The sequence below is a fragment of the Bos grunniens genome, chromosome 7 (assembly GCF_055505025.1).
Source record: "Bos grunniens cultivar Pamir isolate PY7600 chromosome 7, Bosgru_T2T1.0, whole genome shotgun sequence".
Taxonomy (NCBI): domain Eukaryota; kingdom Metazoa; phylum Chordata; class Mammalia; order Artiodactyla; family Bovidae; genus Bos; species Bos grunniens.
In genome coordinates this window covers 62,433,456-62,504,498 of record NC_141171.1, presented here as the reverse complement: position 1 = coordinate 62,504,498, position 71,043 = coordinate 62,433,456, and the positions used below count along the sequence as shown (strand labels likewise).

The 71,043-nt window shown below is 42.9% G+C and overlaps 2 protein-coding genes across 2 annotated transcripts; one reads left to right on the top strand and one right to left on the bottom strand.

Annotated features, from left to right (window-relative positions):
- Window positions 1-13,162: 13,162 nt before the first annotated feature.
- SLC36A3 (solute carrier family 36 member 3) lies at window positions 13,163-36,698 on the top strand. Its single transcript, XM_086412511.1, has 10 exons — window positions 13,163-13,672; window positions 15,631-15,721; window positions 18,850-18,938; window positions 21,473-21,568; window positions 25,976-26,060; window positions 26,979-27,197; window positions 29,117-29,215; window positions 29,550-29,716; window positions 33,856-34,025; window positions 35,259-36,698. Exons 1-10 carry the CDS (start codon window positions 13,533-13,535, stop codon window positions 35,525-35,527), a joined length of 1,425 nt encoding a protein of 474 aa, XP_086268637.1. The 5' UTR covers window positions 13,163-13,532; the 3' UTR covers window positions 35,528-36,698.
- An 11,061-nt stretch (window positions 36,699-47,759) lies between these two features.
- On the bottom strand, window positions 47,760-61,517 carry GM2A (ganglioside GM2 activator). Its single transcript, XM_086412510.1, has 4 exons — window positions 61,277-61,517; window positions 55,672-55,824; window positions 49,672-49,854; window positions 47,760-49,343 (listed from the first exon to the last, which is right to left on the bottom strand). Exons 1-4 carry the CDS (start codon window positions 61,364-61,366, stop codon window positions 49,188-49,190), a joined length of 582 nt encoding a protein of 193 aa, XP_086268636.1. The 5' UTR covers window positions 61,367-61,517; the 3' UTR covers window positions 47,760-49,187.
- Between the last annotated feature and the right edge of the window lie 9,526 nt (window positions 61,518-71,043).

Here is a 71,043-nt window from a genome sequence, read left to right as displayed (position 1 = left end):
CCCCATCTCCCAGAACAGCCAGACCGCCAACATCCTAGACACGAGTGAAGTATCCTAGACTATATCTAGCCCCAATCACATTGGCCCAGACCATAAGTATTACTCAGATGAGCCACAGAATTATGAGAAATAATAAATGTTTTTAGTTTTAAGCCATAAGATGTGGAAGGTTTTATGAGCTAAAGCTAACTGATACATTACTCTAAAGGGGAGACACTAATAAATGAGAGAAGAATCTGCATCCTCAAGCTAGTGTTCGCTACACTGGGGAATAATGACAGATCATCAAGTGAGTTAGTACTATATAGGTCCTTATAAGGGCAGGGGGACACTAACTGCTCTGGAGTACTGAGCATAACTTTCCATCAATGATACCATTAGAGCTGGATTTTGAGTAGAACTTGGGTCTCCCAGCACTGAATCTGACCCTTCCTCCACTCAGTCCTGCTGCCTCAACATACCCGTGCCTTTTCTCATGTCTGACATTGGCTGGCAACCAAGGGCCCATCAATCCAACACATCACTTCAACCTTCCTGTTGGTGACTGCTCCCTCCCTCCCCCTAAAATCTAAAATTGAGGAAAGGCATCTAGATAAATGACATGTTGTAGGCAGATTTGTAATTCAGTGAGGAGTAAGAATGTTTCCCATTACAGTCTCTGTGGTTTGGGAAAGTGGCCCATGCTTATTTCAGCCTCAGATTTAAGAGAACATTTTCAAAAGCCCTTTCCTATTTATTTTTATCCATCATCCTACCTTTGCAGTCTAGGGAAGGTATGGAGGGCTGAGGGGAGTGTCTACCCCAGTTCCCAAGTCCTGGTCTCCTCTTTTTGTGTGTTACTTTCTATCTGCTAAATTCCAGAAAAATGCTTCGTGAACACAAGATCCCATCCAGATCCCACAGTCTGCAGAGTACCTGCTGGGAGATGGACACTCATAGTCTATGCAGTGGTCCACAGCCCACCTGGCCAGAGAGCTGGGTGTCGTATCTACATCAGAAATGTAGAAGACCCAGAGTACTGCCACTGATTGGTTCAAAGCCTTTGCAAAGTGGTCTTCTCTCTGAACTTGTCTCTTCCACTCTGCTCAACTATTACCCTACCCAACCTTGCTAGGTTAAAGATTATTTTCTCTGTTGTTAAAAAATGGTCATTCCTATTCTCCAAGGACAAGCCCCTACTGTATAAGAGAATCAGGTTAATCTTGTCATAGAAAAATCTGGCTAAAATTAAATCTTGGAAAGAAAAAATAAATTTAGAGACACTGATATAAGCAATAAAAGCAATCTGTTTAAACTTAGTAGTTGTCAGCAACACTGATGATACCAACTATTAGAATTGTGAGTGTTGAGGGTATTAAATGTTTTAAATTGTTCAATACACACAGCCTTCCGCCTCCCTACCACCCTATGCTATGCTAAGTCACATCAGTCGTGTCCGACTCTGTGCGACCCCATAGACAGCAGCCCACCAGGCTCCGCCGTCCCTGGGATTCTCCAGGCAAGAACACTGGAGTGGGTTGCCATTTCCTTCTCCAATGCATGAAAGTGAAAAGTCAAAGTGAAGTCGCTCAGTCGTGTCCAACTCTTAGCGACCTCATGGACTGCAGCCTACCAGGCTCCTCCATCCATGGGATTTTCCAGGCAAGAGTACTGGAGTGGGTTGCCATTGCCCTCTCCGTCCTACCACCCTACTGATTCTTTAATTTTTGGAGCTTGCTTTTGAATCAAGGATCAGAGAAAATTCTTCCATCCCTCAGTGAACATGTCTTAAGTGTTTTGCATGTGATTATCTCATGTAATCCTCACAGTGAAACTCTGAGATGTGTAGTGTTATTGTTCTTATTTCCTAGTTATGAAAATAGATTTTGAAATACTAACTTGCTGATGATCAAACATGTAGTAACAAATGGGTCAGGCCTGAAACCTTTGCACCGCCATATTCCTCACTGCTTTGTAGACCCCAGGAGAGACCTTTGAATGATGGTGGTTAAAGTAAAAATTGAAAAAATGTGTCCAGTGGATTATACATTTTGAAAAATTAGAAACCCCACAGCTTCTCCTTATAAGTATAAATCAGCTATGAACTAAGGAGGGGTTTCTGGAGACTGTATGGTGAATCAGGAGCAAAGCAGGGTTTCCCAGCCACCCTTCAATCCTTCCTGATGCTATTTAAACTCTTTTCGGGCCTAGAGAGAGAAGAAAGTCTTCTCTGCTTTTTATACAAAAATACCCTGATTCTGATATCAAAATCTGAAAAAACACACATAAAAAAACATAACCAAATATAAACATAAATACAAGCATCTTTTAAAAATAGCAGATAGGATCTAGCAGCATATTAAAAGGACAGTATACCATGGAGCTTTTCCTATGAATGCAAAAATGATTTGACATTAATAAATCTGTTACAGTAGGTAGCTCTAGAGATAAGGGAAGAGAAAATAATAGAATTTCATGATGTAATTCTGACTTTCAAAGAAAACTCAATATTATAAAAAGATAAGAAACAACATGATCTGAGAAGGAGGAAGAAGGTGATTTCTGAGGCAGCATCATAATTACCAATGAAGCACTAAAAGCAGTTTCAGCAAAGTGAAATTAGAAAAGGATGTTTGATGTCATTATGTTATTAACACCAAAAAAGTAATATAAGGTATAAGTTTTGGAAAGAAAGAAATATTTGCAGTACAATTAACTGGAACACTCAGAAAAATTAACAGAATGCTGCTAGACACAAAAGGAATCAGTAAAATAAAAGTAATGAAACAAAATCTGCAAAATCATTACCTTTCCTGAATACTGATTGTCATCAAAAAATGAAATGAGTAGAGTGATATCAGCAACATGGATGAGTGGGGAGCTACCCTCTCAACAACCAAACACCCACAACTTAATAAAGGTGCCTCTGCCCAACACACAAGACAAGGGAGAATTCTACACATCTGCACATTCTACACATTCTACACCTTTATACCTAAAGGTGGGTAGACGGAAACACAAAGAAGAGGCAGAACCAAGGGAACAGCAGAGTTGGTGCCTGTAATCCCAGTCTTTTGACCATGGCAGCTAAGTCCACATCTTCAGAGAACCCAGTAGCAGAAGGGAAGGTGTATCTGCAGATGAAGGCGATGAGCTGGAGTCATGCATGCCTCAGTAGCTTGAGGGATAGGGTCCCAGGCCCCATTGTAACTGTTACCCAGTTACCTATGGCTGCTGGTACAGCTGTGGTCAGGAGGCCTGCCCTCCACTTCGTCTGCAATGGTGGAGCCCTCAAACCTTACAACACCAGATACAGTAGAGGCACCTGCAAGACCCCAGCTCACTGTGCTCTCCTCCACGCCCGCCACCATGGCAGCAAAACCTGCAACTCGGGATCACAGATGCTAGGGAAGATGCCCACCATCCTAGTGACAACAGTGGCTCTGACAGAAGCAAGGCAGTAAGGACTCCAGAGCCACAAGAATAATAACAAAGTCAGAGAGCCACACCTCTTAGCAAAGACTGGAAAGTACCAACTCTCAAATATAACCAGGGGCAGCTTAAGTTAAGAGAGACCAAAACCTTGCGTTATGGTGCCACCTACCTGAAAACAAAAGAAAGGACTGTTAACTTCTAATGTTAGCTTCAGTGTGCAGGTAGAGAGACAGTTCATCAAGAACCATGAAGAACCACAATAATATTATACCACCAAAAAAAGAGAAAGATATTTCTCCATGGACAAGTGATGGGATATTGCAATCTAGTTGATAAATAGCTGTCATGAAGAAACAAGCTACAAGAAAACACATAAAAGGTAGTTTAATAAACTTAGAAGGAGTACTTTACCAAAGAGATTGGAACTCTAAAAAAGAACCACATAGAAATTCTGGAGCTGAAGAACATAGTAAATGAAATGAAAAATGCGTTAAAAAGCACTGGTAATAGAGCAGACCTTATAGAAGAGAAAGTTAGCTTGAAGATAGAAATCTAGAAATGATATCTGTAGAAGATGAAAAGGAAATAAGATATTTCAGTTAAGTTCAATTCAGTCACAATTCTATAAGAACTGTCCAGTGCTTTTCAGGAAGGTTGATATTAGGATAATAGATATCCAGGGAGGAGAAGGGAGCAGAGTTTATTAAGCAAATGATAGCTGAAAACTTCCCAAATGTGGGGAGTTCAGTTCAGTTGCTCAGTCATGTCTGACTCTTTGCGACCCCATGGACTGCAGCATGCCAGGCCTCCCTGTCCATCACCAACTCCCGGAGCTTACTCAAATTCATGTCCAATGAGTCAGTGATGCCATCCAACCATCTCAACCTCTGTCGTCCCCTTCTCCTCCCACCTTCAATCTTTCCCAGCATCAGGGTATTTTCAAATAAGTTAGTTCTTCGCATCAGGTGCCCAAAGTATTGGACTTTCAGCTTCAACATCAGTCCTTCCAATGAATATTCAGGGCTAATTTCCTTTAGGATGGACTAGTTGGATCTCCTTGCAGTCCAAGAGACTCTCAAGAGTCTTCTCCAACACCACAGTTCAAAAGCATCAATTCTTCTGCACTCAGATTTCTTTATAGTCCAACTCTCACATCGATACATGACTACTGGAAAAACCATAGCCTTGACTAGACGGATCTTTGTTGGCAAAGTAACGCCTCTGCTTTTTAATATGCTGTCTAGGTTGATCACAGCTTTTTCTTCCAAGGAGTAAGCGTCTTTTAATTTCATGGCTGCAGTCACCATCTGCAGTGATTTTGGAGCCCAAAAAAATTAAGTCTGACACTGTTTCCACTGTTCCCCCATCTACTTGCCATGAAGTGATGGGGCCAAATGCCATGATCTTAATTTTCTGAATGCTGAGCTTTAAGCCAACTTTTTCACTCTCTTCTTTCACTTTCATCAAGAGGCTCTTTAGTTCTTCTTCACTTTCTGCCATAAGGCTGGTGTCATCTGCATATCTGAGGTTATTGATATTTCTCCCTGCAACCTTGATTCCAGCTTATTCTTCATCCAGTCCAGCGTTTCTCATGATGTACTCTGCATATAAGTTAAATAAGCATGGTGACGATATTCAGCCTTGACGTACTCCTTTTCCTATTTGGAACCAGTCTGTTGTTCCATGTCCAGTTTTAACTGTTGCTTGCTGACCTGCATACAGATTTCTCAAGAGGCAGGTCAGGTGGTCTGGTATTCCCAACTCTTTCCACAGTTTATTGTGATCCACACAGTCAAAGGCTTTGGCATAGTCAATAAAGCAGAAATAGATATTTTTCTGGAACTCTGTTGCTTTTCTGATGATCCAGCAGATGTTGGCGACTTGATTTCTGGTTCCTCTGCCTTTTCTAAAACCAGCTTGAACATCTGGTAGTTCACAGTTCATGTATTGTTGAAGCCTAGCCTGGAGAATTTTGAACATTACTTTGCTAGCATGTGAGATGAGTGCAATTGTGTGGTAGTTTGAGCATTCTTTGGCAAGGCAATGCCAAAAAATGCCAATGCCAAACGTGGGGAAGGAGGTGGATATATAAGTCCATGAGGTAAAGAGAAAACCTACTTACTTTAATGCAAAAAGACCTTTTCCAAGACACATAATAACAATATATCAAAAGGATTATACACGATAATCAAGTGGGATTTATTCCAGGAATGCAAGGAAGATTCATTGCCTGCAAATCAATCAGCATGCTACATCACATTAACAAAATGGAGGATTAAAAACCATATGATCATCTCAATAGATGCAGGAAAAAAAAAAAAAAAACCTCTTAATAAAGTGAGAAGGGATGTACCTAGATATAGCAAAAGCCATAAATGACAAGCCCACAGCTAACACAAAACGCAATGGTTAAAAACTTGAAAACCACCCCTCTAAGACCAGGAACAAAACAAGGATTCCTAGATGCACCATTCTTATTCAGCAGAGAATTAGAAGTCCTAGCCAGAGCAATTAGGCAAGAAAAAAAGCAATCAAATTGAAAAAAAAAAGCAACCAAATTGAAAAGGAAGAAGTAAAATTGTCAATATTTGCAGATGACAAAACCCTAAAGGCTCCACCAGAAACTATTAGAAATAACAAATACAATAAAGTTGAAGGATACAAAACCAATATACAAAAGCCTGTTGCATTTCTATACACTAAAAAAAAAGCTAACAGAAAAATTAAGAAAACAATCCCATTTACAATCTCAACAAAAATGAAAAAAAAAAAATGCCTGGGGATAAATTTAAACAAGGAGGTGAAAGACCTGTGCATTGAAAACTATCATACATTATTAAATTGAAAACACAAATAAGTGGAAAAATATCCCATACTCATGGATTGGAAGAATTAACATTGTTAAAATATCCATATTACCTAAAGCAATCTACAGATTCAATGTAATCTCTATCAAATTTTCAACATTTTTCACAGAAAAAGAAAAAAATTCTAAAATTTATATGGAACCAGAAAACACTGAATAGCCAAAACGATCCTGAGAAAAAAAGAATAAAGCTAGAGATACTACACTCCCTGATTTCACATGTTGTGTCAAACTTATAGTGATCTAAACAGTATGGTATTGGCAGAAAAGCAGATACATATAGTGATGAAACAGAATTGAGAGTCCAGAAGTAAACTCACACATATACTGGGGTCCAGCCCCGGTTGGATCCAGGGATTCCCTCGGGAGCACGGCGTTGGCGACTGAGAGAGAGAGAGAAAGAGATAAGGAAAGAATTTTGCAGTTAAGAAAATAGAGGAGAGAAAAGAGGCTGATATTCCTTGGTTTACGCAGAAAGCCAATAAAGCCCTAGCATGGGACTTGCTCTGTTCATGTAGGCTGCAGGCGCCCTCTCGAATCGCTGAAGGTGCTCCACCTTAAGCACCTTCTTGAGTGGGTCTTAGAAGCCCAGGCAGGAAAGTGAATGCAGAGGGCCCCTGTGCTCCAGGGAATCAGCCTGAAAAGGAAAAGGAAAGAGAAAGAAGGACACAGGGAGACCAAGCTTTGGTGAGCAAGGCCCGTAGCTTTATTTTCAAAGGGAGGTTTTATACCCTAAGCTGTACATAGAAGGTAATAGGGGGTGCAAAGTCATGCAAGGTCAGCAGTCCTTGACCCTTATTGAAACCAGGCTTTTTTTTCCTGCAAACTTATCAGGTACAAAGGCTTTAGGTGATTTACATCATCTTCTGGTCAGGAGACCTGCTAACATTTTTCTTCTGATAAGGGTTAGTCAACCAGAAAAACTTATTTTCTCCAGAGGTGATTTTTCTTAAAGTTTGGTGCCACTCCCTGAAAGCACTAGATAGAGTTGCATTCCTATAGGGCAAAGGTGCAGTGGGGATAATCAAGGAAAGAATTTATTAGCTCAAGGGTCTAGGGTTATTGTTAACATTAAGGTTTCTACTTATATTTCTGTATACCAACTATATTAATCAATACACTCCCAGGGACACAGTGTGTAAGGCATATGGAAACTTGGCAGCAAGCAATAGCTCAACAAAGAATTCCTCTATTAGTTCTATTTTAACAATTTCTAATTCCCCGAGAGGCTCTGCATTGTTAGAATATCTTAAGCCTCCTGTATCACATGTGTAGCTGTAAGAGTCTGGAAACCTGCCAAGAGGGTTAGAAAGCTTTCTGAGGGATTTGAATTGGAACACACCTTATTATACCCTGAAGACTTATTAACTAGAGCTCTAAGTTGATTTTCTTACAGAGAAAAGTGGTCGGGGGTAGCCCCCCGTGAATGTCAAAGGAGTTGGTGAAAGTCATAAAATAGTAAAACAGACAGATTCTAGTTTAGGGGTAGACACTCAAGCAGGTCTGGGGGAGGGGTGCCCCTCGAGCTCTGACTCGCCTTGCCCATCAGAGCTCTCCCGCATGACCTTGTCATGGGTGGGGACTCCCATGCTGGCTCCCAGCACACATACATAGGCAATTAACTTATAGCAAAGAACAAAAAACATACAATAGAGAAAAGATAGTCCATTCAATAGTGTTCCATAAACAGTTGCGTGCAAAGAAATAAAACTAGACCTTTGTCTTACACAAAAATCAACTCAAAGTGGATTAAAGACTTGAATATAAGACCTGAAACCACAAAATTCCTAAAATAAAACATAGGCAGTACATTTCTTGACATCAGTCTTAGCAACATCTTTCTATATATGTCACTTCAGGCAAGGAAAACAAAAGCAAAAATAATTGGTATGGCAAATATTAAAAAACTTGTGCACAACAAAGGAAACTGTCAGCAAAAAGAAAAGACAACCAATTGAATGGGAGAAAATATTTGCAAATGATATATCCAGTAGAGGTTAATATCCAAAATATATAAAGAACTCATACGACTGAAACTACAACAACAAAACACAAACAACCCAAAAGAGCTAGATAGATATTTTCCAAAAAAGATATACAGGTGACCAATAGGTACAAGAAAAGATGCTCATCATCACTAATTATTAGGAAAGTGCAAATCAAAACCACAATGAGATATCCCCACACTGGTCAGAATGACTATTATAGGGGTTTCTCTGGTAGCTAAGTGGTAAAGAATCTGCCTGCCGAAGCAGGGGACATGGGTTCAATCCCTGGTCCAGGAAGATCCCACATGCCCCGGAGCAGCTAAGCCTGTGGGCCACAACTACTGAGCCAATGTTCTAGGGCCCAAGAACCACAACTACTGAGCCCACGTGCCCTAGAGCCTATGTTCTGCAGCAGGAGAAGCCACCACAATGAGAGGCCCCCACACTGCAACCAAGAGTAGCCCCCACTCTCTGCAACTAGAATAAAGCCCATGCAGCGACGAAGATCCAACATAGCCAAAAATAAATAAATAAATAAAAATGATTTAAAAAAAAGAATATTATTAAAAAAAAAAACAAACAAGAAATAACACTTGTTGGCAAGGAAGTAGAACAAAGGAAATCTTTGTACACTATTGGTGGGAATTAAATTGGTACAGCCCCTTTGGGATGAAGAATAAGTGGTATATATACACAGTAGAGGAGAAGGAAATGGCAACCCACTCCAGTGTTCTTGCCTGGAGAATCCCAGGGACGGGGGAACCTGGTGGGCTGCCGTCTATGGGGTCACACAGAGTCGGACATGACTGAAACGACTTAGCAGCAGTAGCAGCAGAGTCTTCTGGGGAGAAGGCAATGGCACACCACTCCAGTACTGTTGCCCGGAAAATCCCTTGGATGGAGGAGCCTGGTAGGCTGCAGTCAATGGGGTCTCTAAGAGTCAGTCACGACTGAGCGATTTCACTTTCACTTTCCACTTTCATGCATTGGAGAAGGAAATGGCAACCCACTTCAGTGTTCTTGCCTGGAGAATCCCATGGACGGAGAAGCCTGGTATGCTGGGGTCCAGCCCCGGCTGACCCAGGGTATTCCAAGGGGAGACGGCTTCGGCGACTATTTAAATATTCATCAAAGATATAAAGAGTAATAGAATGAGGATAGCTCAGTAGGAAAATTCAGTGGAGAAAAGAGGCTGAGTAGCTTGGTTTACGCGGGAGACCAATAAAACTTCAAGACAAGAAGTTTGCACCACTTACATAGGCCGCAGGCGTCCTTCCGTTCTCCCAAAGGAGAGGAGACACTGAGGCCTCCCTGGTCAGATCTTAGAAGCCCAGGCATAATAAGTAAGCATGGTGGGTTCCACGCTCCAGATGGAGACTCAGCCAGAGTGAGAGAGAGAGCGACATGGGGAGACCAGTATTTCAAGGAACTGATCCCAATTCTTTATTTTTCAGAGTCTGTTTTTATACACTGAGATGTTATACAAAAGTCACATGGGGACAGCAGTCCTGACTTTTATTAAAGTCAGGTGCTTCATACAAATGTATACAGAGGTCTTAGGGGTGTTACATCATCTTCTGGCCAGGGGGGCCTGCTGACAATTTATGACCCTCTCCTTGTGACAGTGGTCAGTCAACCAGAACACTTTTTTCTCCAAGGGTGATTACACTTAAAACAGACGCCACCCAAATAAAGTTACATTCCTATAGGGTGAGGGTGTAGTGGGTTTTAGTTAAGGAAAGAATTTACTTAGCCTAAGGTCTAATGTGATTAATATCAAAGGTTAATACTTATTTCTTCTATATATTCATTAATGTGTGTAAGGGCAGGGGATGTGGAGTCTTAGCAACAAACATTGGCTCAACAAATGAAAAACCCTTCACCAATACAATTTCTAATCAGCCCACTATACTTATACTAATGGTTTTCTAACTTTTCTAAGGGACCTGTTTTTAGAAGGTTTAAAGCATCTCGTGCCTCTCACAGTTGGGAGGCTGTGAGCAATCACATGTGGCCGGACAAGCCTGTCAGACAGGCTAGAGAACCTTCAGAGGAGTTTGTAGGTTGAAACACTCCTATCATGCCCAGGAATTATTATTAACTGGAGCTCTAAGTTAACTCCTTCTCCGAAAGAGGTGGTGGGGGACAGCCCCCCGTAAAGTCAGAGGTGTAGGGGAGAGCACAAAGTAGTAAAGTAGGCAGGCTCTGATTATGGGGGTAGATGCTCGAGGATTTCCAGGGGGACTCCTGAGGCTCTATCCCGCCTTTGCGTATGTCGAGCCTCCTTCCTCATGACCTTTGTCATGGGCGGAGTGCCTCACGCCGGCCCCCAACATTGGTAGGCTGCAGTCCATGGAGTCGCACAGAGTTAGACACGACTGAAGCGACTTAGCAGCAGCAGCATACACAGTAGAGGGCTTCCCGGGTGGTGCGAGTGGTAAAGAAACTTGCCTGTCTGTGCAGGAGATATAAGAGATGTGGTTACATCCCTTGGTCAGGAAGATGCCCTGGAGAAGGGAATGGCTACCCTCTCCAGTATTCTTGCCTGAAGAATCCCCCAGATAGAGGAGCCTGGCAGGCTACAGTCCATAGGGTCGCAAAAATCAGACATAACTGAAGCAACTTAGCACACACATATGCATATACAATGGAATACTACTAACCCACCAAAAAATATGAAATTTTGCTATTTGTGAGATGGACCTTGAGGATATTATACTATGTGAAATAAGACAGAGAAAGACAAATATCCTATGATTTCACTTAATATGTGGAATATAAAAAACTAATAAACAAAAACGAACAAACTAAAATGGACAAAAAATACAAATGCATAGATACAGGGAAAAGATTAGTAGCTTCCAGCCGCAGGGTTGGGGGTGGGGGAGGGCCAAACGGATCAACGGCTACAACTGTGTTAGGAAGAAAACTGACTTTTGGTGGTGAGCGTGCTGGAGTATGTAGAGAAGGAGAAACACTCTTGTACACATGAAACTTATATAATGTTTTAAATCATGTCACCTCAATCTAAAAATAATAATAATAAATAAAAGGGGTTATTAGAAATCCTATATACAGCAATAGGAAACAAAAGCACCTAGAAACAAGATTTTTAAATGTGCTATACCTGTGAAGAAAAATAAAGTCTGCTAAGAAGCATAAATTAAGACTTGCATAGACCGTTATAATGCATTTAGATTGGAAAACTCAGATTGTAAATATGACCATTTTGCCCAATATAATCTATCAATCTAACTTAATCTCAGTAAAATGCCCAGCTGCATTTCAGCATCGGGGTGGGGAGTTAGAAGATTCTTAAAGTTGTCTAGAAGAATTAATGCAGAGGTGGGGAATTAAAATACGAAAAAGGTAAAATGAGTGGCCCTTTCTATCAAGTGTTAAATATATTACATAATTAAAACAATTTGGTACTAGCATTAGAAAAGACTAACCAATGAAAATACAAAAACAGATCAGACTACAGAGAAATTTGATTAATATGATAAGAGAAACCTTTTACATAGGGAAAAGATTATTCAATATATGGTGTTGGAAAAACTAGCTAGTCATTCTGAAAACATTAACAGTAATAAATTTTTGGTGCTGACCAAATATTAAGCACTGTTCTAAATGCTGTACACATATTAACTCATTTAATCTTTCTAAAAATCCTCTGACATTGGTAGTACTAGTCTACTCACTTTATAGATGAGGAAAATAAGATACAGAAAGGTTAAGTGACTTGGCCAAGCTACACAGCTAGTCAGTGACAAAGCCAGGATTCTATTAAGAGTTAAAAATTAAATATTTAAAGGCAAAAATTAATAACCATTAAAAATGCATTTCTTTTCCAAAGAAGACATACAGACGGCCAACAGGCACATGAAAATATGTTCAACATCACTAATCAGCAGACAAATGCAGATCAAAACCACAATGAGATCTATCACCTCACACCTGTCAGAATGGCTATCATCAAAGAGACTGCCAATAACAAATGTTGGGACAATGTGGAGGAAAGGGAAGCCTTGTACACTGTTGATGGGAATGTTAAACTGTTGCAGGCGCTATGGAAGACAGTATGGAGGTTCCTCAGAAAACTAAAAAAAACTACCAAATGATTCAGAAGTTCCAATCCTGAGTATATATCCAAAGAAAACAAAACACTAATTTGAAAAGATACATGCACCCCAATATTCACAGCAGCATTATTTACAATTACCAAGATATGGAAGCAACTTAAGTGTACATCAACAGATGAATGGATAAAGAAAATGTGTGTGTGTGTATATATATATACATACATACAATGAATTATTAGTTATAAAAAAGGATAAAAATTTGCAGCAGCATGGATGAACCTGTAGGTTATTATGCTTATAAGGTGCAATGTCAGACAAAGAAAGACAAATACTGTACGTTATCACTTATATGTGAAATCTAAATGATGAAACAAAGGAATGAATATAACAAGCTCCAAGGAAAGAAAGATATAGAGAACAAACTAATGGATATCAATGGCGGGAGGAGGAAGGACAAGATAGGGGTAGGGGACTAAGAGGTACAAACTACTACGTAGAAAATAAATAAGCTACAAGGACATACTGTACAGCACTGGGAATATAGCCAGTACTTTATAGTAACTTTAGTTAGAGGATAATCTATAGAACTTTTGTATCACTATGTTGTACACCTAAAACTAATGTAATATTGCAAATCAACTATACATCAATTTAAACACAAAGCCGCTCCATCCCCACATTGGGAAGGTGATGGGACCCTCTGTAGAGCCACACCTGCATCCTGCAATCAAGCAGCACCTTGTTGGCTGGCAGCCTCCATTGTGAGGTAGCTCTGATTTCCCCCTTACCAAAGAGAGACAAGTTCTGAGCCTGGCCCCACATCCAGGCACCAGGACCTCCAGTCCAATGGTGTCTCCTTCCTCCCAGCCACCCGGTTCACTTTGCCCTAAAGCACTGAGGGCTGAACTGGAAGCAGCTGAAAGTCCAGGCAGGTCCTGTGTGGCCGGGCAGTCGAAAGGGGCACTGAGGACCATCCTGAGATGAGACTCTCTTAAGTCCCCAAAGCCAGGCGAGGCCTGTCGTCAACATCAGCTTCCCCCTGTTACCAGCGCCAGGACCAGCTCAGGAATTGGGAGCCAGCTTCTCAGGCCTGCAGCCTTGGTTTCTCTGGAGAAAAACCCATGGGAGACTGGTTCAAGGCTGTTACAGGCCTTAACCCTCAGCCGTCACCACCCACCCACCATGTTGAAGATCTCATTGCTTGCAAGGGACAACACCAGCAAGCCCAAGTCCTTGGATGACGGGTCCAAGTCACTCTCAGAGAGTAGTAGTAGTATCACTTCAGAGAGGATCCATCCTGCAGAGGAAGCCAATGGATTGTCGTAAGTGGCCACACTGCCCTTCCCCATCTGAGGTCAGGCACTGCTGCCTTCACGGCGCTGGGCCGCATTTAACCCCACTGAACAGGACACGCATGGACTAAAGATGAAACCTTTAGACTCTGAAAAGTTATACCCACGTCAAACTTTTTCACAGGTTTTGCAAAAAACAGGTAGTCATCCCCTACATGAACTTGTTGATTCCAGGAACAATTTTCTATATCAGGCTGACGGCTCTTTCTTCAGCAGTTTCTACCCCAGGCTGGCTGCTTTCCACTCCTTCAACAACTGCTAGTATTCATATTCTCTCTCCCTTCTTCTCTCTCTCCCCACTGCCCCCTCCCTTCCTCATACAAACCCATCCGGAAAATAAAAGTTCACCTCCTAGCCCTATGTCCCTACTTTTACTGCCCTAAACTCAGACACATGGTTCTTTTCCTTAAGGCTTTATTGCCAATTAAACTATTATTTAGTAATCAGATCAGATAATATCCATGGCATGAAGAGATTGTAAATGACAATACCCAGTGTTGGATAAGGATGTCAGGAAATGCCCACTTTCATGTTATTTTGGAAAGAATTAAACTGGTAGCTTTCTAGATGGCAATGCTGTGATGTATGTCAAGTCCTAACACATATTTATATAAAACATACAAGTATTTGACGTATGCTTTTTTTTAAGTACACACACACACACACACACACAACTGGCCTTAGTGGTTGCTTCTGGCTAAGAGAATTGGGAGACTGAGAGGCAGATAGAAGAGACGTTTATGTTCAGTATATAAGGTTTTTTTGGTTCTTCTTTTGTTTGTTTTACCTTTTAAACTTCATACTGTGTTACTTAGGGTTTTTTAAGTAACTATAAATAAAAGTCCTTTGATCAATAATACCATTCCAGGAATTTTTCCTAATGAAATAACACAGGTATGCATGATAATTTTATTGAAGCCAGATCTTGACTTCAGATCTGGCTGTGACATTATTGATAGTTCAGACACAATGAGTGATTATTTAAATAAAGTATGATGACATAAGGGTTTGGAGGGGCCTTCCAGGTGGCGCTAGTGGTAAAGAATACACCTGCCAATACAGGAGACCCAAGAGACGCAGGTTCAATCCTTGGGTCAGGAAGATCCCCTGGAGTAGGGAATGGCAACCCACTCCAGTATTCTTGCCTGGAAAATTACATGGACAGAGGAGCCTGGCAGGTTACAGTTTTTCAGAAGCCCAGAGTTATCCAGGCTTCCCAGGTGACTCAAGTGGTAAAGAATCTGCCTGTTAGTGCAAGAGACACAAGAGATGTTGAGTTCAATTCCTGGGTCAGGAAGATCCCTTGAAGGAGGAAATACCCACTCAGTATTCTTGCCTGGGAAATTCCATAGAGGAGCCTGACAGGCTACAGTCCAGGGGGTTTCGCAAAGAGTAAAACACAACTGAGCACAGCACAGCAGTAGCAGCAGCAGGGAGTTATCCAGGATGATAGCAATGGTTATTAACTTTTTATTTAGAGCCTAGTGTGTGGTAGGCTTCCCTGGTGGCTCATATGGTAAAGAATCCACCTGCAATGCGGGAGACTTGGGTTCAGTCCCTGGGTTGGGAAGATCCCCTGGAGAAGGGAATGGCAGCCACTCCAGTATTCTTGCCTGGGAAATCCCATGGACAGAGGAGCCTGGCGGGCTGCAGTCCACGGGGTCACAAAGAGTCGAACACAACTGAGCAGCTAAGCAGAGCACAGCACAGTGTGTGGTACATATTTGTTGAGTCACCTGAACTAGCACCAGCTCTGGATCAGAGGTTGCAGAACAGATCCTGGGAACAGAGTAAAATGGAGAGTCCATTTCATCTGATTTTGTCCATCTTCCCACCAGAGGGTGCTGGAGAGACGAAAGAAGCCAGAGCGCTGGGTCACATTTTCTTCCACTAACATACCCTTTTGTTGCCCTGTGCTCCCCCTACAGGATGATGCAAACCTTGATTCACTTACTGAAATGCAACATTGGCACAGGGCTCCTGGGACTTCCTCTGGCCATGAAAAATGCCGGCTTGTTGGTAAGATGGACCTGTGGAATGGGAACCACGTCTCCCCATTTCAGGGAAAGGGTTGGCAGGCTCCTACAGCCTTAGCATTGTTTATCAATTGGCAATTTGGGAGCACTCTTTGCAATGGGAAATGAACCTATTGGCATCAATCCTCTGGAGCCAACCTGGAGCTAAATGGAACGTGCCTGGAGGGGACAGGCCATATTTCCCCCAATTTTATTGAAATATAATTGACAACCACCTCTATATTAATTTAAGGTATACTGCATATCCTGGAGGAGGGCATGGCAAGCCACTACAGTATTCTTGCCTGGGAAATCCCATGGACAGAGGAGCCTGGCTGGCTCTATGGTTGTCCACAGGATCACACAGAGTCTGACACAACCAAAGTGACTTACCACACATACTGCGTATACTGTAAAATGATTACCATAATAAGTTTAGTTAATGTCTATCTCCTCATATGATTAAGAAATAGGTATTGTTTTTCCTTGTGATGAGAACTTTTAGGATCTCCTCTCTTTGCACCTTTCAAATATACCACATAACAGTGTTTACTGCAGTTGTCATGTTGTACATTAAGTCCCCAGTACCTATTTATCTCATATTTGGAAGTTTGTTACTTTTGACCACCTTCATCCAGTTCCCCCTCCCCACCACTGTTCTTAAGGACTCACCATAACTCACATACTAATTCAGAATCTACTTTGCCACAGTTCTCCCAACTTCCTAGGATTATATCCTTGCCATTTCGTTCATTGATATCAGTAGCCTGGCACCTCCAGGCATTTCAGTGTGTAACTCCTGTTTCCATCCATTTGACTGTGAGAAGGTAATTTTGGAAGATGAGGGTGAACAAGGCTCCACCAATCCCATGCCACCTCCTGTGCCCTCCCTCCTCCATCCTCTATCTTATGCTGTTCCCATCTCCCTTATTTCTGTCTTTTGAAATCCCCCTCCTCTGTAAAATTTTAAAAATCCTGATTCTTTGTTTCCCTTTCTGAAGTCCTCTGAAATCCCCTTCCTCTGTCTCCTATTAAAATTCCTTCACCTTGTGTTTTTCTAGAACTTATAGCTATATAACCTGGAATTCTTACAGCACTTACAAAGATGGAACGTGCTCATTTTTTTACATTCCCAGCTTCCTCACTTACCTGAAATCTCTGAGGGCAGGAACTCTCTGATTCATCTTTACACCCTCCTTTACACAGTACCTGCTTGTAGATACTGGCACGCTGAAGGTTGCAGTTTGTTCTACAGAGTTGAATAGATAGATGATTTCAATTTAGTTGAAGCAAATTTCTCCTTCTCTCCAAGCCTGTAAATGGCCCTCGTGTCTAAAAAAGTCACATTGAGACCCTGGCTTCTGACATGACTTCCAATCTGTATCAGTTCCAACAGAGATGGGACCTTTCCCCCTTTAGAATTCTCAGGGTTCTAGAACTTCTGAAGAACATTATTAGCACATGGCCTTCAGCCAGGCTCTCTTTGCCGGTGCAGTCTTTGCATTTTAAGACAACTCCTTTATCCTTTGATTTTTGCTTCCTAAGAGTTATTAGGTGATTTCTTCATCCTCCAAGTCCCATCAGAACCTCTAATCATGATTCATTTGAGAAATATATATTGAGCATCTATTATTCTTAAGCTCTGGCAATATAGATGTATGCAAGACCAAAAAACAGTCTTCTGCTATATGGAGGCTACATTCCGGTGAACTCTAGCGGTGCTCTTCATCTCTCATTTGTTTCCTCATGATACTGTTAGTATAGGTCACATCTATAAAGTCACAGGTGTCCAACACAAAGAGGGTGAGAGAGTCCCTCTTTGCTCTCGGCCCTGTGATCACACTTGGGAGATAAGGATTAATAAGGAGGCCCGCTTGGACTTCCCTGGTGATCCAGTGGTTAAGACTCTATGCTTCTACACTGTAGGGGGCACAGGTTTGATCCCTGGTCAGGGAACTAAGATCCCACACCCAGCATGGCCAAAATGTAATAATAATGAGCCCTACTTTTTAATCTTGTGTGTCTGGGCCACCAGGGAAGCCCTACTTTATAATTTCATCACATATTTAAAAAATGGAGACCATGTGAGGAGAAGACTTGTTCATTAGCTTGATTCTAGTAATCATTTCTGTGTGTATAGCTATACATATATATCAAATCCTGTTGTTCACTTTAAGTACATACAATTTTTAGTTAAAAAAAAAATAAAACGGAAAGACTTCCCTGGTGGTCCATTGGCTAAGACTCTGCACTCCCAATGCAGGGGCCCAGGTTCAGTCCTGTTTGGGAAACCAGATCCCACGTGCAGCAACTGAGAGTTTGTATGCCACAACTAGGACCTGGAGCAGCCAAATAAACAAATAAATATAAATACTTTAAAAATATGCAAGAGACACAGGTTCGATCCCTGGGTCAGGAAGATCTATTGGAGAAGGAAATGGCAACCCACTCTAGTGTTCTTGCCTGGAGAATCCCATGGACAGAGGACCCTGGCAAGCTACAGTTCATGAGGTTGCACAGAGCTCAACACAACTGAGTGACTAATATACCCTAAGACATTTACAATGTCTAGAGCCACTCTTGGTTGTCACAAATTGGGATAGAGAGAGGGGGAATGCTTCTGAAATCCAGTGAGTAGAGGCCAGAGATGTTGCTAAATAACCCACAATGTACAGGACAGCGCCCTGCAACAGAAACATCAGCTGGCCCCAAATGTCAATAGTGCCTCTTTTGATAACCCCGTACTAGAAGAAGAAAACTAATCCTTTAGAAGAACGTTGGTCTTCAAGCATCTTGGAGGAGGTAAGGGCTGGGATATGAAAAGGAATGAGGGTTCTCAAGTGGAACTAAAGGCAGATGAGGAAAGGCATGGGCTGTCTGGGAGGTAATGAGCTCTTTGTTATCAGAAGTATTCTAGCACAGGTTGGACAGCCACTTTGCAGTGATGCTAAGAAAAGCATTCAAGCCAGAGCATCTAGGGGTACAAGGACATTCAGGCAGGGGCTATCATCCTAGGGTTCTCATCCAAAAATCTCTATTATAAGAGGGTCCCCAGCACCTAAGCAGGGAGAGGGCCAGGTGTGGGAGCATCCATTTGTAATTCACTGTGCCCACCTCTCCATTCTCCTCCAGGTCGGTCCTTTCAGCCTGCTGGCCATCGGGATCCTCACCGTGCATTGCATGGTCATCCTGTTGAATTGTGCTCATCACCTAAGTCAGAGGTGAGAGTTCTGCTTCTCTGTCTCTATCATCTCTCTCACCAAATGGCACCAGGTTCCAACTGAGGGTGTGCTAAGTTTCCCGGGATCACTGACCCAATTCCCAATTAGCTGGCCACTTCTCCAGGCCACCACCCTGCTGCTCTGAGGCAGTGAAGGGAGTGATTAAAATCCTACTGGAAACTCCAAGTTCCAGGCACAGCTCTGCTGCTGACTAGTTGGAGCACTTTGCCAAGCTCCTATGAGCCCAAGTATCCATTCCTAGAAAGATCAGAAGTAATAAGAAATGCAAATTTGCTCTATACACACCTATGTGTATTCAAGATACTTCCTCTTAATCTCTCCACCTCTTATCTCCTGGTCCTCCCCCAGCTCCAATACACACACCTTGGAAGGGAAATTTATTCCAAATAAGTCCTTTTTGGGACAATTTAGTAATAGTGAAAAAAAAAACATAGTTAGCAATGAGATGAATAATTCACAGTGATTTCAATCTCTAATAAAGCATATATACAACACAGTGTTTGTATAGTTAAAACTTTTAATGTAAAACAAAATTCCAGAAAAAAAGGCAAATGCAGTGGAAGGCAAACAATGCTGAGAATTTCGTGTATATATAAACTAGCAACTCACAGTAATTAGCAATTCCTTACAGCCACAGCCTGGAGATTTTCTCTCCACAGGACTCAGCTACTCTCAAGGCAGGCAAATCTAAATATGTCCTCCTCATTGTGCAGAAAGGCCTTGTGAGTCAAAGCAGAGTTGTTAAATGAAGCTCCTCATAAAGTCAAATCATCATAACCCAAATTGGTGCATTTGGAGTATGTATCAGTCACACCTAACTTGTGTAGTACTTTCCAGCTCATGAAACACTGTTAAGAGCATTTATGCATTTAGCAATTAAATTTATTGCACACTTACATTGTTCCAGGTACATAGCAAGAGTTTTGCAAGCCTTCTTTTATTTATTCCTTACAGTAAAATTTTATGGTAGCCACCATTATTCCCATTTTACACATGAGTAAACTGAGGCTTGGGAGAGTTAAATGCCTTGCTGAATGTCACACAGCCAGGAAGTGGCAGAGCTGGTATTCCAAGACCTGTCTGACTCTACCCCTTAACCTATCTGCAAATCTTTTTCTTCCCTCAAGCCTGCTGGGACCATTTTACCACCATACAGCCTTTTAATATATGTCATTTATTATAGCCTTTCCCTGACTTTTGTTTTTGTTGATTTGTTTTTTTCTTTTCTTTTTCTAATATAGGGTTACAGACTCATAGTAGTTTTTAGATATATTATGGAGGACTTCTACAGTTTTTTTGGCTTTTTGTTTTTAGCCAACGTTTAAAAACCTGGAGATTTCACATTAAAAAAAAAATCTACACCTTCTTGCCAGTTAGACATTCTGCTACCTCTGTGACTTTATTCCTGCATCATTCAGCTAGAGCCACATCCTGATCAACCCCTTTTGGAGAAGGACATGTACCAGAGCCTTGAACTCTGTCTCCACGATTCCCTGTTTTGTCTTACACCCAGTCATTCTCACCACAATGCTGATAGCTTTCTGGTCCCCATTGCTTTTGAATTTGCAATCTTCAGACTAATATACTTGCCAGTCCTATGCAATGTAACCTCATCTGTATTTCAAATGCCAGACACATTGAATAATAATAAAAACAGAAGCATCGTGCCATGTTCCCAGTGCATCACCATATCCATCTCTCACTGTCTTCTCCCCAAAACCCAGACTGTATGTGAAGAAAAAAAACTGAAGCCCCAAAGTATAAAAAGACTTGCTCAAGGTCTCCTGGCCATCTGAGAGGGACGCGTTGATACTTAAACTCTGGTTTCCTGACAAGTCCGGGTCTCTTTCTCTCTCCAAGTTACTCCCCTCAGTCATGCAATTAACTCCAGGGACGCAGGCAACTTGCTTCCACTTGCTTTGTCAGCAGCGCTCCAGAGGGCCTCCGCCTCCCTTTGGAAAGGCTGCCTGGAGAAGGAGGGATGGGGGAAGAGGGATGGGCTAGAACTGGGGTGTCACATCTGACAGGGGTGCTGGGCAGGAGGCTAAAAATCACCTTTGCATGGAATCTGGTCCAGGGAAAGCATCTTAAATGTTCCAGCACCCTCAGAAGTGAAGAAGGGAATGTCAGTTCAGAAAAGGTAGACCCACTCTCTTGGCCACACTTACACCTCATTGCCCTCTCTCCCCTCCCCCTGACTAGGTCTGCACACCTCACAGCTCCCACGTCCTCACTGTCCTTGTTTGCTGACCTAATCAATTCCAAGCTACTGTCCACCTACATAATAATACTATCCACTTAAAAATTAGTGTTAATAAAGACGACTACAAAAAATAAGAGGCAGAATTCTAAAACTTTTAAAAGTGTACCATTATAAAATAACTCAATGATACCATTGCTGGAAAATTACCAAAATGTTCCATAGTAATACATGAACATATAGTAATTACTCCCTTTGGGAATAAATTGTACTTTAAAAAAATTAAGGTATGCATTATTTGTCCGTTCTTTAGGCTGCAGAAGACTTTTGTGAACTATGGAGAAGCCATGATGTACAGTCTCGAAACCTGCCCAAATGCCTGGCTGAGGACACACTCAGTGTGGGGAAGGTAGTAGTCCTAGACATCACAAATGAATGAATGAATGCGAGTCGCTCAGTCGTTTGACTCTTTGCAACCCCATAGACTGTACAATCCATGGAATTCTCCAGGCCAGAATACTAGAGTGGGTAAACTTTCCCTCCTCCAGGGGATCTTCCCAACCCAGGGATCGAACCCAGGTCTCTGGCATTGCAGGCGGATTCTTTACCAGCTGAGCCACAAGGGAAGCCCAGATATCACAGGAGTAATAGTAATAATAACAACAGCAGTGATAAAAATGCTCACCTGTTCTTCCTTTACTGCTAGTACATTGCATGGGCATGCTCAGTTGTGTCCAGCTTCTTTTTGACCCCATGGACTGTAGCCCACCAGGCTCCTCTGTCTATGGGATTTCCCCAGCAAGAATACTGGAATGTGTTGCCATTCCCTTCTCCAGGGGATCTTCCCAACCCAGGGATTAAACCTATGTCTCTTTCATCTCCTGCATTGTCAGATGGAGTCTTTACCACCACACCACCTGAGTAACAAAAGTTTTAAGTGAACATGTTTTTATTGAAAACTATTGACCAATATAGAGAATCTCCTCTGATAGCTCCATCCCCCATCCTACTCTTCATTCAAGAAGTAATCTCTGGGACTTCCCTGGAGGTTCAGTGGTTAGGACTCTGAGCTCTCACTGCCAAGGGCCCAGGTTCAATCCCTGGTCAGGGAAGTAAGATCCCACAAGCTGTGCAGTGTGGCCAAAAATAAATAAATAAAATGAAGTCACTGATATATAGTTAATAAATATTCCTCTAGACTTTCTCTCTGCATGAACAGGATATATGTGTGTAAGTGGAAATATATATTTTGTATTTTCTTGTATATTAATTGGAGTATTTATTGGAAATTTGTTCTTTCATCTAACATTATGTCTCTAATTTCTTTCCACATTGGGACATACAAATTAACTTCATTGTTTTGTAAGTCTCACAATGTTCCCCATCCATATAGATGGATCCTGTGGTTTTATTTAATCCTCCTCCTAATAGTGAACATTACAATTTAGCTTGTTCACTGATTGGATAAAAACTCTATGGTATAAAAAATGCTTTCCTGTATCTGATCACCTCTGATCACTTCAATGACCTTGTGAGGTAGGTCGTGCATCTTTATTGGGAAGAAATACAGTGACCAAGGCTCACAGAGATAGAATAACATGTCTAGGATCAAAGACACAGATAGTGGAGAAGCAGAGTTTCAAGCAAGCACCTAACATGTTAGCCTTTCCCAACAGAGCCCTCAAGGAGTTGTCAGTCCCTCACCTGCCAAGATCCCTCCTGCAACTCCTCTCTCGAGAATGTCAGGAATCACTCTGATTGTCAGACGGGAGAGGCACGGGGCAGTAATAACAGAGATCTCACAACTGTCCATCCTTTCTCACCAAGTTATCAGCTTCTGATGACACCCTGAATAAAACTTTCAGGCAAGAAGGCTCCTTGAAGATCAGTATATCTATATCTATTCAAATGGAAGAAAATTAAGACCAGATAGAGTCATAAGTTTGGTTTAAGTTACCCAGGAATCTAATGGCAGAGCACAGACTGAAATCTAGAACATTCAGCTTTCACCCACTACACTACACCATTTCTCTGGGGCAATGAGAAAGAATGCCAGTAACTGAGAAAGAATTAGGAAACTGTTTTATTTAAATCAATAATTTGTCATCTTTAGTGTGCTAAGAGATACCTGGGGAGTTTGATTAAAAATTATCTATTCCATGTAAGCAACTATCCTCATTGTGAAAGATCATTGGAAAATGATAAAGAAAGAATACACAGGCATCACCTGACCCCTTCTAGTCGTCTCATGTTTGGACACTGGACAACCAGACACAGTGTGTCTTATAATAGGATTCAACAGGGAGTACAGAGAGCCACCTCTGAAATACCCTTGCCCGAAACAGAAAGGAAGAACCTCAATCTTATCAAACCACTAGATCTAATATCAGCTTATAGGAAATACAGGGGATAGAAGAACAAGATAAATGACATTATGAATTCATCCACTGAATCTAGAAAGTTAAACATACTACAAGGAAATTTTCTGGCATCTTCAACACCAATCAAAAAAATTAAAATTCCAAGAGAAAAAAATAAACAAGGCAAGGGGAATATAGCAGATTAAAAAACTTGAGACATAATAACACAATGCAACGTAGAGACTTGTTTAGAAACCAACTCTGAAATGTTTTTGAAAAAAATTGGAAAAATTTGACTATGGTGGAATATTAAATGATATAAGAAATTATTGTGGGACTTCACTGGTGGTCCAGTAGCTTAGGCTCCACGCTCCCCATTCAGAGGATCCAGGTTCCATCCCTGGTCAGTTCGATCCCTAGATCAGATGTGGGATCTAGTTCCCACATGCCACGACTAAGATCGAAGATCCCTTATGCTGCAGCTAAGACCAGGTGCAGCCAAATAAATGAGTAAATATTTTTAAAAAGAAAGAAATTATTATTAATTTTGTAAGGGGTGATTAAGGGCATGATGGTTATATTTTATTTAAATTCTTGACCATTAGAACTGCGTACTGAATTATTTACAGGTGGAATACTTCAAATACTTTAATTTGCTATATTCCCCTCACCTTGCTTATTTTTTCCCCTTAACTTCAAATACTCCAACAGAAGAAGCTTGTGTGCAGTGGGGGTGAAGGAATAGATGGAAGAAGATTGCCTAAAAGTTAATTGTTGAGGCTGGGATGAGCTCATGAGGAGTCATTGAATGATTATCATTGCTTTCTTGTATGCTTAAAAATCTTCATTATAAAGAGAAAAAAAAAAATCTCCCTTCTGAAGTCTCACATGACACTGCCAAGCTTCTGACTCAATAGGCTGATATGAGAGCCAGGAATCACCAACCTCAGATGATTCTGATGCATTGGTTACTACAACCCAGTCTTGAAAAACATGGATCTAAACATTAGCACCTAAGTAGAGGAACATATTTTTGTTCTTTTGAAAAAAATGAATGGTGGGATAGAGAGGTTGGTGGGAGGGAGGCTTAAGAGGGAGGAGATATGTGTATACTTACAGTTGATTTATGATGTTACACATCGGAAACCAACACAGCATTGTTAAGCAATTATCCTCCAATTAAAAAGTTTTTTAAATGTAGAACTCTCAAAATGTTCTCACAAAAAAGTAAATAAATACATCTCCAAATTCAGGACAATTTAAGAATCCAGAAGAATAATGACAATAGCAGAATATAATAAATAAAGAATAGTTAATGTGAATTTATTGTGATAAAAAAGAGGAAGAGAATGCATTTTTCTTAGTTGCTAGCTAATCAACTTAGATAAAATGACAGAACACCTTGCAACCAACCAATGAAATAACTGATTCAGCAAAGATTATCAATGAATGTTAAAACCTTTGGCTTGAGGAAGACAGGCTCTTCATGCCGTCTCATTGTTTTACCTACAGGTTGCAAAGCAGGAAATGTGTACTTATAATGGAGAGGCCTAGAATTCACATCACAGTAGAACCACAGGACATCCTGTGCCTCCCAATATGATGAAATATAAGTACAAAGTGTCACCTGTGTGGTAGGCTTGCTTTTCTGAATCACGAGGAAACAGTCATGTAACTCCACACGGTGGGACATTCTACGAGACAGATGGCCTAGACTCTTCCCAAAAAGCCAATGTCACGGGAAACAAAAAGGGTAGATATGTATAGGGCTGCTCTACCTGAAAAGAAAGACTAGAGAAACATAGGCAAATGCAACATATGAAATGTAATTAGATCCTGAATCAAAGAAAGTTTAAAAACAGCTATAAAAGATACTTTGGAGAGAAATATTTGGGAATTCCCTGGCAGTCTGGTGGTTAGGATTCAGAGCTTTCACTCCTGAGGACCCAGGTTCAGTCCCTAGTCAGGGAACTAAGATCCCACAAGCCCAGCAGCACAGCAAAAAAAAAAAAGAAGTAAAAATAAATAATAATAAAGTAAAACATAGACTATATATTTGAGGATATTGAAGTTGGATATCATAGTACTAAAGAAGGTATTACAGTCTTTGTTGACATGTTATAACATGTGCAGTTAATTTTAAAGTAGTTCTGAAAAAATGCACACACACACACGTGTGTGTGTGTGTATGTGTGTATGGATGAACACATTCTTCCATCTATACATAATGCAGTTAGACCTAAAAGTTAAGAATTAGTATTTCTAGTGAAAGGATATATGATGCTAATTATACTTGTCTTTCAACTTCTACTGTGGACTTGAAATTTAAACTTGAAAGTTAAAAAATGGGGAAATAGTAAAAATAATAACAAAAGAAATAATTGTCTCAAAAATAAAAATAAATGCATTAAAAATAATTCATTTCTCCTCTGTCTGCCTCTTCTTTTCTTTCTCAGGTACACTGTCAGCTTCTTATTAATCACCACCCAACTGGGCTTCTGCAGTGTTTATTTTATGTTTATGGCAGACAATTTACAACAGGTAAAGAGGTCTCTTCTGGGCAGAGTTGGGGAAAGCAGACCTCTTGCTGCTAGGGTCGCATTAGCAAAAGTAAAGCTTTTGGATCATGGTAGGAGAGGCTTTATTTCTACTCCCTAATCAGGCTTTGGTTGGGAGTTCTTTCTGTCCTGGAAATCACTCTTTAAACAGATCATAGGGAAGCCAAAGCAACATCTGAGGAATGCAGCCAGGATGGCTTACAGTCATGTCCAATTAGAAATAATTGAGAATTTTTAGCCTGAAATTGTTGATGAGATTTTCTTTAGGTATCTCAAGGTTGTCATGTAGAAGATAACTAAAGCAAACAAGTTGCAATCTTGCCCTCATTGCATTCCTAACAGGCATTACAAGTCAATCATAGCATTCTTTCTTGGCTTCATGAAACAGAAGTAGTATACTTGTTTTTGTGCGTTCAAATAGTCAAAACTATGACAAGCATTATGGATAGAATATTCAAGCAGACAGATTTTGCTCAAATTCTAGCTTTCTAACTTTTAGGACTATCTAAAGTTGAAGAAGGTACTCCTGTGTAATCATTTCCTGTTCTCTGGATATATGAAAGAGAACTATTTGATACATAAGAAGAGGTTGGGCTAGATGACAGAATGATGCTTCAGCCTTGAGATTTGATGATTCTAAGGGTTTCCGGTTGTCACAATCATGGGTACTACAATTTAGGATTACCAAATGTAACAAATAAAAGTATAGGAAACCCAATTAAGTTTCAATTTCAGATAAGCAGCAATTTGTTTTTACTACAAGTGTATCTTTGTATAATATTTGGGACATACTTTTACTAAAAAGTTATCTGTTAATTATCTGAAATTGAAACTTACTCTGGGTTTCCTTTGTTAATGTAGCAACTGTAATTATACTGCCTTTCATTGTGCTTCACATCAGATGGTGGAAGAAGTCCACGTGACCTCCAAAACCTGCGAACCCAGGAAGATCCTGGTGCTGACCCCCAACGTGGACATTCGGTTCTACATGCTGACGATCCTTCCCTTCCTGATCCTGCTGGTGTTTATCCAGAACCTCAGGGTGCTGTCCATCTTCTCCACGCTGGCCAACATCACCACCCTGGGCAGCATGGCTCTGATCTTTCAGTATATCATGCAGGTCTGTGCCCAAAACCACTGCAGAAGGGTCAAGGTCCAGGGCTTCTGAGACACTGTCATTATGGGCAGATGAGAGCGAGAAAGGTGACCTCCTGCTCAAGTGATGTCTGTGAACTCTTTTGCCCCACAGGCTATAAAAGCTACTCACCATCATCATCATTGTCGTCATCACATTAGATAGCAATGGGTCTTTTAACAAATAGTTATTGATACCTTCTGTGATCCACTCCAGTACTATTGCCTGGAAAATCCCATGGACAGAGGAGCCTGGTAGGTTGCAGTCCATGGGGTCGCAAAGAGTTGAACATGACTGAGTGACTTCACTTTCACTTTCTGTGATCCAAGCAATGTACAGGGGACAGGGGATTCAGTGATAAGTAAAACTGACAAGCTGTCTGCTCTCATGGAGGCTACAATCACTTGGGGAGATAAACCTCAGCCAAGTAACCAACGAAAATTGTAATAGTGATAGGTTGACAAGAGATATATGGATGATAAAGGAATTCAATTTACTTTGTGCCAATTTCTTTATGTTGATTAACTCACTAAATCTTCACAATGATGTTGTTATGGAAGTAGTGCTACTTTATCCCCAGTTCACAGACAAGGAAACTGATAAACAGTTTTTCCCCTAAATGCAGTCATTTTGCCTCATGCTTTGCTATCATTATAGGCCCTGAAATTCCCTATTACAGTTTCATTTCTTTGAAAGTCTCTGGGGTTGTATTAGTTCTCTGCTGCTGCTGTGACAAATGATCACAAATCTAGTAACTTAACACAGAATTATCTCAGAACTCTTGGGGTCTCACTGGGCAGGGCTGCATTTCTTTCTGGAAGCTTGTGGGGAGAATCTGTTTCTTTGCCCTTTCCAGCTTCTAGAAGCCGCCCTCAGGCCTTGGCTCATGGCCCACTTCCCTCTTCAAAGCCAGCAGTGTCAGGCCGTGTCTTTCTCATGCTTCCATCTCTCTGGTTCTCTCTCCTGATTCCCTCTTCCACTTTAAAAGACCCTTGTGATTACACCAAACCCACCCAGATAATCCAGGGTAATCTCCTACTAAATTTAGTTGATTAGCTACCTTAATTCAGTCTAGAAACTTAATTCTCCCATGCCAAGTAATGTAACATACTCAAGGTTCCAGGGATTATGATGTGGACATTATTCTGCCCACAGGAATCTTATTAAAATAATCATTCCTTCTAGATCAGTGGTAGCTGCTGTGCCAATACTTCACAGCTCTGAGAGAAGTGATGGGAAAGAGGTATTAGAGAACTGGAAAACACAAGACCTGAATTCATATCTGGACTGTGCCACTGACTAGTAGAGTGGCCTTGGGCAATTCCTTCTCCTCCCTGGGTTCCTTTTTCCATGTAAAGATGTGGTAAATCAAAATTAAACATATATAATGTATTCCTTGGAAAGGAATAAAATTCTGATCCATGTTACAACATGGATGAACCTTGAGGACACTATGCTTAGTGAAATAAGTCAACCACAAAAAGAGAAGTATTATATGAGTTCACTTATATGAGGTACCTAGAACAATCAAATTTATAGAGACAGAAAGTCAAATAGGCATTTCCAGGGGGGCTGGGTAACAGGGAGTTATTATTTACTGGGTGCACAGCTTCAGCTGGGAATGATGATAATGTTCTGGAGATGAAATTGGTGATGATTGTACAACAATGTGAATGTTCTTAATGCCACTGAATTGTACACTCAAGATGTTTAAAATGGTAAATTGTATGCTATGTGTAAAAGAAGTAACTTTTTTAAAAGTTGAGAAGGCTGACTCAGCTTTAGATGTCTAATGGGTGCTTCTAATACTGTCCCTGCTGACGTCAGGCAAGCCTACCTCTCTACCAGATTTGGGGTGACTTATATGCCTTGGAAAAAACCAATGCCCTTCTTCTTCCTTTTAGGAGATTCCAGATCCCAGGAACCTACCCTTGATGGCAAGCTGGAAGACCTTCTTATTGTTCTTCGGTACAGCCATCTTCACATTTGAAGGTGTCGGCATGGTAAGATGGGTGTGGAGTTTGAGAGTCCTCAGTTCTCTCTATGGAAGCCAGTCTTTGTTCCAGGTATCTAAATAGTAGTACTTATGAAAAGTGCAGAATATGATCTCGTGGAAGAAGGGAAAGTCAGTCCGCATTTGCAGGATGCCGCCTGCTCTGCACACCACACCAAGCCTTGAAGATGAGGCCCTCTTGGCTATAGAAAATGTGGGAGGAGATGAAAGGGCATGTGGACCCTTCCTGACTCTGGGCCACCTGGAGAAGGAGGTCCAACCTTGAGAGGAAACCTGCTTTCTCTCCTTCTACCTTTTCTTTCTTAACCTCCTTTCACCTCCAGGTTCTACCTCTCAAAAACCAGATGAAGCATCCACAGCAGTTTTCCTTTGTTCTGTACTGGGGGATGTCCCTTGTCATCGTCCTCTACATCTGCCTGGGGACACTGGGCTACATGAAGTTTGGGTCGAACACCCAGGCCAGCATCACCCTCAACTTGCCCAATTGCTGGTATGTCCCTGCCCATCTGGGACTCGGGGGAAGAGGAGGGGAGTCACAGAGTCTGAGCCTTAGCAGCAAAATGGGGCATCCTTGATTCATTATCAACAACAAAATATTGACTGCTAGTATCTGTGTTATAATAACAAGTACATTTAATAATCCAGGCATTGTGTATCATCTCATTTAATTCTCTCAACAGCCCTATGGGTTAGCATTATTATTATCAACTCCATTGAATTAGATGAGGAAGTTGATATGTGAAAAGGCTGTAAGTAACTTTCCCATTTCGTGTTGTTCATGAAAAGTTGAAACCGAATTCTGTCTGACTCTGTGGTTCAAAGGCTTTCAAACAGCAATGGTCTGGGAGAGCTTAGGGAACAGAAACAGCAACAACAAAAAGTATAACTCTGAAGTAGTGCCTGAGGGTCCTGCGTATGGACAGCTACTCAGGTCCCCAGTTCCAGAAATGGGCCTAGACTGCCATCGCTGTGCCCCACCTGGAACTTTGACTGAAGTTCTTGCATTAATCATTCATTCATTTACTCATTCATTCATTCATCCAGGAAACATCTGGGGCACTGCCATATAGCGTTCATCGAGTATTAGCCATTGCCCTTATTCTGGCAGTAGTACGTGCAGAATGACTAAGCTGCCAGTAGAACCAAGAGCACAGATTCTGCATCTGAGCAATGGGATTTGACCCTGGTTCTCATGTGACCTTGGACAAGCTACCTAGTCTTGCAGACCTCATTTCCATCCTCAGTAAAATAAGGATAATACTCTTGCCTATTTGTATCAGTCATGATTGGTTATGCTCTGGTAATAAACAAAATAAGCCACTCCAGAATCTCAGTGGCTGAACACACACAAATGTTTAATTGTATGCTCATGCTACATGTCCATTATGGGATGGCTGGGGCTCAGCTCTGCACCATCCCAGCTTCCAAGACCCAGACTGATCAGCCAGCCACCCCTGAAACTTCGTTGGTTGCCATGGCAAAGAGCACATTGAATCACACCCATCACTATGAAGGCCCTAAAATTTCTCTAGGAAGTAACCTGTCTCTTCTGTTCACACTTCATCAATCAAAGCAAGTGACCATGCCTCACTGCAGAGGACACGGAAGTGAAATTCTGCCACATGTCTGGAAGACTTGGAGGTATTTGCTGAGCAGCTGAGCAGCACAAATGACTGCCACACTGTCTTTTAGGGAGTGACTGTGAGGGCAAATTGGCTTCAAATACATAAAAAAGCTTAGAAAGGTGTCTGGTATGCAGTAAGTGCTCACTGAGTATTAGCTATTATCATTGTTAGTCTCCCCCACAGCCTTGGTCTTTTGGAAGTCAGTTGAATGCGGGAGGCGGTGGGGAGTGGGGGGGGATGGGGGCGGGTCGGAGGGGAGGGAGGGTGGGGGGGGTCGGGGAGGAGGGTGTTCATTTCCCATGAAGCCACAGCTATAACATGAGAAAAATATCACCAGTCCTACCCATTTCACTGTGTTGTGGTAATGACCGGATGAGATAATTAATGTGGAATTTCCTTGAAATTGTGACTTATTTTATACCAGTAAGATATCAACTTAATATGCTGTTCTTATTCTGGGGAATTCGGATTGCCACTACCTTGGGCAGGGCACTTTCCTTCTGGGATATCAGCTGGAAAAAATGAGCATCAGGTGCCATAAGGACCTCACACGTTCTCTGAGCCTGGCTGATGATGAAATTCTCCAGAAGAGCTTAAAGAAGGAATAAGCAAAAGAACAAGAAGAAATGGGTGTGAACAAATAGTTCGCAGGCAAATTAAAACAAAAATGACAATTTATATATTTGAAAAATTGCTCTGTCTCGCTCCTAATAATAGAAATGTCAGTTTTACAAAACACAATGGCACAAACCAGCATGTGTTCACACACTGTGTTTTTCCAAGGATGGAGCACTCCACTGTACTCAGACAACAAATGAGCAATATGTCAAGAGCTATCAAAATTGTATTTTTTATTTCTTTTTATTGAGGTATAGTTGATGTACAATGTTACATAGGTTTCCAGTGTGTAACACAGTGAGTCAATTTTTATTAATAAATGGTATGTTCCATTTATAGTTATTATATAATATTGGCTATATTCCCTGTGTTGTACCATATATTCTGCAGCTCACTTATTTTATACACAGTAGTTTGTACCTGTTAGTTCCCTACAACTATCTCGCCCTTCCCTCCACCCCTCTCCTCACTGGTAACCACTAGTTGGTTCTCTCTATCTGTGAATGTGCTTCTTTTTTGTTATATTCACTAGTTATTTTTTTTTATTCCACGTATAAGTGATGCTATACAGTATTTGTCTTTGTCTAACTTACTTCACTTTAGCGTAATACCCTCCAAGTTCATCCACACCATTGCAAATGGCAAAATTTCATTCTTCTTTATGGCTGAGTAGCATTCCATTATGGGCTTCCCTGGTAGCTCAGCTGGTAAAGAATCCACCTGCAATGCAGGAGGCCCTGGATGGATTCCTGGGTCAGAAGATCCCCTGGAGAACTGGAGAACACCCACTCCAGTATTGTTGGGCTTCCCTGGTGCCTCAGATCCACCTGCAGTGCAAGAGACCTGGATTCAATCCTTGGTTTGGGAAGATCCACTGTAGGAGAGCATGGCAACCCACTCCAGTATTCTTGTCTGGAGAATCCCATGTACAGAGGTGCCTGACAGGCTACAGTCCATGGGGTCACAAAGAGTCAGACACGACTGAGCAGCTAAGCACAGCACAGCATTCCATTATATACATAAACCATATCTTCTTTATCTTTTCATCTGGTGCTTCCATATCTTGGCAATTGTAAATAATGCTGTGATGAACATAGGGGTTTCCCTTGTGGCTCAGCTGGTAAAGAATCTTCCAGCAATGCAAGAGACCTGGGTTTGATCCCTGGTTTGGGAAGGGAAAGGCTACCCACTCCAGTATTCTGGCCTGTATAGTCCATGGGGTTGCAGAGAGTTGGACACGACTGAGCAACTTTCACACAAACATGGGAGTGCATGTATCTTTTTGAATCAGAGTTTTAATTTTTTTCAGTTACATACCCAGGTGTGGAATTACTGAGTCATATGGTAGTTCTGTTTTTAGTTTTTTGAGGAACCGGTATACTGTTTTCCACAGTAGCCGCACCAATTTACAACAGTGTGTGAGGGTTCCCTTTAATGAGAGTTATCAAAATGTGAAATCACATATACTTTTACTCAGCATTTTTACATCTGGGGTTGTATACTATATGTGCATAGGTGTATGTACAAGCATATTCTTTGCTGCATTGTTTACTGACAGAAGACTAGGAATAATCTAAATTTCTATTAATTGGGGAGCAGTTAAAGATTATAAAAATAGATAACTAGCAAGAACTTGCTTTATCACACAGAGAACGCAATTCAGTACTCTGTAATGGCCTATATGGGAAAAGAATCTTAAAAAAAAGAGGGTGTGTGTGTGTGTGTGTGTATATATATATATATATACACACCTGATCCACTTTGCTATATACCTGAAACTAAAACAACATTGTAAATCAACTACACTCCAATAAAAATATCTTTAAAATTAAACAAATCATAGTATATCCATGCAATTGGAATATCAGCAGCTATTAAATAGAAGAGCCAGATCTATGTGTACTGATGGGGAACAATATCTAAGAAATATTTAATGAACAAAAATCAGTGGTACGTAAAGGGTGCTTCCGGATGTGTACCTACAGTCTGTACAAATTTGTGTCTACAGTATTTCTGGAGGGCCTTCAAGAAAAGTTAGAGGAGTTGCTTGTGGAAGGAGGCACTGGAGACTGGAAATCAAAGGTGGGAGGGAATATAATCTTTGTACTGTGAACTTTACTCTATGCAGATATACCTTTAAAAAAAAAACAAACAGAAGGAGAAAGAAGGCACAGATTCCTGAGCTACAAGCCTATTAAATGAGAATCTCCAAGAATGTGCACTTTTAATAAACTTCCCAAGTGTCTCTAATGACGTCAGGCTGAGTCAGTGGAAGTTAGGTAGTGATATAACTTAACAATCCCAGCTTCCAAGCAGTGAGCAAATCCTGCATGGCCCTGCCCTGGAGCCACATCAAATTTCATGTGCTGTCCCTCTCTCTCTACAGGTTGTACCAGTCAGTCAAGCTGATGTACTCCATCGGCATCTTCTTCACCTATGCCCTCCAGTTCCACGTCCCAGCTGAGATCATCATCCCCATCATCATCTCCCAGGTGTCAGAGAGCTGGGCGCTGTTTGCAGACCTGTCTGTCCGCACAGCCTTGGTCTGTCTGACCTGTGAGTAGGACGAAAGGGCTCTCTTTGCCCAGTGCTGTGGCTCGCAGCCACACTGACGGCTACCCCACTATCGCTGGCTCGGCCACCAGCCAAGCAACATGTTTTACCTCCCTGAGCCTCAAGTTTCCAGCTGAAAAATGGGTTAACAGAACTGTCACAGAGTAAATGTTACAGTAATCTCTACTATCTACACATAGAATACATTGGCTGGTTTGTGGGAGAAAGAAGTGTCATTTATTCATTCCTATATGCCTCCTATATGTCAGGCACAACACTGAGATTATGTAATACTCAGGACAGCCTAACTATGTAATATTACCAGCTGAAGGAACTGTGACCCAGGAAATGAAGTAACATGCTCACATCATGTAACTGCCAAGTGACACAGTTGAGATTTGATGCAGGTTGTGTGGCGCCAAAGCCTGTGTTTTCCACTGTGCCGTATTCCTTCCTATCAAAAATTAATGTGAAGTCCTCTTAAGGCGGTGTTTAACTATAGGAAGAACCTCAAAGGGCTGCTTTGTTAAATTCTTGGAAGTCATTTTCTCCTCCCTTCCCCCATCCCTCCCTTTCTTCCTTCTATTCATTCATTTCCTAGTTCATTTGATATCAGGTGCCATTGTAGATGTTTGGGAAACATTGTGAATAGGGCTGGGAAATGCTTTCTCTAAGAAAATTTAAAATGGTGGCCTGTGAGGAATGAAGGAAAGAACTAGGGAGGTTTTGCCTGGAGAAACAAAGGCTTGGGTAAACTCTGTATCTGTATCTCAAACAACTGTAGGATTGTTGTGCAAGAGAGAGAGTAAATTTCGTCTTAAAGTCTCCAAGACTCTGTTACAGTTGAGGGAATCCCATCTCATTGGGTTCTCGTCTCAGCTCTATGTGACCTTGGGCATGACCCATTCCCTCTAGAGTTCTAGACTTCCCCAACTCTGCAATGAGAAGACCATTACGGATGGGTGATAGAGAATCCTTATCAATAAATATTATATGTGGAAAAACTCAATAGATAAAGCATGAAAGGAGAGCATGTAAATTGGTGTTAAAACAAATGTGGAAGTCCAGAGCCACAGTGCTTGATCTGCTGCTCAAGTTCACAATGAGCTGCTTTCCCACCTCTCCAGATGGTGTCTCAGGCGTCTGGGAATTATAAGGCTCCAAACAAATGGTTTGTTTCTGGGCTCCCTTCCTGAAGGAACATTCCATGATTCTAAGCCTCTTCTCCCCCCACAGGTGTCTCAGCCATCCTCATCCCCCGCCTGGACCTGGTCATCTCCCTGGTGGGCTCCGTGAGCAGCAGTGCCCTAGCCCTCATCATCCCTCCCTTCCTGGAGCTCATCACCTTTTACCCTGAAGACATGAACTGTATCACCATTGTGAAGGACATCATGATCAGCATTCTGGGCCTTTTGGGGTGTGTATTTGGAACATACCAAGCCCTCTATGAGTTGACCCAACCCATCAACCATTCTGTAGCCAACTCCACAGGTGTCTATGCATAATTATCTATTTTTATTCTGATAGTTCTCCCATATTCCCATTCCCAGTTTGACTTCTGTTGTGGATGTTATATACATTCATCAAACCCCAGCATCTCTATATTAATTAGTGGCTTCTTTATCTTTCCAAGAGAAATGTAGATGATACTAGTCAGTACTGGTACCTCTCAGGCTATGTCTTTTCTGGTTTGTGGATTTCTCTGGAGGCCTTTTGTACCTGTGAACCAAAACCACATTCAACCACTCATATTATCTGCCTCATTTAATGGGGAAAAGGATGTCATTTGCCCATGTCCTTGAAACAGACCAAGCACAAATATAAATGCAAAAGCAGTTATTCTCTCTATTCTGCCCTTGAAGTATCAGGTTTAGAAAAGTATGTTGGGTGAAGATGAGTTTCTATGGTTTCAGATATGGTTCTAAGTGAAGAGTCACAGAACAAAAATAGAACTTAGTAGTAATTTTGTCTAGCCATTGGCTCTGCCACTGATTTCCTGTGGGATCTTAAGCAAGTTTCTCCCCCTCTCTATCTCATTTTCACATTCTTTGAAATGAAGGATTGGACTGATTGGCTATTAAGGGCTCTTCCAGCTCTGACATTCTGAAAGAGAAAAAAAAAAGAAAAGAAATGGGTTTATCCTTTAACCACATGTGTGAAAATTGAAGGGCTTTCCATCAGCAAGTTACCCTATTGCCCTGGAGATATGGGATCCCAGAAGTAATTTAAGGGATAAAAACATTTCTTAGCAATCTTTCATTACAAATGACTTTCCTACTTAGAAGGATATCAGCTCTTTCTCTCCCTCTTCCTCTCTCTCTCTGCACCCCTCTCCCTCCCGCCCCCATCCTACCTTCTCAGATACCTTAAGACCACTTAGAGCTGATTTAGGCTAAAGAGACTGAGCAGTTTGTGTGACGGAAAGGATTTCATCATGTGCAAGGACTACTGACCTTTTAAAAATAATACTTACTTTTGGTAAGGGTTTGGAAAAACAGACAATCTTGTATTCTGAAGATGGCAGAACACATTTTTATGACTTTTCTGGAGGGAAGTTTTACAGTATATATCTTAAAATGCATAGCCCTCTGACCCACTAATTTCACTTCCAGGGCTTTATCTTAAGAATCTTTTATGTCTTCAAAAATGTACGCATTAAAAAATTTTTTATATTAATTTTATTATTTTATTTTTAATTGCACTGAGTCTTTGTTGTTGTACACGGGCTTTCTCTAGTTGTGGTGTGCAGGCTTCTGATCGTAGTGGCTTCTCTCATTGCAGAGCACAGGCTCTGAAGATACATGGGCTCCTGTAGTTGTGGCATGCAGACTCAGCTGCAGCTCACGTTTTCCAGAGTTCAGGCTCAGTATTTGTGGCACATGGCTCTAGTTGCCCCATGGCATGTGGAATCTTCCTGAACCAGGGGTTGAACCCATATCCCCTGCATTAGCAGGCTTACTCTTAACCACTGGACCACCAGGGAAGTCCCTGGATGCGTTGTTTATAACAGTAAAGAGTTGGAAACAAATATCCAACATTAGGTTAAACTATGATTCATCCAAAATAAAATGCTGTGATGCCCCCCAAACATTGCAAAATACAACATTAAAATGCATATGATATATTTGTGATTTATTAGTTTTTAAAAGCTGGTTTAAAACACTATGTGAACCAAACCTAGGCAAAGACATTGCAAGAAGATAAAGCTACAGAACAAAATTCTTCATGAACATAGATGTAAAAATGCTAAACAAAATTTTAGCAAATCAAATTCAGCAATATATTAAAAGAATAATACATCATGACCAAGTGGGGTTTATCCCAGGAATAGAGGGTTGGTTTATTATTTGAAAATTTGTGACTGGGAACAATTAGAAACTGCACTTACAAAAGCACCAAAAACATGCAATAGTCTGGGTTAATTCCGATGAAAGATATGAAACACATGTACACTAAAATCTATAAAATACTTCTAAAAGAAATTAAGACCATTCAGTCCCATTACTTCATGGCAAATAGATGGGAAAAAAGTGGAAACAGTGACAGACTATTTTCTTGGGCTCCAAAATCATTGCAGATGGTGACTGCAGCCACAAAATTAAAAGACGCTTGCTCCTTGGAAGAAAAGCTATGACAAACCTAGACAGCATATTCAAAAGCAGAGATGTCACTTTGCCAACAAAAATACATATAGTCAAAGCTATGGTTTTTCCAGTAGTCATGTGTGGATGTGAGAGTTGGACCATAAAGAAGGCTGAGTGCTGAAGAATTGATGCTTTCAAACTGTGGTGCTGGAGAAGACTCTTGAAGGGTCCCTTGGACTGCAAGGAGATCCAACCAGTCAATCCTAAAGGAAATCAGTCCTGAATATTTGTTGGAAGGACTGATGCTGAGGCTGAAGCTCCAGTACTTCAGCCACCTGACAAGAAGAGCTGACTCCTTGCAAAAGACCCCTATGCTGGGAAAGATTGAGGGCAAGAGGGCAACAGAGGATGAGATGGTTGGATGGCACCATTGACTCAATGCAGATGAGTTTGAGCAAACTCAGGGAGATGATGAAGGACAGGGCGTCTTGGCATGCTCCATGGGGTCTCAAAGAGTCAGACATGACTTAGTGACTGAACAGCAAAAAAATGGAGAGATACACCTCATTCATAGCTCAGAAGACACGTTACAGTTAAGATGTCAACTCTCATCAAATTCAGCAAGGTATGTTAATTTTTTATAAATTAGCCAGCTGATTCTGAAGTTCACATGGAAATGCAAAGACATTTAGAATTGCCAAAATATTTCTTGAAAAAGAGCAAGGTTGAAGAGCTAACACTGTTTGATTTCAAAAATTATAGCAGAGCTACTGTAATCCAAAGTGCATGGTGTTGGGACCTCCCTGGTGATCCAGTGGTTATGACTCTGTGCTTCCAGCGCAGGGGGCGTACGTTCAATTCTTGGTCAAGGAACTGAGATTCCCACATGCCATGCAGTGTGGACAAAAACAAACCAAAAAAACAACTGCATGGTGTTGGCACCAAAATTGACAAATAGTTCAGTGGAAAGAATAGAGAGTTCAGAACTCTACACATATGTGGGCAACTTATTTTTGACAAAGGTTCAGAAGAAAAGGCAAGGTAGTAGAAAAAGGATCACCTTTTCAAGAAAGTTGTGTGCAAGAATTGGAAATCTTTATGATCCCCTCCACCAAAAAAAAAAAAAAAAAAAAACCTTGGATCCATACTTTACATTACATATAAAAAAATCAACTTAAAACGTACCTTAGGTCTAAATGTAAATGTAAAACCTAAAAATTGTTAGAAGAAAATATAGGAGAGAAAAATGTTATGATCCTTGGGCTAAGATCTTCCTTAGATATAACACCAAAAGCACAATCCATAAAAGAAGAAATTACTAAAGTGAACTCCATCAAAATTGAAATCTTTCTTCTTTAAAAGGTGCTGTTAAGAGGATAGGAGGAAAAGTCACCATCTGGGAGAAGGTCTTTGAGAAGCTTGTGTTTAATGAGATACTCACATTCAGAATACATAAAGAACTCTTAAAGCTGAACAATTAGGAAACAACTTTTTTTTAATGGGCAAAGAATATGAACGCATTCTTCACCAAAAAAATATACATGGATGGTAAATAAGCATTGAAGAGATGTCCCAATATCATTAATAATTAGGGAAATTCAAATTAAAACCATACATGGTACTACTATATACCCATTAGAATGACTAAAATTTTTAAGGCTGAGCATGCTCATCAAGGATATAGAGGAACTGGAACTCCCATATACCGCTATTGTGGACAGACATGGTGCAACCACTTTGGCAAACAGTTTGGTAGTTTCTTAAAAAGTTCGACACACCTACCATATAATCCAACTATTCTACCTCAAGGTATTTACCTGAAAGGAAAGGGATTTTCTACCTATAAAAAGACCTATAAAAGGAATTTCATGGCAGTCTAGTGGTTAGGACTCCATGCTTTCACTGCCAAAGGCACAGGTTCAATCCCTGGCTGGGGAGTAGGATCCTGCAAGCTGTACGGCACAGCCAAGAAAAAAAAAGAAGACTCGTACCCACATGTTTGTGGTAACTGTATGTACAGTAGCAAAAAGGAAACAACCCAAATGTCCATCAACAAGTGAATGGATAAACTGTGGGGTATCCAAGCCGTGGAGTACAATTCCGTGATAAATAGGAACAAACTATCAATTCACACAATAACATGGATGAATCTTTTTTCATACACACTTCGCAGGCTTTCTCTAGCTGTGGTGAGCAGGGGCTGCTCTTTTTTGTAGTGCACTTGGGCTTCTCATTTTTGTGACTTGTTGTGTAGCACAGGCTCTAGAGTGCACAGGCTTCAGTAGTTGTGGAGCACGGCTTAGCTGGTCCACAGTATGTGGGATCTTACGGGACCAGGGATCAAACCTGTATTCCCTGCATTGGCTGGTGGCAAATTGTATCATTCTATTCATAAAAAAAAAAAAAAAAAAGCAACCTAACCTGTAGCGACAGAAAGAAAATCAGGTTCCTTGAAGGTGAGAGAGGTGAGCATGGGCATGAGGAAACTTGCAGAAGTGATGGATAATATGTTCACTATTTTGACTGTGAGGATGGTTTCCCAGGTGTGTATATATGTCAAATTTTATTCAGTTGTACAATATGTAAGTTTCATTATATATCTGTTAAAACTAGAATGTGAAACCTGATGCCATTTTGGTTCTTTTTTAAAATGCATGTATGCATATAGTCAAATAGTTTTGAAGGATATGTGCAATATATTGGGTTTGCAAAATAATTCATTCCCATTTTTCTGAAGATGTTATAGAAAAACCTGAACAAACTTTGTGGCCAACCCAGTAAAATATTACAGGAATTTTCTCCAAGTGGGTTCAGTTATGAGTGAAGTTTTATACGTTTTTGTTGGTGGTGGTGGTTTTGCTTTTGGGTGGGTTTTGGGGGTGTAATTTTATGTATTTATTTTTGGCTGCTCTGCGTCTTCGTTGCTGCGCCCATGGGCTTTCTCTAGTTGTGGCGAGCGGGAGCCACTCTCTAGTTGCTGTGTGCAGGCTTCTCACTGTGGTGGCTTCTTGTTGCAGAGCACGGGCACATGGGCTTCAGTAGTTGGGGCACACGGGCTTAGTTGCCCTGTGGCACATGGGATCTCAGTTCCTGGACCAGGGATCGAACCCATGTTCCCTGCATTGTAAGTTGGATTCTTAACCACTGGACCACCAGGGGAGTCCTATGTTTTTCCTTTTTATTACCTGTGTTGTTACATTTTTAATAATAATGTGTTGATTTTATAACTAAAGAAACTTCATGTGAGGGAAACTTTTAATGATCTGTTTCACTCTAATGGAAGCACCACTTCTTAAAAACATTTTACAGCGAACTATATTATTATATGGAAAAGTATGCAAAGCATAAATCTACAGAATAATGAGTATTTCTAGGTAACATCACTTTTCAGCCTTGCCTTCCATTTGATGATTGGGTCTACGGCTTAAATAACAGGAATCCCAGCTGGAGTTGGCAGAGTTCTCACCCTGCAATGCGCCTTCATTCATTTAGCAATGGTCAGATGTCAAGGAACAACCTCTTGGAGATGTGAAGTAGCTATGGCATCATGAGGGAAGAGGAGGTAGGGAGGACCATCCTATCAAGATGTAAGAAAGCTATTAATATATGCCAATAATAAAATCTTTGCTCTTTGGGGACCCAGACCATAAGCCTAGAGCAGGTGAGGCTTTATGGCACATATAGAAGCCTTACTATAGAATATAGAACAATAAAATGCAAATAGGACAGTGGTTTATAACTTTTGGAGGGGTCATACACCTTGTTGAAGCTAATGAAAGCCATGGATCCCCCTTCCATACAACTCTCATATATACATATTAAATTTTGCATGCAACTTTAAGAGCCGTCGCAAACCCCATGAAACTAATAGACTCTAAGTTGCAAAAGAACCTCTGAAAAAATGAATGCAAGAATTTCTGCTCCTTGTAGCACTGAACAGTCTGCAGATGGTGGGTAGCCAACCCTGGCACTAAGGTTTGAGTGCAGAATAGAATGATATGCGAACTCAGATTAGGGAAGTAAGTTACCAGATAACGAGACTCAGGCCACCATATGACTGGTACAGAACAGTTTCTGGTTGCAGCCAGCACTCTGAGATCACTGTTAGGACCCAAATTGGCCTTTCCAATTTCAGCAATGTGTAGTGAATTTTCTGCTCCCATGTGCTTCCTTGGCAAAAACTGGGACCTGGTCATTGGAATAGAGATATCTGGGAGGATACAGAGGCTCTAGGAGGATTCCTGACCCCCAGAACCTTCAGAATCATTTCCCACTGCATTTCTTGTCTCCAAGAATGTGATTCATCTTAACATGACTGAGATGGACTGTGATGGGGCTTTGGGGGGAATGTTACACAGAACCATTTTAAGGAGAAGCTGAATTTGGATCTTCAACAAGCCCACTGAAAGAAAGAGGAATGAGAGGGTTGAGATGGCTATAGAACACAGATTGAGATTGCTAAGCAACACGAGCCCTGCATGGGGGTGGCAGTGGAAGCTGTCCATCAGAAACTGGAGCATCAAGAGTTGGCTCCCAAGTCAACGCAAGTGACATGAGTGATTTATAAGCCACTGTGACCCTGGGAATGAAACTGACAGGCAACACTCTAAGGAGTCATGAGATTTGTTACTAGCAAACAGCATCCAGACACAGTGCCAAACTCAAACCCACACAGGAGCCCCTCAAGCAATTCCCTGATCTAAGATTAAAGGCTAAAAAAAACCTGGGGCGGTGGGGAGAGCAGAACCTCTGCTTGGCATGCTGACACCTCTTGGAAGTGAAATTACAGTGATATGAGCCTCTTAAGGAGAAATGTTCAAGGGGACCATAACTTAGAAAGTTGGACTTGCTGGTCAGGGAGACTCACACGTGAACCACAGGCCCTGTGATCTGCTCTTCCCCTTCCTCTCTCACTTCTTCTGGCACCTTTCCCCTCCAGCCACACCTGCCTTTGTCCAGTTTCCAAAAAGCAGCTTCATCTTGCTGCAGAGCCTACACATATACTGATTCCTCCACTTGGAACTCTTTCCTCCCATCTCTACCTGCTTATGGTGATCACTGCAGATGCTGACTGCAGCCATGAAATTAAAAGACGCTTACTCCTTGGAAGGAAAGTTATGTCCAACCTAGATAGCATACTCAAAGGCAGAGACATTACTTTGCCAACAAAGGTCCGTCTAGTCAAGGCTTTGGTTTTTCCTGTGGTCATGTATGGATGTGAGGGTTGGACTGTGAAGAAGGCTGAGCACCGAAGAATTGATGCTTTTGAACTGTGGTGTTGGAGAAGACTCTGGAGAGCCCCTTGGACTGCAAGGAGATCCAACCAGTCCATTCTGAAGGAGATCAGCCCTGGGATTTCTTTGGAAGGAATGATGCTAAAGCTGAAACTCCAGTACTTTGGCCATCTCATGCGAAGAGTTGACTCATTGGAAAAGACTCTGATGCTGGGAGGGATTGGGGGCAGGAGGAGAAGGGGACGACAGAAGATGAGATGGCTGGATGGCATCACTGACTTGATGGACGTGAGTCTGAGTGAACTCCGGGAGTTGGTGATGGACAGGGAGGCCTGGCGTGCTGCGATTCATGGGGTCGCAAAGAGTCGGACACGACTGAGCGACTGAACTGAACTGAACTACCTGCTTAACTCCTACTCATTTGTCAGATCTGTTATCACTTCCTCAGGAAAACCCTCCCTGATTTCACCCACTGACCCAGACTCTGCAAGCCCTGATAAGCTTCTATTTTGTAACACTTCTCCGTTGTCATGGAGAAACTTCTGCAATATACTTTTACAACCTTTTTTCTTATTGTTGTTGTTGTTGTTCAGTCACTAAGTTGTGTCTCTTTGTGACCCCATGAACTGCAGCACACCAGGCTTCCCTGTCCTTCACTATCTCCCAGAGTTTGCTCAAACTTGTGTCCACTGAGTCAATGATGCCATCACACCACCTCATCCTCTGTCACCCTCTTCTCTTGCCCTCAATCTTTCCCAGCATCAGGGTCTTTTCCAATTAGTCGGCTCTTTGCATCAGGTGGCCGAAGTACTGGAGCTTCAGCTTCAGCGTCAATCCTTCCAATAAATATTCAGGGTTGATTTCTAATAGGATTGACTGGTTTGATCTCCTTCCTGTTCCAGGGACTCTCAAAAGTCTTCTTCAGCATCACAGTTTGAAAGCATCAGTTCTTCGGCCCTCAGACTTCTTTATGATCCAACTCTCACATTCATACATGACTACTAGAAAAACCATAGCTTTGACTATATGGACCTTTGTCAGCAAAGTGATGTCTCTGATTTTTAATATGCTGTCTAGGTTTGTCATAGCTTTTTTATTTTGAAAGCCTTTAAATCACCTAACTTTCACTAATGTTAACATCGTACCCAAACATAACACAATTATTAAACCTAAATAGTTAACCCTGGTGAAATCCTATTTCTGATTCTTTTTTTTAATCCAGCATCTAATCTGAGATCTCACAATTCCTATTCTCTTCTGATCTGTCTGTTCCTCAGTCTTTCCTTACTGTTCGTGGCCCTGACATTTTTGAAGAGGACTGGCCAGTTCTTTTGTAGTGTTTCTCAATATAGGTTTGTGTGATCTTTCTTGTGATAAAGTTGAGATTACACATTTTGAGCAAAGCAGAGAAGTGTCAGTGTCCTTTATCAGTACACCGTACTGGGAGGTGCATGATGTCAGTTTGTCTTATTACTTACTGGTGATGTTAACTTGGATCACTTGGAAGTGTTGTCTGCCAGTTTTCTCCACCATTACATTTCCCCCTTTGTAATTGTATCCTGTGAGGAGGTATCTTGAGACTGTGCAAAATCCTGTTTCTCATCATATGTTTATCCAATAATTTTAGCATCCATAGATGTTCCTTATCTGCAACAGTTCTGACAGTAGCATTTACCTAATGATTTTTTTTCCTATTAATACCATTCCTTTTACATTTAGTTGAGATTCTGTTGTGTACAGACTCATGGATGTTTGTTTTCATTCAAAGGATTATAACCTATTACTGTCATTGTTTATTTTCTTGCTCAAGTTGTCCAAGACTTGGCCACTGAGAGCTCCCTCCAGTTGGTTCCTGTGTCCTTTCAGTAGGCCCCCACGCTCTCATTATCCACATTTATTTTCTCAGTCCTAATATACACAGGAAATACTTTTAGATTGCTAACGCTATTCCTGTGAAAAAACAAACTATAGCATATACAGCATTTGTGTGCAGCTCCTTTTTTCTGTTGCTTTACAGTACTCCATCAAAATACTGTAACTTTGTTTTCCCACCCACTTCAGTGTTGTTGTATTATTTATTGAAATATATTTTGTTACTGTTTATATTCCATGTTGAATTTCCCTTATCTCCTGCTTGATTTATGATTTGGGATTCAGAAACATTATTATGGTTCTAAGAGTCAGATATATATCAAGATATACTCAGAAGCATCCCATCCTCTTCATCCTTTATACCCTGTTATCATTTCCCTCTTCTTTCCACTCTCTGTGAATAACCAGTTCATTAGTTTCCAGCTTATTTTTCCTTATGTACATATGAGCAGACACATGTGTATTTTTCTTACATGAACAGTGTGTGTGTGTTTAGCCACTCAGTCATGTCCAACTCTTTGCAATCCTAGGACTGTAGCCCGTCAAGCTCCTCTGTTCATGGGATTCTCCAGGCAAGGATACTGGAGTGGGTTACCATTGCCTTCTCCAGGGGATTTTCCTGACCAGCGATTGAACCTGGTTTTCCTGCATTGCAGGCGGGTTCTTTACCTTCTGAGCCACCAGGGAAACCTCCATGAACAGAAACACTGACAAATTCCCCTCATGCAGGACTGGACCAGTCTGTATTCCTACCCGCTATGTTTGAGGGGACCTTTTCCCACACAGCCTGGCCCAGTGGTTTGTGGTAGTGTGCTTATTTTCTTACCAACCCAAGAAATTGACAAATGTTATGTTAATATTGTTTCAATTTACATTTTTCTGATTTTGAAGTGAGTTTCCATATCTTATTATGTTTAAGAGTCATTTTTATATCTTTATGTGAGAGTTTATCTGTTCATTTATTTTTCCAACTTTCCTATCAGGTTTTTGATCCCTTGATACTTCATTCTTTACAGTAGGAATATTATTAACCTTTTGTCTATGATATGTGCTATAAATATTTTCTTCCAGTCTTTTGACTGTGTCTCTTGCCAAGCACTGCTGGGAGCCGGTGAGGCATTCCGCTTGTGACAAAGGTCATGAGGAAGGAGGCTCGGCATACGCAAAGGCGGGATCGAGCCTCAGGAGTCCGCCGGGATATTCTCGAGCATTTTCCCCCCAAAAAACCAGAGTCTGCCTACTTTATTGCTTTGTGCTCTCACCTCTGACTTTACTGGGGGCTGTCCCCTACCACCATCTCGCTCTCTCTGTCAAAGAGTTAACTTACAGCTCCAATTAATAAAGTTCCTGGGCAATTAGGAGTGTTTAAATCCAAACCCCTCAGATGGCTCTCTAACTCGCCTGACAAGTTTACCCGGACTCCTACAGCTATGCATACGATTGTTTACAGTCTCCCAGCCTCAAGAGGCACGGGAAGCTTAAGATATTCAAATAGCTTAGAGCCTCTCAGAGAATTAGAAACTGTCAGAATAAAACTAGTAAAGGATTTCATTGATGAGTCAATGTTTGTTGCCAAGTTTTCACATCCCCTGAATTGTATCCTTGGATGTGTATTAATTAATATAGTTGGTATGTAGAAAAAATAAGTAGTGGCCTTGGTGTTAGTAACTTTAGACCCTTAAGGTAATAAATTCTTTCCTTTGTTGTAAACCCATTACACATCCACCCTATAGGAATGCAATTTTATCTTTGGAAGATGGCGCCAAACCTTAAAATAATTACTTTTAGAGAAAATAAGTCTTTGTTGATAAGTCCTTGTCAAGAGTCATAAAATGTTAGTAGGCCTTCTGGCCAGAAGATGATGTAAATCACCTAAACCATTTGTATACGATAAATTTGCAGGAAAGAAACCCTGATTTTTGATAAGGATCAAAAACTGCTGACTTTGCATCCCCTATTATCCTCTATGTGTAACTTAGGGTATATAAACCCCTGTTAAAAATACAGCTACAGGCCTTGCTCACCAATGCTTGGTCTCCCCATGTCATTCTTTCCTTTAACTTCCGGCTGAAGTCTCCATCTGGAGCGTGGATATCCTCTGCGACCACTTATTTGCCTGGGCTTCTAAGACCCACTCGAGAAGGTGTCTAAGGTGGGGCACCTTCCGCTATTCGAGAGGGCGCCTGCGGCCTCCGTGGTCAGAGCTAACCTGGTGTCACGGGTTATATTGATTTTCTGCGTAAACCAAGCTACTCAGCCTCTTTTCTCCACTGAATTTTCCTACTGAGCTATCCTCATGCTATTACTCTTTATATCTCTAATTACCATTTGAATAGGCCGCCGACGCCGTCTCCCCCTTCGAATACCCTGGATCAGCCAGGGCTGGTCCTCGGCAAAGCACATTATTTCTTATGCAGTCAACTTTATCAGTGTTTATTTTCTCTGGACATTTCACCCATGTTTCTTTTTTGTATGGTTTCATGTTTAATACTTAGACCCTGGACTCATTTGAAGTTTATTCTTTCCTATGGCATTAAGTATGGATCCAATTTCAACTTTTTTCCAAATGGCTTTCCATTTGGCCCAGCACCATTTGTTAAAAAGTCCACTTTGCTCTGGGATTTGAGATTCTCACCATTCGCCACCTCTCAACAAGACTTGGAGGAGCATCTGAGCCGAAAGCACAGCATACACAAAGACTAACCAAACTACTGAACGTCCTTCCCTGCAAAGATGGGAACTAAAATACGTCTGTGAGAATAATGCCCAAAGAGCCAGGAGAGGAAATAAAGGCTGGAGAGGCCATACTGTGAGGGAGAAGGTCAAAAACAAACAAACACACACGGAAGCTGGATGGTGCTGGGACAGAATGAAGCAGAGATGCTAAGCAGCACACAAGCCAGAAACAGAAGAGTCAGTCCCTGGCATTGCTTCAGCTCTTGTCCGGCTGCTATAAACTCTTCCAGCAGGAACAACCCAGCAAACGAGCTCTGGAAACCCTGAGATGTGATCAGTGGAAAAAATATGCAGCCACAAGAAAGGAGGAATTCTCAGAAAGTCAAAAAGATTTATTACCATTCCAGGCTTCGCGTGAGCCCCGAACCTGAGGCTGGTCACAGGAGGACAGGATGATGAATAAACCCAGGCACCTGATAAAAATCCACCTCTCATCATGGATCCCTGCTCCACAGAATGGCTGCTGGTGGGGCCACCTCTTCAGCTGCCTCCCTCACCCTGACAGCACTCTGGGCCAGGGCAGGAGGCCCTGAGCTTTTAGCTCTGCGGCCACCTCACTCCCCCAGCATCGGAGGAGCCTACGGGGTCAGGCACTATGGATTCGGCCCCACAGAAGGCGAAACAGTGCTGGAGTTGTCCCGAGGTTAAAAGGACAAGGCATGCGTGTTCTTACATCCAAGGCCACGAACTGGCCTCCCATGAGCCAGATTTCCCTACTGACAACTCTGTTTGGCCCCTTCTGCCTGTGCAGTGTTTAAAAAAAAAAAAAAATTCACTCTCAATATTTAAAAATGGATTTCATATAAAAGTCTGGATTTCTGGCCTCTTGAGGGGAAAAATGTTGAGAATATTTCATAATGCTGGGCCCACAATCTCCTGTGGAACTCACTGGCAATAGCTGGACAGCAACTGCCCCTATAGACTGCAAGTACCCTTTCTAACTCAGCCCAGATTTCACATCCCTGATTAGAGCCCCAGCTCGAGATGGGGCAGCAGCTGCCTTAGATCAGTGCTGTTGTACAAAGGCAAGATACGCCTGGAAACAACATGCTTCTTGTGGCCCTCATCACTCACGGATGCCCCGCGCTTTGCCCTGAAAGCACCTGAATTTGCAGACTACCTTAAATACACATTCTCCATTGTTCTCCCACATGCCCTGCCTCTCCAGGATACGCTACGCCCCACTGTTAACTGGGCAAGTCTAGAAAAAGAACACTAAATGATCGAAGTTAATAGAGGAATAGATTTAGATCAATTCCTTCAGACCCTTCCTTGTAAGAGGGAGTGGGAGTAAATGAAAACTGTTAGTACTTTCACTCTGCTTTTAGGTCAGTGACACAGATAAAACAGTCAATGAGAAAAATCATAAAGGTACTTCAGGAGACCAAGATTGGGTCATTCTGAAAGTGGGGGTCATAAAACATGTTAGCCTCCTTAGAAAATGAGTTAAGATTTTAGAGAGAAAGCCATGGAGGTGAGGCTGCAAGTGCAACAGCCACCCCAGTAGGTGTCCTGGGCTGTCAAAAACCACCAGGCTCATCCTCCCTTAGGTCAGGGCTGCTGGCCCACAGTTAAAACCTCTGTAAGTGGCATAAGATGACTTTCAGCAGGGGAACATCATCATTGTAGAAAAGGGCTTGAGAAAGGACAGAGAGTAGAATCTGGCCTTGGCCAACGTAAGACAGAGGAAGAGGATGCCTTCCTCACACCCTCTTCATTCTGCAGTGGCAAGTGCCACCTTATTTGCCTTTAAGGGAGGCGGAGATATTGACACAAGCCAGCCGCTTCGCACTGTTGCTCAGGATGGTCTGCAGGCGGTAGTTCCCCGTGCTGAGCCAGCTGGGCAACTCCAGGTCGGGCAGCATGAAGTCGGACTTGGGCAGTGAGTAGGCGCCCTGTGGGAAAGCCAGTGTCAGTGGGAGCCTACAGACGTGACTCTCTCCTGGAGTGACCTCTAAGTTTGCAACTTCGAACTGCCCCTCTTCCCACTCTCCTAAGAGTCATGTAGAGCATGGAATGTAATAGCAGAAGGGCACTGGAGGTCAGATCAAGCATCAAGTTTCCCATTTTACAGATGGCTAAACCGAGGCCCCCAAAAGTTAAGTGATTCAAGATAGATCGGGTCATTTACACCCACAGATGTCCAGGTCTGCAAGAGAATGTCTCCCAATGTCACATCTCTACCCCAGTCACAGGGAAATGCTCTCCCCTCCCTGTACTTACTTCTTTGAAGGGACAGTGACAGGGAAGCCCATAGGTGTGCAGTGGTTCCGGGCAGGGTTCCTCAATGGGAATTAACATTTCAAGTAAATTACAGAAGTTGTCATAGGTACAGCTACCAATGTTGTCCACACATGGGATTTTGACCCAGAAGCCGGCTATGTGCTTCTCCACAGTTAATTCCACCTGGTGAGAGAGTTGCAGAAAATGTACAATTCCAATTCCTCTTTCAAAGGTCAGCAGTTTCTTTTAACACAGAGTTTTTAATTGGATGGGATCTTGGCAATACTCTGATCCAGAAATGACAATATTGTGGTACATGCCCCAATATTAGCCTTTCCTGTGCCCACAGCAGACCATTAATAATCAAATGTGACTTCGTTTCCCCCCTGCACTGAACACACTGTCTTAGCATTCTTTAGGTATTTACTATCCATTGGTTGAAGGTGAAATGCACTTGTCATGTAACTGCTAATTGGCTAACTATGGCATTGCTTCTAGACTTCCCTTCCGAGCCCAGTCTTGGCTTCAGAACCTTTTCCTTCCTAGGACCTCAGGCAGCTACCACCAGCTGACTGGAGTTGCTTACCAAGATGAAACCTATTTGCTATTCCTGGATCCTATTTCCTCCATGCAGCCATAAAAGACAGAACTGAAAACAATAAGAATTTACAGGGAGATCACTTTGGGGGTTGGTATGAGGAAGATCTTAACAATCTTAGTGAGGTCACAAGGGATGGAACTTCTTCAGGAAGAGGTGGGGTCCTAGACCCAGTTGAGGAAGCTGGAGGACTTCCTGCACCCAGAGAGAAGCTGGGTGAGGAGACCTCTGAGTGCTACACACCTCCACACAGCCATGATTCTGCTCCCCTTCTGGAGGCTGGGGCTGACCAGTTGTGCCTGGCATGGGCTAAGCATTCACGAAGTATTAGCTGCCTAAGAACCAAATGAGTTGTCCCTTAGGGACCATGTTCTCGCATCCCCCCGGGGTATCAGAGCAAACTGTCGGCAAAGAGCAGAAGTCTGATTCTCTGTGGGTGTTATGGTAAGAAATCACTTGCAGTTGTAACATCACAGCATTCCATGAATCCCAGCCTCCAGGCTCACTTGATCTAGTATTTCCATTTCGAAGAGGCAAGTCCTGAACAGGCATTTATTCCCCTTGAGCCTGCAGGGCTCAGGCTGGCTCTGCAGGCTCTGGATTCAGCATTCCAACTACCCACATGTCAGGGCCCAGGTCGAGGACAGAGCAGTCCACGCACCGTGTATCCTGAGTGGACAGACTCAAATGTGCCTCCTCCCACTCTGCTGCCCCACATATTACCCCCACCCCCAGTCACACATAGCCCCCTCTCAGCCCAACTCTCTCCTCTCTGCCAAGCCTGCTTCAGTGAACCCTTTGCCTAGAAGAGCCGAGGGCTTGAAAGTGAATGCTACTTCAGCCACTTCCTAGTATGGTGTGCGCTTAGTCGCTCAGTTGTGTCTGACTCTATGCGACCCTATGGACTGTAGTCCACCAGGCTCCTTGGTCCATGGGATTCTCGGTCCATGGGATTCTCTGTCCATGGGATTCTCCAGGCAAGAATACTGGGGTGGGTTGCCATGCCCTCCTCCAAGGGATCTTCCCAACCCAGGGATCGAACCCAGGTCTTCCGTATTGCAGGTGGATTCTTTCCCATTTGAGCCACCAGGGAAGCCCTAGTATGGTACCCTTGGAGAATTTCTTCTGTCTCCATTCCCTCATCTCCAAAATGAGATCTTTATAGAGTGTCAGACTCTCGCAGGGTCCCACTGAGTGACACAAGGCCTGTCAAATAGCTAGCACACTGCCTGAAATCTAAAAATTCTTCCTATTGGACTTCTCTCCTCTTAGCCAGTACCACTCTTGGTTTTGCCAACATCCCAATGAAAATGGTTAAGCCAGTTCTGCCCTGAACAAGAACACCCAGATAAGGGGACCACCAGAGACCAAGTCCTGCCTGGGCTGCTCCTACAGGAGTGGAAGCCTGTGGGCTGCATCTACCAGGTGCTAGGTGTCCCCCAGCCAGGACAAGATAGCACAGGAGGTACTTGGTAGGGGCGCCTGGAACTTAAGCAATAGCCCAAGCCTGCTACTGCTACTGGGGGATTACAAACCATGACTGACTTTCCAGTCTTGCTCTCAGTCCACCTGCTCATATGGCTCAGAAGAAAATGCAAGGAGAGTTCCCTGACGGTCCAGTGGTTAGGACTTGGTGCTTTCCAGCCATGCACCAGGTTCAGTCCCTGCTTGGGGAAGTAAGATCTTGCAAGACACCCAGCGTGGCCAAAAAAAAAAAAGAGCAAGCAAGGCTGAGTAACAAGGGAACCATCAATCCCTCTAGTCCAGGACTTCCTTAGCACCTCCACAGCTCAACCTAAATAAACCCCTGTATCACAGGACCTGGCAACACAGGACAGACAGAGCCACTGGCAGGTAATGGAATCAGGATCTCCGTACCCACCAGGGTGCTTAGGCAAGTCCCTTCCCCTCTCAGGCCTCTGCTCCTCCATTTTGACCATGGAATATTTGGATGTCATAATCTTGAAGAGACCTACCAGATATGACATCCTAAGAGTACAGTGTCTTGCAAGTTGAAAACAATGACTTTTCTCTTGGTCTCTTCTAGCTCAGGGATAGTAGTTGTAGGTAGAGACGCACTGACTTGAAGTGGGGCCATTTGATGAGACTAGGGAGAGGCACTTATACCTCAAACACAGGGCTCGGGCAGAGGCACTGCGGGTACAGTACTTGAGAGAGAGAAGAAAGCTAACCCATCAGGCCTAAACACCATGTGTCTAAAAGCCTGAAATAAGTACATGCCAAACATGGTGGCAATTTACCACTCCTGAAGATGGGGAAACCAAGGTCTCGGACACTGGAACTTGAGAGCTCAAAAAAGGGAGTTCTAAATTATGCCAAACCCTATGGAACACATCAAAAGAAAAGGCATTCCTGGACAGACTCCAGTCTTGCCCATGGCTCACAGAATCTGGGTCATCCAACTTCTAAAAATTGCAGTCAGTTAGTTCAGTCGCTTAGTTGTGTCCGACTCTTTGCGACCCCATGGACTGCAGCGCGCCGGGTTTCCCTGTCCATCACCAACTCCTGGAGCTTACTCAAACTCATGTCCATCAAGTCGGTGATGCCATCCAACAATCTCATCCTCTGCCGTCCCCTTCTCCTCCCGCCTTCAATCTTTCCCAGCATCAGGGTCTTTTCTAGTGAGTCAGTTCTTCGCATCAGGTGGCCAAAGTATTGGAGTTTCAACTTCAACATCAGTCCTTTCAATGAATATTCAGGACTGATTTCTTGAAGATGGACTGGTTGGATCTCCTTGCAGTCCAAGGGACTCTCAAGAGTCTTCTCCAACACCAAAGTTCAAAAGCATCAATTCTTTGGCACTCAGCTTTCTTCACAGTCCAACTCTCACATCCGTACATGACCACTGGACTGCTCTATTACAGTCAGCAAAAACAAGACCAGGAGCTGACTGTGGTTCAGACCATGAACTCCTTATTACAAAAGTCAGACTTAAATTGAAGAACACAGAGAAAATCACTAGGCCCATCAAATCCCTTATGATTATACAGTGGAAGTGACAAATAGATTCAAGGGATTAGACTTAACAGTGCCTGAAGAACTATGGATGGAGGTTAGTAACATTGTACAGGAGGCAGTAATCAAAACCATCCTCAAAAAAAGGAAATGAAAAAGGCAAAATGGTTGTCTGAGGAGGCCTTACACATAGTTCAGAAAAGAGAAGTGAAAGGCAAAGGAGAAAGGAAATATATATCCATCTGATTGCAGAGTTCCGAAGAATAGCAAAGAGAGATAAGAAAGCCTCCTCAGTGATCAATGCAAAGAAATAGGAAAACAATAGAATGGGAAAGACTAGAGATCTCTTCAAGAAAATCAGAGATACCAAGGGACCATTTCATGCAAAGATGGGCTCAATAAACGACAGAAATGGAATGGACCTAACAAAACCAGAAGATATTCAGAAGAGGTGGCAAGAATACAAAGAAGAACTATACAAAAAAGATTTTATTGACCCAGATAACCACGATGGCACAGGACTGGAAAAAGTCAGTTTTCATTCCAGTCCCAAAGAAAGGCGATGCCAAAGAATGTTGAAACTACCACACAATTGCATTCATCTCGCACTCTAGCAAAGTAATACTCAAAATTCTCCAAGCCAGGCTTCAACAGTACATGAAGTATGAACTTCCAGATGTTCAAGCTGGATTTAGAAAAGCCAGAGGAACCAGAGATCAAATTGCCAACACACGTCAGATCTTCGAAAAAGCAAGAGAGTTTCAGAAAAACATCTACTTCTGCTTTATGGACTACACCAAAGCCTTTGACTGTGTGGATCACAATAAACTGTGGAAAATTCTTAATGAGATGGGAATACCAGACCACCTGACCTGCCTCTTGAGAAATCTGTAGGCAGGTCAGGAAGCAACAGGTAGAACTGGACATGGAACAACTGACTGGTTCCAAATAGGAAAAGGAGTATGTCAAGGCTGTATATTGTCACCCTGCTTATTTAACTTATATGCAGAGTACATCATGAGAAACGCTGGGCTGGAAGAAGCACAAGCTGGAATGAAGATTGCTGGGAGAAATATCAATAACCTCAGATATGCAGATGACACCACCCTTATGGCAGAAAGTGAAGAAGAACTAAAGAGCCTCTTGATGAAAGTGAAAGAGGAGAGTGAAAAAGTTGGCTTAAAGCTCAACATTCAGAAAACTAAGATTATGGCATCCAGTCCCATTACTTCATGGCAAATAGATGGAGAAACAGTGGAAACAGTGGCAGACTTTATTTTGGGGGGCTCCAAAATCACTGCAGATGGTTGACTGCAGCCATGAAATTAAAAGACGCTTACTCCTTGAAAGAAAAGTTATGACCAACCTAGAAAGCATATTAAAAAGCAAAGACATTACTTTGCCAACAAAGGTCCGTCTAGTCAAGTCTATGGTTTTTCCAGTAATCATGTATGGATGTGAGAGTTGGACTATAAAGAAAGCTGAAAGGCAAAGAATTGATGCTTTTGAACTGTGGTGTTGGAGAAGATTCTTGAGAGTCCCTTGGACTGCAAAGAGATCCAACCAGTCCATCCTAAAGGAAATCAGTCCTAAATATTCATTGGAAGGACTGATGCTGAAACTGAAGCTCTAATACTTTGGCCACCTGATGTGAAGTACTGATTCACTGGAAAAGACCCTGATGCTGGGAAAGATTGAAGACAGGAGGAGAAGAGGACAACAGTGGATGAGATGGTAGGATGGCATCACTGACTCAATGGACATGAGTTTGAGTAAACTCTGGGAGTTGGTGATGGACAGGGAGACCTGTCCACGTGCTGTCCAGGTGCTGTAGTCCATGGAGTTGCACAGAGTCAGACACGACTGAACGACTAAACTGAACTGACTGAATGTGTACTGAGCTGGTCATGAGTGTCAGGCCATGTGCAAAGCACTCTCCATGTTACTAATTCAATAATAGCTCAGAAACATATGAGGTAGGGGCTGTGATTAACCAAGTCAAAGGGCAGTTTCAGGGACACAGATTCCAAATCAGAAAACTTTTTAAAGAGCCCAGTGGAACTGGTGCCAGAATAGATCTGCACCAGAACAGGCTGAAGGCGTATAAGCATATGGTATAAAGGTAGCAATGAGGAAAGGACTATGATATATATAATTGCCATGGATACACAGAAAGCCTTTGTTGTTTTGTATGAAAACAAATATCCACCCCCAAAACAGGCAGCAGGCAGGAATGAACTGGTTACTCTGAAACAAAAATACAAAGGCAAACCTATGAAATGACATTTAAACAAATCTATGTTGTTTTTGCTGCTCTGGGATTCCAGGATTCCAAAAATATTAAGTTTCCTGAGTGTACATGCCTCAGGGCCCTGCCCTTGGCCCACAGCACCTTCCTTCCAGTGCCTCCCTGACCCTGGGCTCACCTTCAGAGGATCACTGAGGATAGCACTGGTCTTGGCCTCAGCAGTGATGGTCAAGTTCCCCGGAATGGCAATGGGGTCAGGTTCCACAGTCAGGCTGTTGATCACCGCGGGGTCCTTCCCTGCATCGCAGTTATCCCAGGAAAAGCTACCCAGCTGGGAGAGCCAAGGACATATAGCAGCAAGGAAAGAAAAGAGTTGACAAAAGGTTAGAAGAATTAACAGAGCGGTTACTGACCGTGTGCCTATGGATGAGGTACCTGCTGGCTCTGAGCTTCATCTGCAACTCCACATCTGTAAACCTGGGATAACTCTGGTCCTACCCATTTTGTAGGCAGGACTCAACTAAAAGACTTAAAAGACCGTCTCCCAAGTGTGTGCCATGAACTATAGAGGACAGTATCACAGACCCTGAACTTCAGAATAGGTGACTAGCTAGGTGACTAGCCATATCCACCTTCTGTGATCCCTCACCTCCCTGTTCCACCCACCTCTCCTCTGCTAGTCTTGGCATCTTCTCAGAGGGAAGTTTTTGGAGGATTCACCTTTACAGCCCATGCCCAGAACCTGATTCACGTCACACCTCGGGCCCAGTCCAGGACCAGGAACAATAAGGAACACAAAACAATGGGGAACATAACAGCATGGAACACTGCACCCTCAAGGAGGGACAGTTAAGTCAGGAAGGGACTAGGACACACATGAAAAGATCCCCAGGGGGCCACTTGTTAATGAACAATCCCCAGTGAACAAACTTCCCAACCCTAACCAGTGCATTTTTACTCTCATCCCACTGCTCATGCCCTGCCTGGTCCCACACCCCAAGTCATCCCCCTCCCCTCTGCTGAGCATATCCTCTTCCTCCTCCTCCACATCTCCCAAGAAGTCTCCTGATTCCTGACTCCACCATCATGTCTAACTACAAATGACCACTGACTCCCCACTCCCACGGAACCTTGTCTGTGACCACACTCCCCACACCCTGCAGGCTCTGCCCACCCACTCGCACTTTTCCCAGCCCCCTGAAGGCCATCTACGAGAGACTTTCAGTATTGCCCCCACGCACATCCCATCTGAAGGCCATCTACAAGAGACTTTCAGTATTCCCCCAGGCACATCCCATCTTAGAAGGAAAACCTGCCAATCCCCACATCCCCAAGTCAACCTCCATCATCAACACAGCCACAGGTAGGTGGACCAGAAGACCATACCTAACACAGACTAGGCTGACAGAGTCTCTCTGCCTCCAATTTGGGAAGTGAAACAGAGGCAAATTCACTCAGAGGATTTTGGGCTTTGAGCGGTCATGGGTCATAAACTTTAAGATGGAACCAGAACACAGACTCGTGACCAAGTCAAAGGGTCAAGAACTAAGGGCTCTGCTGGTCTGTAGAAAAGAGAACAGATAGAGTCACCCCTTCCCCTGCCCCCTATCTAAATAGGCAGTGCAGGAGAGTAGCCAAGAGCATGTTTTTAGAGTGAGACATGGGGTATATCAAGGCTTTAGTCAGTAGACATGGCTTGAAACCCTAGCTTGACCACCATATCATGTGATTCTGTAAGCCAGTTTCCCCTTTGGAGCTGCAGTTTCCTCATCTTTTAAGCGGAGTCATTTCTGCTTTCCTCTCAGACCTGTGACAGCGCCGCGAGGGTGACAGCATGTAATACATAAAGCTCATAACCCAATGCCAGACACAAAGCATGAGCTGGCTCCCTAAATGATAGCCATTAGACACCCCAGCCCCTGCTTCCTGCCATTAGTTCCATGCGATTCCTTGTATACCTGAAATAAACTTCCCTTTACCTGAGCTTCTTGGAATGGGCTTCAGTTCCTTGGAATGAAGCATCAGACCATGACTAAGAAAGGCCTGATTCATCCCTGTGTTCCCCACAGCCCCTTGGGGGTAGGTACCAACAAATGTTTCCTTCAGTGTTCAATCCACAGGTATTTATGGAGCAATGATCACAGGCCTGGGGCCAAGTGCTATTCATAGAGGTAAACAATTGGAGATGTGCCTGCCCTGCAGTGAGGAGCTTACAGTCTAATGTAAATAAATATTACCCACTATGATCTCTGGGTACCATAAATGAAACAAACAGAGGGTCATGTTAAGAGTAACAAAGGACTTACTTAAATAGGGTCCTGAGAAGAGATAATCCTGCAAGATGAGGAGCCAGCCATGTATGTACTGAAAGAAGGTTCAGGCAGAGGGAACATGAGCAAAGGAACATGCACCCTGCATTGGGAAGACACTCAACTGCTCTGGGCCCTACAAGGCCAGTGGGCTAGATAGAATGGATGAGGCGCCTAGTTAAGGGTAGAGTGGTAGCAGGGTCATTTAATAAATGCAAGACCTCGTAGGTCATCATCAGGAGGCTGGATTTCCTATAAATGCAATGGAATGCCATTGCAGGAGAGTGCCCTGCTCTGGTTTATGGTTGAGAATGGATTGCAGAGGGTCCTGTTTGGTAAGGGGAGACCAATTAGGAGGCCAATATCAAATGAAAGAGTGCCTGGGACTAAGAGTTGGCCTGGAGGGTGGGTAGCCGGACTGGCCATTTCCTAGAGCCGCTTTCACAGATGCCAAGGCAGCCTGACTCACCGTGAGGATTGATTCCACGTTGAAGTGTCTAAAGTGTCTTGCTTCTCCTTCCCCCAGTCCCTGGAGAGACTTAACAAACTGATTTCTCAATGACTGACTAGAGGCTTCTGTCATAATAAATTCTGCAGCCAAGTCCAGGCTCATCAGGAAAAGGAGGTATGATGTCTTAGCAGTGCCCACTAAGGGCAGACCTGGCACCAGAAATCTGTCATCCCAGCCCAGGCTAACATATGGGAAGAAGCAGCATCTGGAAGAGGGCAAAGGTACAGCTGTGGATGCGGAAATATGGATGCAAGTCACAGACCTGGATTAAAACCACACCCGCTGGGAACAGGGGTCAGTGACCCTTCTTGAGGCTCTATTTTTTCATCTAATAAGTGGGCATAATTACATCTTCTCACAGGGCTACTACGGTGAGACATTTGTAGACAGAAAGAATACAGATTCTCAAGGTCCCAACTCCTCAACACTGTCACAGCCGTGAAAACACACGACTGAGAAACTGTCACAGACCAGAGGAAGCTGGAGCGACAGGACAACATGCAACGTGGTGCCCCAGACTGGATCCCAGAACCGGAAGAGGACATCAGTGGGAAAACTGGTAAAATCCAAATGGAAGTCTGAAAGTTGAGCTAGTGTGAACGTACCTCTGTTGGTTTCTCGTCTTGACAAATGTACCATGGTAATGCTTGTGTGAAAGTGAAGTCGCGCAGTCGTGTCTGACTCTTTTCGACCCCATGGACTGTAGCCTACCAGGCTTCTCCGTCCATGGGGTTTTCCAGGCAAAAATACTGGAGTGGGTTGCCATTTCCTTCTCCAGGGGATCTTCCCGACCCAGGGATTGAACCCAGGTCTCCTGCACTGTAGGCAGACTCTTTACCGTCTGAGCCACCAGGGAATTCCAATGGATGTGTACGTGCGTGCTAAATCGCTTCAGTTGTGTCCGACTCTGCGACCCCATGGACTGTAGCCTGCCGGGCTCCTCTGTCCATGGGATTCTCCAGGCAAGAATACTGGAGTGGGTTGCCATGCCCTCCTCCAGAGGACCTTCCTGACCCAGGGATCAAACCTGAGTCTCCTGCATTGACAGGTGGTTTCTTTACCACTGAGCCACTGGGGAAGCCCCATGGTGGTAAAAAGATGCTAACAGGGTAAACCAAGTGAGGGGTATGTGGGAATTCTATACTTTCTTTGCAACTTTTCTGTATGTCTATAATTATTCCCCTAAAGTAAGCTTATCAGGGGAAAAAAAGCACATGGCTCAACACACAGCACATAGTGTGTGCACAGTAAATGATATCAACAGTATCAGAGTGTCTATTAAGCACCTATTGTATGCCCAATCTGGGGCAAGACATTCTCCCCTGTTATCTAAGGCTCACCACAGCCTAGGGCCATGAGACCCACTTAATGCTAGAAGAGGAACTGGAACTCAGTCTAGTTTCCTCATGCTCACTGCTCACTGTCACCTCAAGCCTTCCTGTGGCCCAGGGTCTCAGGGTCAGGGTTCCAAATCACATGAGCCCGGAGAAAACCCAGACAATAGAAGATAAGGATGGAAAGAAGTACCCATTACTGTGGAATCTCAGATGAGCACCATTCTCCCTGGGGCTGAGTAAGGTGGGTTAACTCCCTGATGTCTCATGGCCTCTCCAAAACTGCCAACCTAAGACACTCTGGTCTGGGATGGCATCCACACCCAAGATATGCAGGAGAGCAGGAACACAGGGAAAGTTCCAGCCTTAGCTAGATTCCACCCCATAGTAGTCAGATCTGGAGCCCAGAGAAACATTCGCAACCTACACTCAGGGACTAACTGTGAATTCTCTGGGACAATAAAGCCAAGAGCTCTTTGCTCCTCCATTCAATTGGCAAAATAGACTCTTTGCCCTTAGGGAGGGTGAGACTGAGCATACTGGCTTCTATCACTTCCTAAGTTTAAGATTTAAGAGCTTTTCCATCCAGGGAAGCATTTCCCTTCATCCACAACCACTGATAAAGGCAGGCTGGTGTTATCAAGCCCATTTTACAGATGAGCAGACCAAGGCTTAAGGAGCCCAAACGCCACGCCCATGGATTAGAGACAGAGGAGGGATCAGAAGCCAAGTCTCCTAGTCCTATTCCTCTTTCCCCTATACCTCCCTATTCCTGGCTCTGACAAACATTTGCAAGCTGGTTGGCGGGAGGGTACCTAGGGTAGGACTCTCTCTTTGCTGCCAAAGGTATCAAGTATCTGACCCTTAGCTGTGCAGCAGAGGCCATGGAATTAGGCTTCTCTACTCAGAATGACAGAACTTCCCTTTCCCAAGGATCTGCAAGTGTCTGACCCCTAGCTGTGCAGCAGAGGCCAGGGAATTAGGCTTCTCTACTTCTCAGAATGACAGAACTTCCCTTTCCCAAGGATCTGGAGCACAGTGACTGAGATGACAAGGGGGAAATTTGTAGGTTGGACCCTCTCCATGACTCACACCCAGGAGTGGGGCCGCAGCTTTGTTGCCAGAGGAGCAAGTCTGGACCTTCTGGCCTGAAGAGCCTCTCAGAACCAGCCACCCACCAGAACGGGCAGCGCCTCAGAGAAGTACAGAGGGGAGCAGTTGGGTGCCAGGCCTTCTCACGGGGTAAAAGAGGGGACAAGTAAATGGGGCTAAGTCTCTGGGCCTGGGAGTAGAGAACTGGTCTTGCAATTCTACAAAACTTCACTCAGACATTTGGAAAGAGGACAGGAGAGTACAGGAGAGAGTGAGATTAATCCTTCCAAAACAATTTGGTGCAGAGCAAGGCCTTACAGCCAGCCCTCTGTCCAGATAGGGAAACCAAAATCCAACTGAAACGCGCTGAGAGAAAAGAACCCACTCAGAGTCCCACGATTAGTGACTTTGGGAAGTTCTACTGCAAAAAAGTAATTCTAGAGACAGGAGAGGCTACCTCCTTATCCCACCCTAAGCCGCACAGCCCGAGCTCGGCAGGGATGCTAGCAGCAGCCTCCTAAAGGAGAGAGCACTCACCCGGTTCTGGAGAATGCGTGCAGGAAGCGCTGGGCCGGCAAGAAGCAAGCCCAGGGAGACCAAGAAGGGAGCCTGCAACAGGGGGCTCATCGTAAAGGGTGGGTCCTCGCCTGGTTAACTGCAGTTTCGTGGAGGCGACGACTCTGTTAAATACCTGCCCGTGTTTGTTATGTAAAGCTGTGCATTGCTATGCAAAGCTGTGCATTGCTATGCAAAGCTGAATGAGGCCACTTCCCAATGTGCCCCGCCCCCTCCGGATCTGCGATTTCGGGGCCGGGGATTGGACAGAGCTCTCCCGGCCCCACCCCCTAGAGGTTCCTCGTTTAGACCCTCGCTTCACGCGTGGGCGTCAGGCCTCGCCTTCGGAGGATGAAGGCGGTGCCTGAAGAAGAAAGGGAAGGGGCGGGGGCGGGGGCGGGGGCGGGGAATGAGTGCGCGACCGGGGAGGGAACTCGAGGGAGGGACGAAACTTGACTGGGATGGACCAGAGTGCGAGGGAGGGGCGGGGTTGTTGCTTCTGAACTCACCGCTGTTACCGTCACTCACTGCTGGAAGCACCATCATATTTTCACATCCAAGTCTTTCTTGACAAAAATGTCTTGTTCCCTGTCTATACTACGCTTCCCCATAGCCGCGTTACAAATCACTGTCTTTTTAATAATTATTATAATAACTAACAATTTATTAAGTGCTTTAATGCATGCCAAGCACTGTAAAATAGGGACTCTATTTTTTTGCTCCATTTTACCACTGAAGAAACATACACGATATGGTAAGTTAGCTTTGCCAAGCTCACATGACTAAGAACTGATAGAGCAAGGATTCTGCTTATGTATGTCTCATCAGCCAAGATTTCCTTAAGCTAGTACACTTTGTAGTTCAGGTTCGATATTTTTAAAAAGCAGTGGGTATACTATTCCTGCCAAATTACTACTAGATTGTAAACCCCACAGGGGGTAAAACCGTGGCTTATGGTCACCAGTAATGTGTACCCAGTGCCTGACACATAATAGGCAATCAATCTTTATTGAATAAATGAACTCATGAATAGAATTTAAAACAACCTAATCATCTTTTGGAGAAGGAAATGGCAACCCACTCCAGTGTTCTTGCCTGGAGAATCCCAGGGATGGGGGAGCCTGGTGGGCTGCTGTCTGTGGGGTCACACAGAGTCGGACACGACTGAAGTGACTTAGCAGCAGCAGCAGCAATCATCTTTTAAAAGAAATATTTTATTTTGGAATTAATTTATGTTACAGAAAAGTTGCCAAAATACCACAAAACTCTCTCCTAGTTTTCCCCATTGTTAACATTAAGATATAAGGGTATTTTTTATAAAAACCAAGAACTCGCATTGATGTATTAACTAAGCTCCAGATTTCACCTAATCTTTTAATATGTTTTTGTGATTGCACATCTTCCTCCCATTCTGATAACCCCTTCCCTCTCTCATCTAGCACAACCTCTTCATTATACATAAGTGCAATTTCAGGCCCCCTGAGTTAGAGGCCTTGTCTAATGTCACATGCATGTATTCTAAGCCACTTCAGTTGCGTCCGACTTTTTGCGACCCTGTGGACTGTATGTAGCCCGCCAGGCTCCTCTGTCCCTGGGATTTTCCAGGCAAGAATACTGGAGTGTGTTGCCATGCCAAGGTATGGTATGTCATGCCATGCCATGCCTCCTCCAGGGGATCTTCCCAACCCAAGGATCAAACCCGAGTCTCCTGCAATTCCTGCATTGCAGGCAGATTCTTAACCACTGGGCCACTGGGGAAGCTCCCAATGTCACATAGCAGGAACAAAACTAGAACACACTTCTCCTGAAGCTGTTCTCAAAGAGGTATAAGACGTGTCCTTGGGACTGTGCTCCTTGGTGGACATGTAGGTGGTGGATGACCTGGAGCCTCACTGGGAAGCCACAAGGGGGCTGTACAACTCTCTTCCAGCAGCGTTCCTGCTTCCTCTTTGCACTTGTCAAGGCCCCACTACCCTATTATCCACTTGTATGGTCAGGCCCCATACGATGGCTCCTCTCTTGCTTCTGTATATCCCCTGCCCGATCTGGCCCTGCCTCACCCTTATATTATCTGCATGATTATCTCCCCTTCCTAAAGTGAAAATTATTTTATTTTAAAAGTTTTTAATTTTATTTTGGAGTAAAGTTGATTAGCAATATTATGATAGCTTCAGGAGTAAAGCAGAGTAATTCAGTTTTACATATATTGTATCTGCTCCTTTTCAAATTTTTTTCCCATTTAGATTATAACAGAGTATTAAGCAGAGTTCCCCTGTACTGTACAGTAGGTCCTTGTTGATTATCCATTTTAAATATAGCAATGTGTACATGTAAGTTCCAAACTATCCACACCAGTCCCTGTAACAATAAGTTCTTTCTCTAAGTCATGAGTCTGTTTCTGTTTGGTAAATACGTTCATTTGTATCATTTTTTTTTAGATTTTGCATATAATGGATATCATGAGATATTTCTCTTTTTCTGTCTGACTTACTTCACTCAGTATGACAATCTCTAGGTTCATTTATGTTGCTGCAAATGGTTGTTTTTTAATAGCTAAGTAATATTCCCTTATATATATATATATATATATATATATATATATATATAAGGTGAAAGTTTAATCAACAGTTACCTGCATGATCAGCTGGTATGCATGTTCATGCTCAGTTGTGTCCGACTCTTTGCAACCCCATGGACTGAAGCCCACCAGGCTTCTCTGTCCATGGGATTTTCCAGGCAAGGATACTGGAGTGGATTCAAACCCATGTCTCCTTCCTCTCCTGCATTGGCAGGCGGATTCTTTACCAATGAGCCACCTAGGAAGCCTGTGTGATCAAGATAATAATGTTTTTAGTCCTCTAACCAGAACAACTCCAGCATGTTCAATCATTCATGGGAAACAGTGACTGCCTGCAAGGATTGTGTACCAAAAGAGCTGTGGGAGAAGTGAGTTACAAGTCCCCCTGGCATCCAAGGAGCCCTTTTGATGTCATGCCCACTGCAACTAGTAACCTCCTCCTCCCCTGTGTAGTGGAGATTGCAGCTGTGTCATGCCTTCTGCCATTGGTACTCTGTGGGGGATCGTTCCAGGTCCTTTGCCTCTGATTTGTAAGATTCCCTGTCCAATAGTTGATGTCTGTGTCTCTGACTCCTTCCGGGTTCCTTCTTCAGTATCAGAGCTAGGTGATGGCAAAGATTGCAGGACTGCAGAGTGCAGCCCTACACCATTTCCTTCCAGCTCCTAAAGACTCCATTCCCTCAGCCTCAGGCACACTCCTTCACGCAAGATGTCAATCAGTTCTGTTCAGTCAGTCAGTCATGTCTGACTCTTTGCGACCCCATGGACTGCAGCACGCCAGACCTCCCTGTTCATCACCAACTCCCGGAGCTTGCTCAAACTCATGTCCATCGAGTCAGGATGCCATCCAACCATCTCATCCTCTGTCATCTCCTTCTTCTCCCACCTTCAATCTTTCCCAGCATCAAGGTCTTTTCCAATGAGTCAGTTCTTCACATCGGGTGGCCAAAGTACTGGAGTTTCAGCTTCAGCATCAGTCCTTCCAATGAATATTCAGGACTGATGTCCTTTAGGATTAACTGGTTTGATCTCCTTGCAATTCAAGGGACTCTCAAGAGTGTTCTCCACCACCACAGTTCAAAAGCATCAAATCTTTGGTGCTTAGCTTTCTTTATAGGCCAACTCCTACATCCACACATGATTACTGGAAAAACCATAGCTTTGACTAGACAGACCTCTTTTGGCAAAGTAACGTCTCTGCTTTTTAACATGCTGTCTAGTTTGGTCATAGCTTCTCTTCCACGGTGCAAATGTCTTTTCATTTCATGGCTGCAGTCACCATCTGCAGTGATTTTGAAGCCCAAGGAAATAAAGTCTGTCACTGTTTCCATTGCTTCCCCATCTATTTGCCATTAAGTGATGGGACCAGATGCCATGATCTTAACTTTTTGAATGTTGAGTTTTAAGCCAGCTTTTTCACTCTTCTCTTTCACTTTGTTCAAGAGACTCTTTAGTTCCTCTTCGATTTCTGCCATAAGGGTTGTGTCACCTGCATATCTGAAGTTATTGATATTTCTCCCAGCAATCTTGATTCCAGCTTGTGCTTCATCCAGCTCAGCATTTCACATGATGTACTCCACATATAAGTTAAATAAGCTGGGTGATGATATACAGCTTTGACTTACTCCTTTCCCAATTTGGAACGAGTCTGTTATTTCATTTTCTGTTCTAACTGTTGCTTCTTGACCTGCATACAGATTTCTCAGGAGGCAGATAAGATGGTCTGGTATTTCCATCTCTTTAAGAATTTTCCACAGTTTGTTAGATGTCAATGGGGTCTTGGGCAATTAAAGGCCAAATCTCCTGGCCACCTAGGAGAACCTCTCAATGAACAAACAGGCACATTCCTTGGGGATTAGAGTAACTGACATCTCCACCTGAAGGGCTTTGGATGCAATTGTGGAAGGCTAGAGACAGTGACTGGAAACAAAGCAAAACTTGCTTCCTGAAGAACAATTCCAAGGTGTCTACTTAAAAGAAAATGTGCACAATGTGAGCGTTTCAAGTGAAGCTTTACTGGGGGCAAAATGAGGACTGCAGCCCATGCTACAGAACCTAGGACAGCTCTGAGAAACTGCTCCAAAGAAGCAGCAGGGAAGGTCAGTATATATGAGATTTTGGTGAAGAGGGAATACATGCAGTCATGCACATATCTTTCCAGAAGATTTCTGCTAGTCTCCTGAAGCTTTTTTTGCTAGTCGTAAGGAACAGTCGTCGCCGTGAAGGATTTTAGTGCTTTTCTAGATGTGAGGAGATACAAGAAGAGGAGTGTGAAAAAGCTGGCTTAAAACTCAGTGTTGAAAAAAACAAAGACTGTGGCATTTGGTCCCATCATGTCATGGCTAATAGAAGGGGAAAAAGTGGAAGCAGTGACAGATTTTCTCCTCTTGGGCTCTAAAATCACGGCAGATGGTGACTGCAGCCATGAAATTAGAAGACATTTGCTTCTTGGAAAGAAAGCTATGACAAACCTAGACAGTGTATTAAAAAGCAAAGGTCTGTCTAGTCAAAGCTATTATTGTCTTTCCAGTAGTCATGTATGGATGTGAGAGTTGGACCATAAAGAAAGCAGAGAGCCGAAGAATTGATGCTTTGTAACTGTGCTGCTGTAGAAGACTCTTGAGAGTTCCTTGGATAGCAAGGAGATCAAACCAGTTAAACTAAAGGAAATCAACCCTGAATATTCATTGGAAGGACTGATGTTGAAGCTGAAGCTCCAGTACTTTGACTACCTGATGCAAAGAGCTGACTCATTAGAAAAGACTCTGATGCTGGGAAAGATTGAAGGCAGAAGAAGAGGGCGACAGAGGATGTGATGATTGGATGGCATCACCGATTCAATGGACTTGAATTTGGGCACACTCCAGGAGATAGTGAGGGGCAGAGAGGCCTGGCATACTGCAGTCCATCGGGGTCACAAAGAGTCAGACACGACTTAGTGACTGAACAGCAACAAAGAACTGGGCTCATAAAATCAGCTTCTGAAAATATTTAACTCTCTGACGACCTGTCCTCCCAGTCTCTCCCTCCCCTCACCACCCCACCTCATTCCTGATCTCCATTCTAAACTCCTTTCAGAGTGTGTTGAAGGTCAGAGGCATATGATTTAATTCTTGTTGAGGTAGATGGCCAGTACCAATTTATAGTTGATAAAGGTATGTATGACCTTGCTGTGCACATACCCTGCGGAGCTAGGACTCTGTTTCCTTATTGAACTGTTGTTTTTCTTTATTTTTCCTTTGTTGTTGCATTCCCTCTCTTTCCTGATTAGTAACTGATTAAATCTGCCCTTTGGAACTCAGGGAAGGTCTAGAACACTAACAACGTTTCGCTATAGACAAGAAATGGTAAACATGGAAAGGTTTTTATATCTAGGAGGGTCCTGCTCATTTTCAGATTTAGCGAGGAATGCTGCTGCTAAGTCGCGGCAGTCATGTCCGACTCTGTGCGACCCCATAGACGGCAGCCCACCAGGCTCCCCCGTCCCTGGGATTCTCCAGGCAAGAACACTGGAGTGGGTTGCCATTTCCTTCTCCAATGCATGAAAGTGAAAAGTGAAAATGAAGTCACTCAGTCGTGTCCGACTCTTCGAGATCCCATGGACTGCAGCCCACCAGGCTCCTCCATCCATGGGATTCTCCAGGCAAAAGTACTGGAGTGGGTTGCCATTGCGTTCTCCGAGTGAGGAATGCTTACCTCCTCAAATTCATAGTAGTGTGAAGAGGTCACAGACAGCAACACAAGCCTCAAGCATCATTTGTCTATGTTGTGTTTCTTAGAATTTTTGCTTTTTTTTTTTTAACTGAAGTATAGTTGGTTTTGGAGAAGGCAATGGCACCCTACTCCACTACTCTTGCCTGGAAAATCCCATGGATGGAGGAGCCTGGTAGGCTACAGTCCATGAGGTCGCTTCCTTCAGGAGGAAACGGACAGAGCTGGACTCCATCTTGGGCCAGGCTGCAAACATTAGGCTACACGCACCGTCACTCTCCCAATGGACTCTGAACTTTGTGCCAGGTGTCTATAGAAATGGCATAACAATGGAAAACCAGACCCCCAGGACAAAATAGCCTCAGGACTTGTACTTGGACTCTCCATTGCCTAAAAGAATATGCTAATTATCTCTGTAACAGAACAAAGTGGTAAATTCCGTTATGTTTATCGGGATATGACCACAGGCCTATTGATAAATATCCACTGCTTATCTGGTCTTGCGACACATGAATCATGGGTTAACTTTGATCGTATCTCTCTTTTACCTTGTCCAGACTAGTTTCAAGGAATTTGGGGAGGTGGATTTGAGCAAGTACACTTAGGGTATATAAAGTTTTCACAAAAACTGGTCAGGGTCCTTGGCTAAGAGGAGACTCTGCCTTGGGCCCACCAGTGTGCACTCCACTCTCTGCATTGTCCTTTTGAGTGAGTTTGTTTCCCGGAACGCGTGGCTACAACAGTTGTATTAGTTTCTGGTGTGTAGCAAAGTGATTCAGATGCACACTCACACATATGTGTGTATACATATACATGTTTGTATTATTTTCCATTCTTTTCTTTTATCATTTATTACAAGATACTGAATAGAGTTCTCTGTGCTATATACACAGTAGGACCTTGTTATTTACCTATTTTAGGTATAGTAATGTGTATACTTGGTTGCCAGTGTATAATAAAAGCCAGTGGTTTCTCATTAAATTATGTATTTCCAGCTTTCCTGAAAGACTCAGAATTTGAAAACACTCCTGTGCATTCCCACAGGGTAATAGTCCACTGAAACGGAGTTGTCCTTGATGGGGTTCTGCAGTCCCCACAGCCCCTACAGGCCATGTGACTCACTTTTGTTACCACCCGGTTATGACAGGGACAGAGTGAAGGGACAAAGTAGGTGATTAAATAGTTATTTGCACTAGGGGATTTTAAGTAGAAAAAATATGGGAGACCCCTGGAAGTTAATGATTACTCAAGAAAGCAGATTTGCTTAACCACAAGACCAAGCAGGCTTGCTTAGCAACAAAGCCATACAGTAGATGCATGATACATGCCCCCAAACAACAAATCAGTGGTGACATGAGACCCATATACCTCCTGGTGAACTCAGCAAGTTAATGATCCCTAGGACATGCTCTCTGCACAGATAAAATAACAATAATTTGTGGACCTAGCTTGACATGTAGGGACAAAAAAACTCTCCCGCCCAATCTGGAGGAGGATCTGATGATGGAAACGTGATATCTACTCAAGAAAAACAAAATTCTTCTCCCCTCCCCACCTTTCCTTTGATTATAAAACTGTAGCCCAATAAGCTTTTGGGGCATGGCACCCCCACAACCAAGCACTTGAAAGCCTCCCAGCGGTCCTATTCTAATGAGTCACTTCTTATTTATCATTGCGCCTCTCGATGGGCCTCTTTTCTGCTCTAGGACATAAAGGAGCTCTTGGAGCTCTTTGGAGCCCCTGAAATGACACCCTAATGGTTTCAGTCTCTGTGAGTTTCAACCCCAAATTTAGCCTGGACCTCTGGTTTGAAACCAGTTAGAACTGGACATGGAACAACTGACTGGTTCCACATCAGGAAAGGAATATGTCAGGCTGTATATTGTCATCCTGCTTGTTTAACTTATATGCAGAATATATCATGAGAAATGCTGGACTGGATGAAGCACAAGCTGGACTCAAGATTGGGGGGAGAAATATCAATAACCTCAGATATGCAGATGACAGCACCCTTATGGCAGAAAGTGAAGAAGAACTCAAGAGCCTCTTGATGAAAGTGAAAGAGGAGAGTAAAAAGTTGGCTTAAAGCTCAACATTCAGAAAACTAAGATCATGGCATCCGGTCCCATCACTTCATGGCAAATAGATGGGAAAACAGTGAAAACAGTGTCAGACTTTATTTTCTTGGGCTCCAAATTCACTGCGGATGGTTGACTACAGCCATGAAATTAAAAGATTCTTGCTCCTTGGAAGAAAAGTTATGACCAACCTAGAAAGCATATTAAAAAGAAGAGACATTACTTTGCCAACAAAGGTCCGTCTAGTCAAAGCTGTGGTTTTTCCAGTAGTCATGTATGGATGTGAGAGTCAGACTATAAAGAAACTGAGCACTGAAGAATTGATGCTTTTGAACTGTGGTGTTGGAGAAGACTCTTGAGAGTCCCTTGGACTGCAAGGAGATCCAACCAGTCTATCCTGAAGGAAATCAGTTCTGAATATTCATTGGGAGGACTGATGCTGAAGCCAAAACTGCAATACTTTGGCCACCTGATGCTGGGAAAGATTGAAGGTGGGAGGAGAAGGGGACGACAGAGGATAAGACGGTTGGATGGCATCACCGACTCAATGGACATGAGTTTGAGTAAACTCCTGGAGTTGGTGATGGACAGGGAGACCTGGCGTGCTGCAGTCCACGGGGTCTCAAAGAGTCAGACACGACTGAGCGACTGAACTGAGCTGAACTGGTTTTAAATCTTGACTATTCTTATTATTAAATTCTTTTCAAACTTTTTAAAAGGTAAAATCATAACTCTCATACAGATGTGAAATGAGCTTGCTGTAGTGATTTATTTTTAACTCCTTAAATGTACGAACCTGTGAGATGTTATAGCCAGTGTAAAGGAGAGTCCAAAGAACAAACATAAGTATGGATCACGAATTGAGATAAAAGTACATATGGAGGCAAAATTAGTCTCTTCCACAGTGGGGGAGAGAAGTCAATTTAACAAGTCACAGGACAAAAATGACTGTCTATAGGCGAAGATTATTTTCCATTGCTCTGGGTTATCTACATGTTCAGTCAGCTCTTCACTTCAGGTGGCCAAAGTATTGGAGCTTCAGCTTCAGCATCAGTCCTTCCAATGAATATTCAGGGTTGATTTTCTTTAGGATTAACTGTTTTGATCTCCTTGCTGTCCAAGGGACTCTCAAGAGTCTTCTTCAGCACCACCGTTTGAAAGCATCAATTCTTCAGAGCTCAGCCTTCCATATGGTCCAACTCTCACATCCATACATGACTACTGGAAAAACCAGAGATTTGACTATATGGACCTTTGTCAGCAAAGTGATGCTTCTGCTTTTTAATACACTGTCCAAGTTTGTCATAGTTTTTCTTCCAAGGAGCAAGTGTCTTTTAATTTCATGGTTGCCATCACCATCCACAGTGATTTTGGAGCCCCCC

Excerpts from the sequence above, each read along its gene's own strand:
- SLC36A3 (XM_086412511.1), top strand. The coding sequence starts at position 13,533 with ATGTTGAAGATCTCATTGCTTGCAAGGGACAACACCAGCAAGCCCAAG. Across the intron at positions 18,939-21,472 it reads GCTCATCACCTAAGTCAGAG|GCTGCAGAAGACTTTTGTGA; the intron begins GTGAGAGTTCTG and ends TCCGTTCTTTAG. Across the intron at positions 34,026-35,258 it reads AGCCTTGGTCTGTCTGACCT|GTGTCTCAGCCATCCTCATC; the intron begins GTGAGTAGGACG and ends CTCCCCCCACAG.
- GM2A (XM_086412510.1), bottom strand. The coding sequence starts at position 61,366 with ATGAGCCCCCTGTTGCAGGCTCCCTTCTTGGTCTCCCTGGGCTTGCTT. Across the intron at positions 55,825-61,276 it reads CACGCATTCTCCAGAACCGG|CTGGGTAGCTTTTCCTGGGA; the intron begins GTGAGTGCTCTC and ends TGGCTCTCCCAG. Across the intron at positions 49,855-55,671 it reads TCCTCAGTGATCCTCTGAAG|GTGGAATTAACTGTGGAGAA; the intron begins GTGAGCCCAGGG and ends CTCTCTCACCAG.